This window comes from Nicotiana sylvestris, chromosome 2 (assembly GCF_000393655.2).
Source record: "Nicotiana sylvestris chromosome 2, ASM39365v2, whole genome shotgun sequence".
Classification (NCBI taxonomy): domain Eukaryota; kingdom Viridiplantae; phylum Streptophyta; class Magnoliopsida; order Solanales; family Solanaceae; genus Nicotiana; species Nicotiana sylvestris.
In genome coordinates this window covers 196,202,457-196,274,545 of record NC_091058.1, presented here as the reverse complement: position 1 = coordinate 196,274,545, position 72,089 = coordinate 196,202,457, and the positions used below count along the sequence as shown (strand labels likewise).

Below are 72,089 nucleotides of genomic sequence, written 5' to 3'. Positions count from 1 at the left end.
CTAGAACTACGATAGGCACAGCTGGTGCCTCAACTGGTGCCGCTGGAGCATCCATAGCTAGAGCCTGATCCGGAGCCGGGGCAGCTGGTGGGTCAACAGGTGCTGCCCTTGCTGCTCTGCCTCTTCCACGTCCACGACCGCGTCCACGGCCTCTAGTGGCCTCAGTGGATGGCACTGGTGGTCGTCCACCTCGTCCGGTAGCGAGAGTCCTCGCCATCTGCGCGAGAATCGAATAACAGAAGTTTAGCATTCGGATCAACAAGTTCGCACGATAGGAGTTTCAAGAATATGAAGTTTTTCCTTAAGGTTCTGCAGCCTCTCAAGGATAAATACAGACGTCTCTGTACCGATCCGCGAGACTCTACTAAACCGTCTTATGACTCGCGAGACCAAGTAACCTAGGCTCTGATACCAACTTGTCACGACCCCAACCCCGGTCGTGATGATGCCCAACACACTGCTAAGCAAGCCTGACCAACTAACAACCCTTTCTGTTTTCTTATAAAAATCATTACCAGCTAACACAGTTAAATTGCTATATTACTCCAATAAGAGTTTAAGACAACGAATTAAATATGCGAAAATCTAGATGATAATACCACTACATAGCCCATACAGATCTGGTGTCACAAGTCTCGAGCCTCTAGTACAAGTTTAACAACCTAATACATGTCCATCTAGGGAATACTAATTGATAACAAGGATAAAAGGGAGAGATCAGGGGTGCGGACACCATGCAGCTACCTCGATGCTCCCGGATATGTGCTGCTCAACTGAAATAATCCTCACTCAGCCTTAGATGCACTTGGATCTGCACGCAAGGTGCAGGGAGTAATGTGAGTACTCCGACCCAGTGAGTAATAAGCATAAATAATGACTGAGAATAAGAAATCACGGAAAACACAGAGTAATATATACTGCGGCAGTTTAAAAACAAGTAATATGAGAGTAATAAACCAATGGAAGAGAAATGTAGAAATACTACAACAAATAAGCAGTTAAGTGACAGACATATAAAGCGAAATCAACACATAGAACGGTACCCTATAGTACCCGCTGTGGCGTGCAGCCCGCTCCATTTATTTATCATCGACGGCGCTCACTGGGGGTGTGCATACTCCGGGAGGGTCCCCTTGCGGCCCAAGCACGATATCAAGCCATCTCGTAGCATCAAATCTAGATCCTCGGCCTTATATCAATATCAATATAATACTGCTGCGGCGCGCAGCCCGATCCCATAGTATCCTCACATCTGGCCCTTGGCCGTACTCAATCCAGAAATCATATAAGCCCCTTGGGCAATAGTAAAATAGTAGTTCTCATCCCAAAACATCATTTAATATATCTTTTAGTTTGAAAAATCGAGTAAAAGTGGCTGAGTTGTAAGACAGTAGAAAACGGTACGACTGAATTCAAGTAGCAAGTCAAACAGTGAGGAAATAGTAAATAAACTCCCCGGAGGGTTCAAAGAATTGGCAAGAAGCCCAAATATGACAATCAGTCCAAATAATGATGATAACAAATAAGCTTTAATCAAATACGCAGTAGAAGCATCACTCGGGACGGACCAAGTCACAATCCCCAATAGTAAACGACCCGCGCTCATCATCAAACGCGTGTCTCACCTCAATATATCACAACGATGTGCAAATCTGGGGTTTCAAACCCTCAGGACATCATTTACATTCATTACTCACCTCGAACCGGCGAAATCTCTATCTCACGACGTTTTTGCCCCTCAAATCGGCCTCCACGTGCGTCGAATCTATCCAAAATCAGAACGAATACGTCACAATATGCTAAGGGAACAAATCCCAAGCAAAAACAATCAACAAAGGGCACTATTCCTGAAATTACCAAAACCCGAGCCCCGGGCCCACATCTTGAAATTTGACCAAATTTACAAAACTAGAATCCTTATACTCTCACGAGTCTAACCATACCAAAATTATCCAATTCTGATACCATTTGGTCCCTCAAATTATCGTTTTACATTTTTGAAAGGTTTCACAATTCTTTTTCCCAAATTCCATCCCAAATCACAAATTAGATGATGAATTCAGTGATAGATTCATGTACTCTAGCCAAATCTGAGTAAAAATCACTTACCCCGATGAATTTCTTGAAAAACCTTCAAAAAAATCGCCAAAATCCGAGCTCTCTAGGTCAAAATATTAAATAAAATCCAAAACCTCGTATTTATAGCTACCCCCTCAGATTTCAGCTACCGCGGGCCGCACCAAAATGAACGTGGTCCGCGCAAGCCAGTGCGGTCTGTGCAAACACCACTGCGGCTGCAGAGGCCTTCCTCTGCAGTGAAAGGCTTTAGTATTTTGGCCATAACGTTTGCTACATATGTCTAAATTGCGATATATTTACCTTTCTGGAAACTAAACACGAAGGGCTACGACTTTCGTTTTTGAATCACCTCAATATTCCTTGTAGATCAAAAGATATGAGCTTCCAAAGTAGGACCAGCGTAACGTTTCTTCACCGCGGCCGCGCTCACTTTTGTGCGGTCCGTGCGACGCCTACTGCGGCCACTTTTGTGCGGTCTGCACTGCACTCACTGTGGGCGCACTTATTTTTGTGCGGACCGCGTGGGTGAGTTCTGGGGCCTGCAACCCTCTTGGACCTGCTGCAGCTATGATTTTCGGCCTAATACATCCCAGAACCTATCCGGGACCCCCGAAACTTCAAACTAATTGTACCAACACATCCCATGACATCGTTCAATCTTGTTCAACACTTCGGAACGCTTACAACAACATCAAATCATCAATTTAACATAGGATTCAAGCCTAAGAACTCCAAGAACACTTAAATTATGCTTTCGATCAAAAGGTCTATCAAATCTTGTCCGAATGACCTGAAATTTTGCGCGCACATCCCAAATAATACAACGAAGCTACTGCAACTCTTGGAATTCCATTCTGACCCCTATATCAAAATCTCGCCTATCAACCGGAATTTGCCAAAATATTAATTTCGCCTATTCAAGCCTAAATCTTCTCTACAACTCCAAAACCCATTCTGATCGCGCTCCTAAGTCACAAATCACCTCTCGAAGCTAACCGAACCATCGGAACTCATATCCAAGCCCTCTAACACATAAGTCAACATCTGGTTGACTTTTCCAACTTAAGCCTTCTTAAAAGAGACTAAGTGTCTCATTTCTTACCAAAATCCTCTCCGAACTCAAACTAATCAACCCGATCGCATAAAACTCGGATACGAAGCATAAAGAAGCTGAAATGGGGGAAAACGGAGCGGTAACTCATGAGACAACTGGTCGGGTCGTCATAACTTTAGAAAAGAAGGATCAGAGAGAAGGAAATGCAAAGAATAGAGAATAGGTGTGTACTTATTCTATGTGAACCTTTGAAAATAGAAACATCAAAGCTAAATTAAGAAGTCTAAACACAATAAAAACTCATTTAGATGTATGAACATATAGTTGAATAGTTCTTCTAAAGTTCAGCGTGGGGCTTGCATTGCAAATTTGCTTGGTCAGTGTGGCTTTTGCAAGCATTACAACTGACTTAGAAGTACCTGAATTAATCCAAAAATGACTGTTACCACAGAGATTTGATCACTTGTGGTGTTGCGCCTGTTGTTGCAACTCTTTTCTGGCCTCAACTGCTTTTATTTGACTGTCGCCTCATATCCTCAAGTCAATCAGTGGTTCATATAAAACTTTAAAATGACAATTGCCAATCACTGGTTCAGATTAACTTTACATTGCTATATAAAAGCTCAAACATGTTTCAACCTTTGACAGACCATGAGAGTAAATAATTTTTTACTCGGAAGTGAATGCTACATTTATGACTCGAGAAAAATGGTTGAACTAAATTTGACAAATGGTATACTTTAAATGTGAGAATAATATTGGTACTCACTTCATTCCAAAGAAGAAGCCGATTAGTAAGCATTCGAGGTCCATGAGGCAGTTTACTTCCAATTGTGATAGAGAAATATTCTGCATAAAAGATTTGCCACTAAGAAATCTTGCTTATTGATTCAACTAAATTACCAGTTTTCGTTTGTCAAATATATCATAAGTCGATGACTAAAAATATGTGAATGTAGAATGCATATTAGTTGTTCCACAACAAAAATATAAGTTGTTCTCAGAATCAACAAAGCTATCGACATGCTTTTTCAGTAACACGTCAAGATGGTGTCATAGCTATGTAAGAATTAAAAGAGTAGTTGAGTGCAGGAAGATCAGCTCCTGGGAAAGAGCTCACTAGTAAGTTTAATGTTGTGGAGACTAATTTGAGGAATGTTATTTCTCCGAATAAAGGTTCATAAGTTCCTATTTTTATATTTATGTTGCCTTCTGGTTATGGATTCTCAACCTTGAGATATTAATTTTAGGGTGCTATAAAGGTGAACAAACAATTTCTAGGCTTGTAAACTACAATGACATCAAATACAGGCTGTGGGAAATATGTGTATCATCGCCGGTCGAACTTGGTAGCACCATGTTAGTAAATGAGAAAAAGGTTTGAGCTTTTACGACTTTTCAATAGATTGTTTCAGTCTCTATACATTTTAACAAATTGAATTTTAGCACATATTTGGTATTCATCTACCAAAAAAAAGAGTAAGCAAGTAAGCATTATGAAAGCACTAACCTTCACCATAGAAAATAAAAGAAATGCATTTTCTATGGTGAAAAAACCACACTATCAAATAAAATTTCCATAACACATTCCCTATCAAACAGCCAATCAAAGAAAATCTAACTTTCAGCGATAATAAAATTGCAGCAACAGAGAAGGTACACTAACTTCATCAATTAATCATGGATGTAGCGGTAATTCAAAAGGTAAAATTTGTTCAATATATATAAATAAGTCATTAAATTTTAAAGCTAGTATATTGTCCCTTCATTATTCCCTCTTAAGTAAGATACTATTTTCAACATCCTCTAAAAGGCAAGTTGCTGATTTTCTTCTCCAAATGCCTCCAATAGGTACCACCCTATCCATTTTGAGAACACTTTTAGCTTGTACGCTCGCACACTACCTAATAAGCTTATTCTTGGAGAAATTTAAAACATGATTGAAGGAAACATAGAGCATTCGACTTGTTTGGCTGGTACCTTTTAATCACATTATAAGTTATTGGCTAATAAAAGTACACAACCTAAAGGGAATTGCTTCATATGCCATTGGTTGATGTGACGACCCGGCCATCTGTCTTAAGAATTTACACCCTGATCCCCTATTAACTACTTTCCTATAGTTTATTTCTACTATTTTGATTTGCCGGGATGTTCGGTTTTGAGTTTCGGAGAGTTTTGGGATACTTAGTCCATAAATGAGAGCTTAAGTGTTGGAAAGTTGACCGTAGTCAGAACAGTGAGAAGATGGCCTTGGAATAGAAATTCGATGGTTCCGTTAGCTCCGTAGTGTTTCATGTGACGCGTGTGAAAAATTTCAGGTCAATCGGACGAGGTTTGATAGACTTTTTGATCTAAAGCATTTTTTAGAGTTTTTGGGATTATTACGCTTCAATCCTATGAAAAATAGGTGTTTTGATGATGTTTTGAGTGTTTCGAAGGTTGGAACAAGTTTGAATGAAGTTATGGGATATGTTGGTAGGTTTGGTTGAGGTCCCGGGGGCCTCGGAATGATTTCGGATGGTTGACGGAAGGATTTTTGGAGTTTGGGAGTTGCAGCTTCAGTTGGTTTCTGTCATAAACGCACCTGCGGTTTGGGTTCCGCAGGTGCGGAGCCGCAAAAGCGGAAAAGGAGGAAAGGCAGCTGGGACCACAAAAGTGGGGTCTTCACCGCAGAAGCGGCCCACATCTGCGAAATGATAGCCGCAGATGCGGAAATCGAGCCTTAAGTGAGAAGTCGTAGATGCGACAATGGTTCTGCAAAAGCGGGACCACATATGCGGTAATAGCTAGGTAGAAATATGAAATTTCGAGGGTTTAGTTTCAAAAGTTGGAAATTCGATTTGGAGCTTGGGAGAGGGAGATTTTGAGAGGAAATTAAAGAAGAGATCAATGGGTAACAATTCTTTAACTCTTTCTAGTTATATTCAATCAATCTATTCCATTAATCATTGGGAATTTGACCTTAGATTTGGATATTTTGGTATGCATAAACTCGTGAGAGCGTGAGAATTCTGAAAATATAAATTTTACCTGATTCCGAGATGTGGGACCGAGGGGCATTTTGGTCATTTTACTTAATTTTGCGTATTAGCTTAGAATTTCTTTGTAGAATTAGTTACTTGAAATATTATTTACATTATGCAATTGAATTAAATAGATCTGGGCCATTTGGAGTCGAGTACTCATGCAAGAGCGTGGTTTCGGGTTGATTTTGAGCCGGTTCGAGGTAAGTGGCTTGTCTAACCTTGTGTGGGGGACCTTCCCCTTAGGATTAAGTATATTTGATATTTGAAATGCCTTGTACGTGAGGTGACGAGTGTGTCCTTGAGATAATTGTTGAACATCCAATTTTCTTTAAGTAATTTCAATTGTGTTCCTTTTCCTATTTCATTTTACTTGCAATTTAAACCTGATGTTAGCTTAGAAAAAGCATGTCTAATTGACTTAACTGTTTATTTGCTTAAACTGCCTTAATTGAATTATGTGAAGCATGTTAGATTAGAATTACTCGTTTACTTGATATGAAATTGAGCTTAATTGAGTATTCTTATGTTGCTACTGTGTGTTTTACTTTGGGACTATGGGACGGCATCCCTGGAGATCCCCTGTACGTACTTATGATTTGAACTGAGGTGCGGGTTACCGAGAGATCCCTGGCACGCATATTGAGGATACCAAGAGATCCTCGGGATACCAATAGATCCCTAGCACATATTGAGGACACCGAGAGATCCTCGGGATACCAAGAGATCTCTGGTATATATTGAGGGTATTAAGAGATCCTGGGATAGTGAGAGATCTTTGGTTATTTCCTTGTGATTATTTTTGCCTCTGTTTCAGTTATTGAATTTCTTATTTTTCCTATATTAAATTCTTATCGTTAGTTTCAACTGTACTGCTTATCTTATATTGTCATGTTTTATATTCTTTATTTTATCTCTATAGGGCCCTGACCTTCCTCGTCACTACCCGACCGAGGTTAGGCTTGGCACTTACTGAGTACCGTTGTGGTGTACTCATGCCTTTTCTGTGCATATTTTCATGTGCAGATCCAGGTACTGCAACTCAGTTCTATCACTCATGAGGCGAGGCGACTGCTTTAGAGACTTCGAGGTACATTTGTCGCGTCCGTATACCGAGGAGACCCTTTCTATTCTAGCTTTTAAACATTTGCCCTTCTTTATTTCTTTTCCTTGTTAGATATTCTAGAGTTGAAAACTGTTAGACATTTAAAGGCTTGTGGTTCCGTGAGTTTTCAGGTTTTGGATAGTGTATTAGATTTTGTGAAGTTGTGTTGTATATACCGAGCGGCATTTTAAATATTGTTTCATTCGTTTATTTTTGGCTTTCGATTATTTTTCCGCAACTTTTGTTTATTTTCCTCATTTTTAAGCTTACCTAGTCGTAGAGACTAAGTTTCATCACGACAGTTCACGGAGGGCGAACTAGGGTCGTGACAAGTTGGTATTAGAGCTCTAGGTTAATAGGAGTCATGGATCACAAGCCGTTTTATTAGAGTCTCGTTGATCGGTATGGAGACGTCTGTACTTATCTACGAGAGGCTATGTAACTATTAGGAAAATTTCCACTTTATTTGTTTTCCTTGTCGTGCGATATTTTGACATCACAATTTTAAACTTCTGTCTTCTATTCTCTCACAGATGGTGAGGACACGGGCTACCCGAGATGATCAGGCACACGCGCCCCCTACTACAGCCGTCAGAGGCCGGGGCCTGGGTAGAGGCCTAGGACGTGCATGTGGTGCATCCAGATCACCTACGCGAGCTGTCGCTACGGTACCACCAGCAGTTCCAGCCGGAGTCTAGTCACCTGACACACCTACTGCTACTACTACTCCAGCTCTTCATGAGACTCTGGCACAGTTCATGAGCATGTACACCACTCTTGCTCAGGCAGGGTTACTTCCCCTTGTTGCAGCTACGTCTCAGGCCGGGGGAGGAGCACAGACTCCCGCCGCCCACACTCCTAAGCAACGAGTGCATGTTGAACAGGAACCTGAGATTATTCCTGCACTGCATGTAGTGCCAGTTCGGCCCAAGGGCTGGGCAGCGGCTTTCGAGGATGAGCAGCTGAGGCTTGAGAGGTTCAAGAAGTACAAGCCTCCTATATTCAGTGGTCTAGCATCGGAGGATGCTCTAGGATTTCTAGATGAGTATTACCGCATTTTCCGTACCATGGGTATATCAGGATCGAGCGGGGTTTCCTTCACTACTTTCCATCTTCGAGGAGCCGCTTATGAGTGGTGGCGCACCTATGAGTTAGACAGTACAGATGAGGCTGCTTCACTTACTTGTATCAGTTTTCAGATCTGTTCTTGAGGTAGTATGTTCCTCAGAGCCTTAGAGACGTGTGGCACACAGAGTTTGAGCATTTGCGCTGGGGTACTATGACTATTACAGAGTATGCTGTCCGTTACACCAGTTTGGCTAGGCATGCACCAGCCTTGGTTTCTACTGTTCGCGAGAGGATTCACCAGTTTATTGAGGGACTTATTCCCAGCATCAGGTCTAGCATGGCTCGTGAGTTGGAGATGGATATTTCTTATCAGCAGATAGTGAGCATTGCTAGGAGGATTAAGGGTATGCATGCTAGGGAGAGAGATGAGAGGGAGGCCAAGAGGTCTCGAGAGTCGGGCCATTTCTCTAGTGCTCGTGCCCTAGTAGTAGGTTGTCATGGTAAGGGTTATATGAGTCACCCTGTTCGTTCAGCTCTTCCAGCAGCCAGTGGTATTCCAGCTCCTCCTAGACCTCAGGAGCCTTATTATGCACCTCTAGTATCTAGTGTGCCTCCTGCGCGGGGTGCTTTCAGAGGTCAGTCCAACAGACCTGGCCCAAGCTAGTCACAGCCACCACATCCTCCCAGAGCTTGTTTTAAGTGTGGTGACACAATCTATGTGGTGAGGGATTGCCCTAGACTTGGGAGGAGTGCACCTCCATAGACTTCTCAGCCACAGCGTGCCTCGCAGAGTTCTCAAGCCATGGTTAAAGCTCCAGTTGCTACCCCAACTGCTCAGCCAGCCAGAGGTGGAGGTCGGGGAGGTAGAGGTCACCCTAGAGGGGGAGTCCCTCGATACTATGCCCTTCCTGCCCGTACCGAGGTTGTTGCCTCCGATTCCTTCATCACAGGTATTATACTGGTTTATCATAGAGATGCATCGGTTCTATTCGATCTAGGCTCCACTTACTCTTATGTGTTTTCTTATTTTGCTCCGCATTTGGGTGTATTTCGGGATTCTTTGAGTTCCCCTGTTTATGTTTCTACTCCTGTGGAAGATTCTCTTGTTGTGGACCGCATTTATTGGTCATGTTTGGTTGCTCTTAGTGGTTTTGAGACCAGAACCGATTTATTATTGCTCAGCATGGTAGATTTTGATATTATCTTGGGCATGGACTAGTTGTCGCCCCATTATGCTATTCTTGGTTGTCATGCCAAAATTGTGATGCTGGCTATGCCAAGTGTACTATGTGTTGAGTGGAGGGGTACTTTAGATCATACTCCCAGTAGAGTTATTTCGTTCCTTAAGGCTCAGCGTATGGTTGAGAAGGGGTGTGACGCGTATTTAGCTTATGTGAGAGATGTCAGTATTGATACCCCTTCAATTGATTCAGTTCCAGTAGTACGGGATTTTCCCGATGTGTTTCCAGCTAATCTTCCGGGCATGCCGCCTGATAGGGATATTGATTTTGGCATTGATCTGTTGCCGGGCACTCAGCCCATTTCTATTCCCCCGCATCGTATGACTCCTCCTGAATTGGAGTTGAAGGATCAGTTACAGGAATTGCTTGATAAGGGTTTTATTCGGCCCAGTGTATCAACTTGGGGTGCTCCTGTTTTGTTTGTAAAGAAAAAGGATAGTTCTATGCGTATGTGTATTGATTATCGCCAGTTGAACAAGGTTACAGTGAAGAACCGTTATCCTTTGTCTCGTATTAATGATCTATTTGACCAACTTCAGAGCGTACGAGTGTTTTCTAAGATTGACTTGCGCTCAGGTTACCATCAGTTGAAGATTCGGGAGCCAGATATCTCGAAGACTGCTTTCAGGGCTCGGTATGGTCATTATGAGTTCCTTGTTATGTCATTCGGGCTGACCAATGCCCTAGCAGCTTTTATGCACTTGATATACAGTGTGTTCCGGTCGTATCTTGACTCGTTCATCATTGTCTTCATTGATGATATTCTGGTGTATTCCTGGAGTCGGGAAGATCATGATCAGCACCTGAGGACTGTGCTTCAGACTCTTAGAGAGAAGAAGTTATATGCTTCAGACTTATAGGTTCAGTCGTGTACTCTATATTTCTTCCATGTCTCTTATGTACTTATTTATGTGCCTTATATACTCGGTACATTATTCGTACTGACGTCCCTTTTTCCTGGGGACGCTGTGTTTCATGCCCGCAAGTCCAGATAGATAGGTCGAGAGCCCTTCAAGTAGGCTATCAGCTCAACGAAAGATGTTGGTGCGCTCCATTTTCTTCGGAGTTGCATGTTTGGTTAGTATGATTTAAACGTATATTGTGTGGTATGGCAGGGCTCTGTCCTGACCTTTATGACATTTATGTACTCTTAGAGGATTGTAGACATATGTCGTAGACGTGAAAGATTATGCGGCCTTGTCGATCTATGTTTCGTGTTTATAAAAAATCGTGTTGGCCTATTAGGCTCGTATGTCACGTGTATATGATGATGTAATAAGAAAGATACGTTAAGTTGATACTCGGTCGAGTAAGGTACCGGGTGCCCGTCGCGGCCCATCGGTTTGGGTCATTGTGAGCACGTGATTTTTGCCCTATATGAATTACTCCCATAAATTCAAAACAAAACAATTTCTTTCAGTGTTTGCAATTTTGGGGATTTTCGTGACATTTTATGGTAATTGTTTGCATTTGTCTGTGCATTTTTATTTTATTTAATTAATGAAAATTGCAAAAAAAATGTTGCATTTGCATTTAGGATTTAATTTTACATTTTAGGATTAATTAACAAATTTGTTATTTTATAAAATGGGAAAAATCATAAAAATAGTTTATTTGGCACTTTTAATTTTTATTATTTATTTTGGTAGTTTTTCCTTTAATTTGATTTTTAATTATTTGTAGTAACAATTATTAGGGTTAATTAATTTAATTTGGTAGGATAATTTGGTTTAGGATTTAATTTATGTTTTAATTTTAATTTTGGAAAAAGAAAAAGATTTTTAAAAAAGAAAAGGAATTGAGAATTAATGGAAAATTGGAAAAAGAATTGAAGAGATAGGATTGGGATGCCTTCAGTTAAAAGTGCCCAAGCCCAAAGCCATTTTTCCCCGTACCCGTCCAGGCCTAGACCGTCCAACCCGGTCCAAACCCCCTCAGTACCATACGATGTCGTTTCAGCAAGCTTGATATAGGCCGTTGATATCGCCTGATCCAACGGATCAGAACTGGGGGGTTTCAATATATATATGTTCGAACGCACCTACCCCCTCTCATTTCATCGTTCCAACACTCCCGTCTTCAGAGAGCCCAAACCTAACCCTAACGGAACCGCCCCTTTTCCGCCACCATCCACCAGCGGTGCCACCTCCAACCACTCCCAAAATAACACCCATGACCATCAAGAGCCCCTCATTCCAAATTCCCCCTCTGTTTGCCTCGAATCAACCCAAAACGTCTCGAATCTGGTTTTGAAAGAAAACCCTAGCGCTGCCCTTGTGCTCTCCGGTGGTGGCGCCGCCTCCGTTCAACCCCAAACTAACACCCCACAACCCCCAGGATCCCCTCATGCCAAATCCACAACTACTCTCCTTCGAATCGGCCCGGAGCTCCGCGAATCTCGAATCTGAGGTCAACCCCAAAAGTTCAAAACCACTCTATCGTCAATCTTGGTACATGCATGGGTAGAAGTCACCGTTCTTCGAGGTCTGAAGTTCGGATTCAAATGTTCGACCTTAGCTTTGTTAGGGCTTTCATCTTCGATGGATTCCGAGTCTAAATCGGTAAGCTATTTTCTTCTTTTATCTTCTCTTCCTTTTTGATTGTCTTATTCTCTTCTTCATCCCCTTTTCTTTAGCTTAATCTTCTTATATTAGTCTAGTTGAAACTCGACTAATCTCTCGAGTTTAGATTGGTCTTCCGGTCATTGTCATTCTCTTCTTCGTGAAAGTTTATTTTTTGATTTCTTTAGTCCATTGTGTTATATAGCATGGATAATTCTCCGATCTTGTTTTTTGTTTAGCCATCCGAGTTATTTTTTAAATTAAGTTACTTCAACTGAGTTAAATCCTTGCCTAGTCATCGTTAATTGTTCAGTAAGTTAGTAGATTTGCCTTGAAATCATTTCATGTTATCATGGCTTGCAGATTTTTCTTTTTCAAATAGATAAGTGTTCGTCTGGGCTTTGGTTTGTCTTTGGTCCATTTGGCAAAGAGCAGCCCGTCCAAATTGGTTTGGTTTCTTAGGGTAAATTCAGCCGTGGGTTAATTTGACCCATGTCTCATTTGGGATTTAAGGTAAATAACAGGGGTATGAGGGTTAGTTTGGGTAGTCTTAGTGAGGGAATCTACTTGTAACTGTCTGGGAAGCTTCTAGGAACCTGGGGACGGGACTATTTTGCAAAATCTGAATTTAAACCAGGGGTGTTTAAGCTAAAATAGAAACTAAAAAAGGACTGAATGGCAAAAATGTATCTCCTTGCGTCTGCCCTATTTGCTTGCCTATAAAGGCATCTCTTCCTTGTCATTCAAGGCAGAATTAGAGGGATTCAAGAGCTAAAATATAGACCCAAGAAACTGGGAAGGGCTAAAAATCTTTGAAAATTCTAAACGAAAAAAAAATCAAAAAAGGTACTATTCCATTAAGTTCTTTGTCTAATTTCTGAAGTTTTCCTGATGATACAACAAATCCTGACTAGTCGACCTTAGAAATGGATTAAAATCAGCTTGGGTTGAAGTTTTCCTAGTCCATTGTTTGGATCGAATTGGTTTCTGGTTGTTTATTTCAACTTCTGGGTTTGGAATTCGATTTTTGGAGCTGATGGTCGATTCTGTTGATCTGCTTTACTGCTGACCCTTGCTTTTGCTATTGCGTTGCTGATCTTCTTACCCGCTTTTATTTGTGATCTCAGGTACTTATTTAACTCTTCTCAATGTAAAAACCTTGTGATATGGAAATCTGGAAGACTTGAAGCCTGTTGGTCATTTGTTCTTATTGTAGGAGCTTAATTTTGTCTTTCTTTGGAAACTTTAGTTTGTATATATTCATATTTGTGTGTTGGTCAGTGACAATGCTCCTTGAGGGTGAGTCTGATTTGAAATAGACATAAGGTTCAATTTTGGTCGAATGCTCGGTAACTTGAAAACCAATGATGTATAAATAGACTTTGTCACAACATTTAGTTTCGAATCTGCCTGAAAGCTTAAACATCAGGTTCGTTCAGTTGAATCAACGATGAAATTCTACATATAATTTTAAGCAGCAACCCACTTAATTAGATGATTGAATGACTAAAATCAGTAGATATGGTAGCCTCTGTACAGGAGCACTATGATTAACTGTGTTGTTATGAGACTGAAGTTGTTAAATTCCATCGCCTATTATTAGTAATTAGAATTGGAATTCACGAGTGCTTCCATGATCGGATCATTATTGGGTGCTGTCTAACTGGTTAATGATGAGTTAAAAAGACTCCCAATCTTGCTTGTACAGGTACCAATCCCTTCCTTGGCTCATATTGAATTCACTAACAGCCTCAAACGAGGTAGGGATTCGATGATTGGTTCTTGACTCAACAGCTGCAAGGCTCAGAATTTGGGCTCACTTTGAGGCCCAGTTCGGAAAGTGTTTTCTTGTATCAAATTGGGTTGGCCCAAGCCTTTTATGTAATGAATTAAGTTTCCCTCACATAAGCCTTCCTAGTTAGTTTGAATGGAACCTTTAACTATATTTAGTGTTAGTTAATTAAGCCCAACAAATAGATTGGAGGTGAGTCATAATTAGATAACTCATAACGCATGGCCCTTCAAGCTATAGTTTGAATATCCTCTTAAAAATGGAATCGAGGCGCGCCGCGCCAAGTAAAGTCACAAATCGTGTGGCCCTCTTAATTATGTCTTTAAAATTATTTAGAATTCGAGGCGTGCCATTTAGCAAATTTCCATGGCCCTCGCAAAGTTAAAAACGCGTAGTTGCTTTAGGTGCAATATTTTAATAAAGTTACTTTCCTAAATCTGGGTGCGCATTTATGTGACCCACATCCAAATCTCAACGATGTTAAAGTATGTCAAGGACCACGGGTGAATTTATGTGACGTGGTTCGAGACGTGCTTTAATAACGTTGCAATCTTCTATAAATAATTAAATGAAGTGGTTAAAGGGTCAGAATTTGCACATAGGTTTAAAACTTGTTTAAAATCAAATAATTAAGCTGAATATAATAGTTGAGCAACCGTGCTAGAACCACAGAACTCGGGAATGCCTAACACCTTTTCCCGGGTTAACAAAATTCCTTACACGGATTTCTAGTTCACAGACTGTTAAACAGAGTCAAGCTTTTCCTCGATTCGGGATTCAACCGGTGACTTGGAACACCATAAATCTCCCAAGTGGGGACTCTGAATCTTTAAACAAATAAATCTCGTTTCGATTGTCCTTTAATTGGAAAAACTCCCTATATACTCCTCTTCCGGGGGTGGAGTAAAAAAGAGGTGTGACAGCTCTGGCGATTCTGCTGGGGAAAACCCAGAATCTCTGGTTTAGGGTTCAAGAATTCGAGCTTAGATGAATTGTTGTATTTGGCTTTATTTATTATCTGATTTTATCACATGTTTGGGCCTAATGTGCTAAATGTTGCTTTTTATCGCTTTGATATTATCTGAACTGTATATATAAACTGCTACGAAACCCCTCTCTTCTTTCTCATGAGGAGTGCACGCTGGTCGTGACTTCTTTCTGTTAGTGTCAAATCCCAAATAGAACGAGGCTCGGACAAGTTGCAAAGCCGGATGTTCCTTTGGTTACCGGTACGCAGCCCCCTCCTCGGCTCGAGTTGTCCGCTCGGGTAAGCCAGGTCTAGAACAAATAAACCCGGGGTTTTAAACCTAGTATAACAATACCTCATGTCGGATCCCTAGTAGGAACGTTTGTTTGCATCATGTGCATATTTGACTTTGGAGACTCAACACAAGGGTTGGGTCTGTCTAGGACAGGTGCACCCGAAACAAAAGACCATCCTGATGCATCTTACTTGCTACTTGTGCATTTATTTGCTTCAGATTTGCATGCTGACCATTTTTTTAAAAGGAGAGCATTTGGAAAGAAATGGCAGTACGAGGGCTAAAGAGAGTTAATCGCCTGTTTTGACAAGAAAAAAAAACCAATGTCCAAATAGTGTCGAAACTCTGCCAAATTTTTGAGAAATTAGTTTGTTTTATTTGCCAATGGAATGAAAAAAAGGAGTTTTGTTTTCAAAAAAAAAATAGTTTGTTTTATTTGCCCGAACTACGCTAGTTTGATTCTCACAGGGAGTGAGATACGTAGGCAACCCCCATCGGGTCCAACTTCCTTTTTGCAAAAATAATCCAAAAGAACAAAAAATTTACTTTTATTTGAAAATAGTTAGGGTGATGCCATTCTTGTCATAAATAGCCGAATGTCCCTAGAAGGGCGCCGGAAGGCTATTTTTGCACGAACAGCTGCTTGTGGTCATTTTTCATGGTTTTCACCGGTTAGCCAACACAGCCTTAAAAGCTTCGTCTTCGAGGTGCTGAAAGGCCGTATTTGCAAAACCGGATTTTATTTTTTGAAAAAAAGGGAAAAGAAAAAGTGTGTCAATTTTGTCTTTGAGTCAAATGAGTCTTGATTTTTGCTTAATCACCCTAATGAATATGCAGAATGAGCACGAGTCCAAGTTTGCCGATAGCAGTCATGAACAAGATCCCTTTGGAGTTGCCCATGTGGTGGGAAGATCTGGGAAAATCAGAGCAAGATAAGGTCAATATACATTTAGGAGGTCTTACCGGGTTGTTAAAAATCAGGCCCAGAGGAGATGTCATAAAGGCTTTGGTTATGTTTTGGGACCCGGCCCATAACGTGTTTCACTTTTCGAATTTTGAACTCACCCCAACCTTGGAAGAGATAGCAGGTTATATGGGAAGTACTGAAGGGCTGAGGCATAAGTATCTGATCGCTCCAAGAGCCGTTAACTCTCACAAGTTCATGGATATTCTAAAGATAATCAAAGGAATACTGTATTCCGAGTTGGAGGATGGTTTTGCTACTCTACGTTTTATATACCAGAGGTACGGGCATGTAGGAGGGTTCAATGATCCGGCAAGTAGGGTTTGTAGCAAAGGAAACCGAACAAAATGGGATGAGCATAGGCGTTTCGCCTTCATGGTAGCTTTTTTAGGCCTTGTAGTATTTCCCCGAAAAGACGGGAATATTGATTTGCGGGTGGCCGGAGTAGTTAAGGTCCTGATTACCAATGCCAAGAGCATTCTCGCCCCTATGATAGTGTCTGAGGTATACCGAGCTCTCACAGCCTGTAAAGTTGGGGCAGACTTCTTCAAGGGGTGCAATTTGCTATTACAGATGTGGATGATCGAGCACCTGTGCCATCGCCCTCAGTATATGAGTTACGGATCCACAGAGAAAAGTTGTATTGAAGAGTTTGACACAATAATTCCAGGGTTTAAGCGGCCAGAGGGTTTTGAAGATTGGGTATCCTACCTTCGCTCTATTACTGCAGGGCAAATAGAATGGACATTGGGTTGGCTTCCTGTTGAAGAAATTGTGTATATGCCCGCCACTGGTCCTTATTTCCTCCTGATGGGTCTGCGAGGTATTCAGCCTTACGCTCCTTACCGGGCGATGAGACAGTTGGGAAGATGTCAGGTGATGCATCCAGATTAAGATCTTAGTACGCATGCGGTCGAGGTTAGTTCTGACGGTCAATTTCATGAAGAGACAGTTCGTTCTAATTGGAATGAATGTCAGTACTTGACAGTAAACACTTGGGTGCGTGATTTATCTAGAGGCGAAGTCTCACCTACCTATCTTGCTTGGTATAGAAAGAAGAACACTACAAGGGCTGAACCAGAAAGACCAGCCAAAAAGCCTCACGTTCAGGAATTCGTTCAAGCGTCACAAGAACAGTTGGCTTGGGTGGCTAAGGAGAGAGAGTAGAGGGCCACAACAGGAAAATTAGAAAAGCAAATCAGGGAGCTTCAATTCAAGAGTAGCTTGCAGATTGCGGCGGATGAAGGGGAAAAGAAAAGGATAACCAAAGAAAATGAAGCCCTTCGAGCTCAAATTCAGAAGATGAAAGTAGCGGCAGAAAATCCAGCCCGAAGCGACAGGGATGAAAAACTCATAGCTAACCTAAGGCAGAAAGTGAGTGACTATAGTTTCGATTTGAACAAAGCAGAAAGTAAACTAGCCAAGGCTAAAAAACAATTGCCTAAAAACGCAGACGAACGGGTACGCCTGGTTAAGCAGTTGAGAGAAAGGTACGACGATGAGGTCGCAGGGTTAAAGAAAAAGGTCATCGCCACAGAAAACAAAATGATCAAGCAGGCAAAAGACTTCAAAGTTGAAAAGGAACATTGTTATACGGCATTGGCGCAATTAGAAATAGATTTGCAACAACTTCAGGAACAAAATTAAGCTGCTGAGCAAACTTTGGAGTCCAGGGCCCAGCAAATTGGGCATTTGTTACAAGAAAAGGGCATCATAAGAGAGAGAATTAGAAACATCGCCGACTATATCGTTATGAAGTGCCACGTCTGTGAGGATATGACTCGCACTACATTCTTTGCAGTGGTGATGACCTTTGTTAAACAAATAATAAACGACTTGTACCGACATCAAAGGGATCTTGCACATAGGCCCGTGGCGAGACCGAATGATGTCCCGCGGGCACCAGGAGCATTGATGTACTCGTGATTTCTGTTGAGTCTGTATTTCTTTTTCTGTCAGAGTCTATAAGTCATGTTGGGTTTGTATTTTCTTTCTGTTTTTGAGTCTCTATTTCTTTGGAGTATGATAGCTTACAGAGTCGGTATTTTGTCTTTGCATCAAAGTCTGTTCGTCTTTGGAAATTTGTTAGTATTGAGCCTTTGTAATCGAAGCATTTGTGTTTATAAAATTGAAAATCCCAAAAAAATGTTTTATTTTACTTTCACACTTATCTCCCAGAACTACGCTCGGTCTGATTCATGCGGGGTCATAATACGTAGACAATCTCCATAGGATTCGACCATAACCAAAAGAAAGAAAAGAAAGAAGGGGAAAAACAAGAGAGAGGAAGAGAAAGAAAGAAAATAAGAGAAATAAGAGGAAAGAAATGATGGCGAGGAGAGGATAGAGAAAGAAAAGAGAAACATAGAAAAACAAAGAAAGAAAAAGAAAGAAAGTTGCAAAATGACCAAGCTGGGATGACGCAAGCGGCCGAACAAATGCATGATAGAAACGGTTAACTGCTTAGGTGCATTCATCCCTCAAATGTGTGATTACCAACTTGTTGAAAACCTAACCACTAACAATGTTGTTGTTGATGAATTGAGTTCAGGCAGGTGGTTAGCTGTTCGGCATTCTGGAAACTCATTCATACAACACCCGATCGAAAGACAGGCTGAATATGGTCGACCAGGAACCGGAAACAAGTATCGTTGACCCATCGAAAGAGGTGGAAGAAATGGACGTTAATGCAATGAGGGAGGAAATGTATAAGCTGAAACAGCAGATGGCTGAAATGTACCAAGCTTGGGCGAAGGGGCATCCACCAGCGGTTTATCCCGCCAATCCTGCTTATATCCCACCATCAGCCCAACCTCCGGAGCCTCCCACTATGAACTCATCTCCAGCCTTTCCCCTCTACCAACAATGTCATGGCACCACTTCCCATACTTCTTAAGCTCTACCACCCAAACAAGTTTCATACCCTCCTCCACCAATTACACCTGTTTTTGTGGCACCTCCACCTGCTACATTACACCGATCCTCTAGTTAACCTCTATTCCAGACTCACGACAACCAGTATTATCCCCCTGAAACCACCTTCAAAGTTCCAGAACCGTATCCTTACACTCATCATCTTGATATCCCGGCAGAGACCGAGAAACTGCCCAGAAATCCTGAGCATGAATAGATGATCAGAAAGGTCAAAAGCTTAGAGCAATCGTTCCGAGATATGAGGGGGCTGGGAGGCCAAGTGAGTGTGGCTTATAAGGATTTATGTTTGTTCCTAGATGTTCAGTTGCCAGCAGGGTTCAAAATGCCCAAGTTTGATTTGTACGATGGGCATGGTGACCCAGTAGCACACTTAAGAGGATTTTGTAGCAAAATGAGAGGAGCATGTGGAAGAGATGAATTGTTGATGGCATATTTTAGCCAAAGTTTGAGTGGGTCGGCGCTACAATGGTACACCAGACAAGATCATAGCAGGTGGTACACATGGGACGACTTGGCCCAAGCCTTTGCCTGTCATTTTCAATATAATCTCGAAATCATCCCAGATCGTCTGTCATTGACAAAACTTGAGAAGAAGCCCGGTGAGAGCTTTAGGGAATATGGATTCCGTTGGAGAGAGCAAGCGGCGAGGGTTGACCCCCCGATGAAAGAAAGTGAGATGGTTGATTATTTCTTGCAGGCTTTGGAGCCCACTTATTTTGGTCATTTGGTGTCAGCAGTGGGCAAGTCCTTTAATGAAGTTGTGAAAATGGGAGGCATGGTTGAGGAGGGACTCTAGTCCAATAAGATCATGAGTTATTCAGCAATCAAAGCAACCACTCAGGCCATTCAAAACGGTACTGGGGTGTGCTCGGAAAGAAGAAGAAAGAGGATGTTGCGACGATCGAGTCAGCAGCTTGGGGTGGATCCAGGAACCTTCCACATTACTACAACCAGCCTCGACCCTATCCCTAAAATTACCCCCACACTCCATATAGCCCACCACAACATTACTACCCACCGCCATATTCCCATTTTTCTGTCCATCATGCACAAACCTATACCCAACCTCCCGCTCACACACAATGGCGTACGCCGGCTCCCCAAAATCCATACCAAGCTCCACAAAATAACTATCCACCCCCAAAAAACCTACAGAAATCCTCCTGGAATAGGTTTTCGACCCAATCAAGCCTTTAAGAATAAGAGGTTGCAGAAGCAAAAGACTTTTACTCCATTGGGAGAATCCTATACTAGTCTATTCCACAGGCTGAGACAGTTGGGTATGTTGAATCAGATCAAGGCCAAAATGCCGAATCCCCTTCCCAGAAATCTTGACCGCTCGGTGAGTTGTGAGTATTGTTTGGGGGCCCTCGGACACGACACAGAGAAGTGTTGGAAACTGAAAACAGTTGTGCAAGAGCTTATTAATACTCATCGGATCGAGGTTCAGGACCCAGAAGCACCAAATATCAACCAGAATCTGCTGCCATCTCACCATGATACCCATATGATTGAGTTGATACATAAGGGAGGGGAGCCTAAGAAACCCTCGCAGACGGTGATGATGATCCGTTCCGGTGAAAACAGTCCCAAGTAAAAGATAATCAGTGGGAAATCAGTGGTCCAGTTAAAAGAGGTAGACGGCAAGCCGGCTGTGGTAGCCGAGAAAGGGTCGTCAAGTACTGTTGCAGTGAAACTAGAGAAAGCTAAAGTGGTGGTACCAGGGGTTACAAGTAAACCTGTTGTGGTCGTGAAGGGTGCTCGCACAAAGCCTATTATCATAAAACCAGTAACTCAATTACTGATAGTCAACAGCAAGGCGGTCCCGTGGAATTATGAACGAGTGACAGTAACTTACCAGGGGAAAGAGGTTAGAGAAGAAGTGTGTGAGACCCATGGTTTGACTCGATTGGGGAGATGCTTTGCCCCCGAAGAGTTGAGGAAAGCTAAGACTTCATAATATAACCCAGTATTGGTGAAGAAAGTTGTGACCGAGGAAGAAGTAGAGGAATTTTTGAAAAAGATGAAAGCGCAAGACTATTCCATTGTGGAGCAGTTGAGGAAAACACCGGCTCAGATTTTGTTATTGTCATTATTGATCCATTCTGACGAGCACAGTCGGGCTTTGATGAAGATCTTGAATGAGGCCCACGTTCCTAACAAAATCTCAGTAAACCACTTGGAAAAGATAGCTAACAAGATATTTGAGGTGAACAGAGTCACTTTTTCTGATGATGAGTTGCCCGTGGAGGGTACTAAGCATAATAGAGCCCTCTATCTGACGGTGAAATGCGAAGATTTCGTGGTTACTCGGGTACTGATTGACAATGGGTCTAGTGCAAACATTTGTCCTCTCTCCACGTTGAACAAGCTGAAAGTGGAAGATGAAAGAATTCACAAGAATAGTATTTGTGTTCGGGGATTCGATGGTAGAGGGAAAGATTCAGTTGGGGACATAGTGCTTGAGCTCACCATAGGACCAGTTGATTTTACTATGGAATTCCAGGTACTCGATGTGGTTGTTTCTTATAACCTGCTGTTGGGATGACCTTGGATTCATGTTGCCAAGGCAGTCCCATCTACTCTATATCAAGTCGTCAAGTTTGAATGGGATCGACAGGAAATTGGTGTACACGATGAAGATAATTTATGTGTGCCCAATGATGCCATTGTTCCGTTCATAGAGGTTGACGACGACAAGGGATTGTGGGTTTATCAGGTTTTCAACACAGTATCGGTAGAGAAAATTCCAGAAGGAAAGTGCGTTCCAACTCCAAAGATAGTTGCGGCATCAGTCATGGTATCCGTTGAAATATTTAAAAATGGTTTTGCACCGGGCAAGGGTTTGGGTGCATCACTGCAAGGTATTGTGCAGCCAGTGTCTCTTCCAAAGAATTTGGATACTTTTGGCTTGGGGTTCAAGCCCACAGTAGCAGATGTGAGACGATCCCGAAAAATGAAATAGAAAGCATGGGCACTGCCAAAGCCAATCCCGCGTCTGTCCAGATCATTCCTCAGGCCGGGTGTTAGAAAGCAATTGTTGTCAAAGGTTCCTCGATCGTTGATTGGTGCTGATGGAAACTTGGAGAAGGGACTCGAAAGGTTGTTCACTGAGGTTAACATGGTTGAGGCCGGGGAAGGGTCAAGCAAGGCAGATGTGCAATTCGTGGGACCACGTGCAAAAGTCAACAACTAGGAAGCCACTCCTCTTCCTATCCGGAGGGAGTCTCGGTAGTGGGTTTTGATTTTCTTTTAGTTTTCTGGATTATTCCAGGGTCTGTAATTCAGATATTATGTTCCGTCCAGTTGGATGTGTTAAAACCCTATTATTTTTAAATTCAATGAAATGCAATTGTCCCTTTTCCTTCATTCCTTCTAATTTTATTTTTGTTTCTTCTTCTTTTGTACAGTTTTTTTATGCTGATATCAATGACATGACATGCATGAGGAATCTTCGGCCCAGTTTTAAAAGTCAATCTAACTCTGAAATAATAATACAATAAATTGAGTGTGATGACGAGTTGGAATTTGATGATGATGAGGCCTATGAAGAAATTAGTAAGGAACTAAGTCATTTTGAGGAAAAGCCCAAACCTAACTTGAACGATACAGAAGTAGTTAATCTAGGGGACCAAGATAATGTCCGTGAAACTAAAATAAGTGTCCATCTGGAACCTCAACTCAAGGAGGAGATAATTAAAGCACTATTCGAATACAAAGATATTTTTGCATGGTCCTATGATGACATGCCGGGTCTAAGTACTGATTTAGTGGTTCACAAATTGCCCACTGACCGACATTCCCTCCTGTCAAACAAAAGCTGAGAAAATTCAAAACGGATATGAGTGTAAAGATCAAGGAAGAGGTCACCAAGCAGTTCGATGCCAAAGTCATTCAGGTCACCCGGTATCCCACCTAGTTAGCCAATGTTGTGCATGTACCGAAGAAGATGGCAAGACCAGGGTGTGTGTTGACTATCGGGATCTCAACAAGGCAAGTCCAAAAGACAATTTCCCATTGCCAAACATCCATATCTTGATTGACAATTGCGCCAAACATGATATTGGTTCTTTTGTGGATTGTTACGCGGGTTATCATCAGATCTTAATGGACGAGGAAGATGCAGAAAAGATGGCATTCATCATGCCATGGGGAACGTACTGCTATCGGGTCATGCCATTCGGTTTGAAAAATGCTGGGGCGACCTACATGAGGGCAATGACAACAATATTCCATGATATGATACACCAAGAAATCGAGGTGTACGTGGATGATGTGATCGTGAAGTCCAGAAAGCAGTCTGACCATGTCAGGAATCTGAAGAAGTTCTTCCTAAGGCTTCGCAGGTACAATCTCAAGATTAATCCTGCAAAGTGTGCTTTTGGGGTGCCGTCTGGAAAGTTGTTGGGGTTCGTAGTCAGCCGCCGGGGTATTGAATTGGACCCATCAAAAATCAAGGCCATCCAGGAATTGCCACCTCCGAAGAACAAGACCGAGGTGATGAGTTTGTTGGGGAGATTGAATTATATCAGCAGGTTCATCACTCAGCTCACGACAACTTGTGAGCCTATCTTCAAGCTGTTAAAGAAAGACGTTGCGGTCAAGTGGACAGATGAATGTCAAGAGACGTTTGATAAGATAAAGAGGTATTTGTCAAACCCACCCGTGTTGGTCCCGCCAGAACCAGGGCGACCTTTGATTCTATATTTGACGGTATTGGACAATTCATTCGGCTGTGTATTGGGTCAACATGATATCACTGGCAGGAAAGAGTAAGCCATATACTATCTTAGCAAGAAATTCACACCGTACGAGGTCAAGTACACTCAGCTTGAAAGGACATGTTGCGCCCTAATCTGGGTGGCGCAGAAGCTGAAACATTATTTGTCATCTTACACTACCTATCTCATATCCCGCTTGGATCCATTGAAGTATATCTTTCAGAAGCCTATGCCCACAGGGAGGCTTGAAAAGTGGCAGATCCTGCTCACAGAATTTGACATTGTCTACGTGACTCGAACTGCAATGAAAGCACAGGCCTTGGCGGACCATTTGGCCGAGAACCCGATTGACGAAGATTACGAACCTTTGAAGACTTATTTCCCTGATGAAGAGGTGATGCACATTGATGAGTTGGAACAAGTCGAGAAGCCTGGATGGAAACTTTTCTTTGATGGAGCCGCAAACATGAAGGGCGTGGGGATAGGAGCAGTATTTATTTCTGAAACAGGGCAGCACTACCCTGTTATGGCTCGCTTCGTTTTTATTGTACCAACAACATGGATGAGTACGAGGCATGTATTCTGGGTTTGAGGTTAGTTGTGGATATGGGTGTCCAGGAAGTCTTGGTCTTGGGTGACTCGGACCTCCTAGTGCACCAGATTCAGGGAGAATGGGAAACACGGAATTTGAAACTCATACAGTACAGACAATGTTTGCATGATCTTTGTCAGTGGTTTCAGTCAATAGAATTTAGGCATATCCCGAGGATCCATAATGAAGTTGCCGATGCTTTGGCCACCCTAGCGTCAATGTTACATCATCCAGATAAGGCTTATGTGGACCCTTTGCAGATTTAGGTCCATGATCAGCATGTTTACTGTAATATGGTGGAAGAAGAACTGGATGGGGAGCCATGGTTCCATGATATCAAAGAATACATTAGGATGGAGGTATATCTGGTACAGGCCACTGGTGATCAGAAAAGAACAATTCGACGATTGGAAAGTGGTTTTTCTTTAGTGGAGAGGTATTGTACAAAAGAACTCCAGATCTGGGATTGCTAAGATGCATAGAAGCTAGACAGGCCACATCAATCATGACTGAGGTACACTCCGGAGTTTGTGGATCGCATATGAGTGGGTACGTTCTGGCAAAGAAGATTCTCCGAGCAGGTTACTACTGGCTCACTATGGAGAGGGATTGCATCAGTTTTGTGCGTAAATGTCATCAGTGCCAAGTGAATGGAGATTTGATTCATTCTCCACCATCTGAATTAAATACAATGTCTGCACCATGGCCTTTTGTTACTTGGGGCATGGATGTCATTGGGCCAATTGAGCTGGTAGCATCGAACGGACACAGGTTTATCCTGGTAGTCATTGATTATTTCACTAAGTGGGTTGAAGCGAAAACGTTCAAATCTGTGACCAAGAAAGCAGTGGTCGACTTTGTGCATTCAAATATCATCTGTCGGTTTGGGACTCCGAAGGTAATCATCACGGACAATGGCGCTAATCTCAATAGTCATCTGATGATAGAGACATGTTAGTAGTTTAAGATTATACATCGCAATTCCACCTCATACCGCCCTAAGGCGAATGGAGCGGTTGAGGCAGCCAACAAGAATAAAAAGAAGATACTTCGAAAAATGGTGGAAGTTTCTAGACAGTGGCATGAAAAGTTGTCGTTTGCATTGCTGGGTTATCGCACTACTGTCTGTACTTTGGTAGGGGCCACTCTTTATTTGTTGGTGTATGGCACGGAGGCGGTGATACCCGCAGAAATTGAAATCACATCCCTTCGGATTGTCGCTGAGGCAGATATTGATGACGTTGAATGGGTCAAAACCCGCTTGGAACAATTAAGTCTGATCGATGAAAAGAGATTGGCAGCAGTGTGTCACGGCCAATTGTACCAACAGAGAATGGCGAGGGCATATAACAAGAAGGTACGTCCACGGAAGTTTGAAGTGGGTCAGTTAGTGTTGAGACGTATCTTGCCTCATCAGGCTGAAGCAAAAGGAAAGTTCGCCCCAATCTGGCAGGGGCCATTTGTTGTAACTAAAGTGTTGTCCAATGGCGCGTTATATTTGACAGATGTAGAAGGAAAATGTGTAGAAATAGCTATCAATTCTGATGCAGTCAAAAGATATTATGTATGATTTCTTTCTTTGATTATACTTGTTTGTATTTGGCATATTTTGAAGATTGAAATGACGAAGGCATTTTGTTCTGCTATCTAAACACCTTATCCCTTGTCATCCCTTTTGAGCCTTATTTATTTTCTTTCATACCCCTCTTTTGGGATCAACGACACAATTTAGAAATGCAAGTGCGGAGGATAAGTAAGTGAAAAGAAAAAGAAAGAATCAGCAAGAAAGGAAAAGGAGAAGAAAAATGAAAAATGAAAAGAAAGAGAAAGAAAAGAAAAGAAAAGAAAAGAGAAAAGCAAAAAAGCAAAAAGAAGGGAAAGAAAACAAAAAGAAGAACAACAGGAAAAAAAGTGAGAAAGAAAAGAAAGAGAGAAAATAAAAATCACAACAACAAAGTAATTTCTATGACATGAACTACGTTCGATCTGATTCTTTTTAAGGATACGTAGGCAGCCTCACGGTTCGGTCTCATCAAAACAAAATCCAAAAATCCCCATGCAAGAAACTAGGGCAGAAGCTGTGTTTGTTGTGAGAAACCTGATTCCGAAAGTTGTAACTTTAACCCATTTGAATTGTTTTGAGCCTTTTATACCCTTTCCTTCTAACCCTGTCCAAAAGCCTGCATTACGGTCCAAAGAAAGACCTTCTGATCAGTCTTTGAGAAATGCCAAGTCGAGCAGGTAAATGTAATTCATGTCAGGGGCAACGCTCTGGTTCAAGCAGGAAAAATAAAAATGAGAGAGTCTTATTGGTGAAAACCTTCACATGCACCGTAAGGCGACGGGAGTTGAGAGAAAAATGAGAGAGTCTTATTGGTGAAAACCCTCATGGGCACCGTAAGGCGAAAGTGAGTCTAGAGATGAACGAATGAAAGAGGTCTGCTGGTGAAAACCTTTCAAGGCACCGTAGGATGAACAAGGTCAAGGTTTGGGTAAGGTAATCAAGTCATGGTAATTTTGGGGCAATGAAGTACGACAACTGAAGGTTGATTGGTTGGACAGATTGGGCCAATTAATCCGAAATGCATGTCATGATCATTGGTACCAGCTATTCCACTTAGATAAGTTTCTTTTTCTTTTTCTTTTCCTTTTCCCTTTGTAGCAGTTATCTGGTTTTGGATTCTTCTTATCCTTAACCCGCAAAGTCATTGCATTTCACTTTCCTTTGGGTTTATTTGTCTAAGAGGTTTTAATGTCAGTCTTGTCCCAAGTAAGTGGAAAAGAGTTTCAAAGCTCACTACAACCTCCCAAAATTGCAAATCACAATGTGGTCAGAGCATACTAAAGACAGCATGATGTAAGGAGGGGTACAAGGAATCACCGAAAGTTTCATCGGTGGAATGATTTGGTCATGTCATGGGAGATGCAAAAGTTCAGATAAAGGGGTCAGAGGTAAAACAACAGAGGGGGTATAGAACACTCGGCTCGTCAAAGGTCATGGGGTTTGAAAGTCAGTTAGAAAGTCAAAGAGGTTCAGGGCCAGTTCGGAGAAGCCAGTCAGAACAAAACAGTGCAGCAGAAAGATCTTCAGCAAGAATGCCATCAGCTAACCACCACTTTAAACTGACAAATTTTTCTTTTATTGAGACAGGGGCAGAAAATTCGTTCGCTTCGGAGAAACTCTCCGCAAGGGAAAGAGCAAGCATCAAAACAGGTTTGACCGTAAAACTTTCAGGACCCTCCTGGAAAATGGGACCTAGTTTAAATGTTCAGAAATAGCATCATCTAGCATAAATGCATCCCAAAGGAATATAAGTTGGCTTAGAAGAGTGCATGTTTGAGATAGGATTCAATTAGGAGTTTACAGGACCCTCATGAATAATGGGACTTAGCTTTAAGATTTCGATTAGATAACAACATTTAGCGTAAAGTCTCCTATAGGGTAGTATAATTTAGCCATAAAAGTTGTCACTCTTAAGATAAAATTGGACTTTTGATTCAGGACCCTCCTGGATAATGGGGAGTAGTTTAAAGATCCTCTTATATAGCAAGATTTAGTAGAAGTCACACCTGTAGAAGATATAACTTAGATTTTAAATTGTCATTTAGTTAAGAGTTGTCAGGACCCCCTGAATAATGGGACCTAGCTTTCAAATCCTTAGTAATACTTAGTAATATGATTTAGTTTTACAATCACATCTATCCCCGGCCACCAAACTAGGGCAGAATATTTTCTTTGTTTTTGTCTGTTTTGTTGAAGTCAGGAGCCCGCCTGGAGAGCAGGGAATATATTCAAGCGTAGCAATCAGGAGCCCTCCTGGAGAACAAGGGAGTACAATTTAAATTTAGCTTTCAAATTCTTTGTTTTGTCTATCTTGAAGTCAGGAGCCCGCCTGGAGAGCAGGGAATACATTTCAAGTCAGAAGTCAGGAGCCCGCCTGGAGAACAAGGGAGTACAATTTAAATTGTAGCTTTCAAATTCTTTGTTTTGTCTACGTCGAAGTCAGGAGCCCGCCTGGAGAGCAGGGAATACTTTCAAATGCAGCAGTCAGGAGCCTGCCTGGAGAATAAGGGAGTACCATTTAAGTTTAGCTTTCAAATTCTTTGCTTTGTTTATGTTGAAGTCAGGAGCCCGCCTGAATAGCACGGGAATACATTCACATTCAGCATTCAGGAGCCCGTCTGTATAGCATAGGAATCCATATCAAGTTCAGCAGTCAGGCACCCACCTGAAGAAGGGGAAAACACCTCAGTTTACAATTTAAGGTGGCAACAAACGGATGTTTCCGAGAGAATGGAGGACAACAAGGCAACAAGAAACACAAGAGCAAGCTTGAAGATACAGATAGGACTTTTGTAATTCATAGATCATAGTCTAGTCTAGCTTCTTGTTTTATTTTGACGGTATAATAAGAGGGTTCAGTAAGTAGTAGCAACAGCAGTAGCAACAGTGAAATCACAGCTTCCTAGTAGTCCCAGCTACCAAACATTCCTGAACTACACGGACCTGATTCCTTTTTAGCCAAGGATATGTAGGCAACCTCAGAAGCAGGGTGCGGTCAACTTTTTCAAAAATGCTTCCCACGGAGTATTCAAACGGGCAAAAATTGCTCGTATCCGCTCACTTTATCTTTGCACGAAAACTCTCCGTGTTTCCGCGCAAAGAGGGACAGCTGTGAGCACGTGATTTTTGCCAGATATGAATTACTCCCATAAATTCAAAACAAAACAATTTCTTTCAGTGTTTGCAATTTTGGGGATTTTCGTGACATTTTCTGGTAATTGTTTACATTTGTTTGTGCATTTTTATTTTATTTAATTAATGAAAATTGCAAAAATATGTTGCATTTGCATTTAGGATTTAATTTTACATCTTAGGATTAATTGACAAATTAGTTATTTTATAAAATGGGAAAAATCATAAAAATAGTTTATTTGGAACTTTTAATTTTTATATTTTATTTTGGTAGTTTTTCCTTTAATTTGGTTTTTAATTATTTGTAGTAATAATTATTAGGGTTAATTAATTTAATTTGGTAGGATAATTTGGTTTAGAATTTAATTTAGGCTTTAATTTTAATTTTGGAAAAAGAAAAGGAATTGAGAATTAATGGAAAATTGAAAAAAGAATTGAAGAGATAGGATTGGGCTGCCTTCAGTTAAAAGTGCCCAGGCCCAAAGCCATTTTTCCCCGTACCCGTCCAGGCCCAGACCGTCCAACCCGGTCCAAACCCCCCCCCCCCGTACCATACGACGCTATTTCAGCAAGCTTGATCTAGGTCGTTGATATCGCCTGATCCAACGGATCAGAACTGGAGGGGTTTCCATATATATATATATATATCCGAACGCACCCTAGCCCCCCTCATTTCATCATTCCAACACCCCCGTCTTCAGAAAGCCCAAACCTAACCCTAACGGAACTGCCCTTTTTCCGCCACCATCCACCGGCGGCGCCACCTCCAACCACTCCCAAAATAACACCCCATGACCATCAAGAGCCCCTCATTCCAAATTCCCCCTCCGTTTGCCTCGAATCAACCCAGAACGTCTCGAATCTGGTTTTGAAAGAAAACCCTAGCGCCGCCCTTGTGCTCTCCAGTGGCGGCGCTGCCTCCGTTCAACCCCAAACTAACACCCCACAACCCTCAGGATCCCCTCATGACAAATCCACAACTACTCTCCTTCGAATCGACCCAGAGCTCCGCGAATCTCGAATCTGAGGTCAACCCCAAAAGTTCAAAACCACTCTGTCGTCAATTTTGGTACATGCATGGGCAGAAGGCACCGTTCTTTGAGGTCTGAAGTTCGGATTCAAATGTTCGACCTTAGCTTTGTTAGGGATTTCATCTCCGATGGATTCCGAGTCTAAATCGGTAAGCTCGTTTCTTCTCTTATCTTCTTTTCCTTTTTGATTGTCTTATTCTCTTCTTCCTCCCATTTTCTTTAGCTTAATCTTCTTATATCAGTCTGGTTGAAACTCGACTAATCTCTCGAGTTTAGATTGGTCTTCCGGTCATTGTCCTTCTCTTCTTCGTGAAAGTTTATTTCCTGATTTCTTTAGTCTGTTGTGTTAATAGCATGGATAATTCTCCGATCTTGTTTTCTGTTTAGCCATCCAAGTTATTTTTTAAATTAAGTTACTTCAACTGAGTTAAATCCTTGCCTAGTCATCGTTAATTGATTAGTAAGTTAGTAGATTTGCTTTGAAATCATTTCATGTTATCATGGTTTGCAGATTTTTCTTTTTCAAATAGATAAGTGTTCGTCTGGGCTTTGGTTTGTCTTTGGTCCATTTGGCAAAGAGCAGCCCATTCAAATTGGTTTGGTTTCTTGGGGTAAATTCAGCCGTTGGCTAATTTGACCCATGTCTCATTTGGGGTTTAAGGTAAATAACAGGGGTATGAGGGTTAGTTTGGGTAGTCGTGGTGAGGGAATCTACTTGTAACTGTCTGGGAAGCTTCTAGGAAGCTGGGGAGGTGACTACTTTGCAAAATCTGAATTTAAACCAGGGGTGTTTAAGCTAAAATAGAAACTAAAAAAAGACTGAATGGCAAAAATGTATCTCCTTGCGTCTGCCCTATTTGCTTGCCTATAAAGGCATCTCTTCCTTGTCATTCAAGGCAGAATTAGAGGGATTCAAGAGCTAAAATATAGACCCAAGAAACTGGGAAGGGCTAAAAATCTTTGAAAATTCTAAACGAAAAAAAAAATCAAAAAAGGTACTATTCCATTGAGTTCTTTGTCTAATTTCTGAAGTTTTCCTGATGATACAACAAATCCTGACTAGTCGACCTTAGAAATGGATTAAAATCAGCTTGGGTTGAAGTTTTCCTAGTCCATTGTTTGGATCGAATTGGTTTCTGGTTGTTTATTTCAACTTCTGGGTTTGGAATTCGATTTTTGGAGCTGATGGTCGATTCTGTTGATCTGCTTTACTGCTGACCCTTGCTTTTGCTATTGCGTTGCTGATCTTCTTACCCGCTTTTATTTGTGATCTCAGGTACTTATTTAACTCTTCTCAATGTAAAAACCTTGTGATATGGAAATCTGGAAGACTTGAAGCCTGTTGGTCATTTGTTCTTATTGTAGGAGCTTAATTTTGTCTTTCTTTGGAAACTTTAGTTTGTATATATTCATATTTGTGTGTTGGTCAGTGACAATGCTCCTTGAGGGTGAGTCTGATTTGAAATAGACATAAGGTTCAATTTTGGTCGAATGCTCGGTAACTTGAAAACCAATGATGTATAAATAGACTTTGTCACAACATTTAGTTTCGAATCTGCCTGAAAGCTTAAACATCAGGTTCGTTCAGTTGAATCAACGATGAAATTCTACATATAATTTTAAGCAGCAACCCACTTAATTAGATGATTGAATGACTAAAATCAGTAGATATGGTAGCCTCTGTACAGGAGCACTATGATTAACTGTGTTGTTATGAGACTGAAGTTGTTAAATTCCATCGCCTATTATTAGTAATTAGAATTGGAATTCACGAGTGCTTCCATGATCGGATCATTATTGGGTGTTGTCTAACTGGTTAATGATGAGTTAAAAAGACTCCCAATCTTGCTTGTACAGGTACCAATCCCTTCCTTGGCTCATATTGAATTCACTAACAGCCTCAAACGAGGTAGGGATTCGATGATTGGTTCTTGACTCAACAGCTGCAAGGCTCAGAATTTGGGCTCACTTTGAGGCCCAGTTCGGAAAGTGTTTTCTTGTATCAAATTGGGTTGGCCCAAGTCCTTTATGTAATGAATTAAGTTTCCCTCACATAAGCCATCCTAGTTAGTTTGAATGGAACCTTTAACTACATTTAGTGTTAGTTAATTAAGCCCATCAAATAGATTGGAGGTGAGTCATAATTAGATAACTCATAACTCATTGCCCTTCAAGCTATAGTTTGAATATTCTCTTAAAAATGGAATCGAGGCGCGCCGCGCCAAGTAAAGTGACAAATCGCGTGGCCCTCTTAATTATGTCTTTAAAATTATTTAGAATTCGAGGCGTGCCATTTAGTAAATTTCAATGGCCCTCGCAAAGTTAAAAACGCGTAGTTGTTTTAGGTACGATATTTTAATAAAGTTACTTTCTTAAATCCGGGTGCGCATTTATATGACCCAAATCCAAATCTCAACGATGTTAAAGTATGTCAAGGACCACGGGTGCATTTATGTGACGTGGTTCGAGACGTGCTTTAATAATGTTGCAATCTTCTTTAAATAATTAAATAAAGCGGTTAAAGGGTCAGAATTTGCACATAGGTTTAAAACTTGTTTAAAATCAAATAATAAAACTGAATATAATAGTTGAGCAACCGTGTTAGAACCACGGAACTCGGGAATACCTAAAACCTTCTCCCGGGTTAACAAAATTCCTTACCCGAATTTCTGGTTCGCGGACTGTTAAACAGAGTCAAGCTTTTCCTCGATTCGGGATTCAACCGGTGACTTGGGACACCATAAATCTCCCAAGTGGCGACTCTAAATCTTTAAACAAATAAATCTCGTTTCGATTGTCCTTTAATTGGAAAAACTCCCTATATACTCCTCTTCCGAGGGTGTAGTAAAAAGGAGGTGTGCCAGTCATGACACAAGGACAATGTGGTGGCCGATGCCTTAAGTCGTCGGGCAGAGAGTTTGGGGAGTATGGCTTATTTACCAGCATCGGAGAGGCTTATGGCGATGGATGTTCAGGCCTTAGCCAGCCAGTTTGTGAGATTGGACCTTTCGGAGCCTAGTTGGGTTCTAGCTTGCATGGTTTCTTAGTTTTTCTTATTTGATTGTATCAGGGAGCAACAGTATGATGACCCTCATTTGCTTGTCCTCAAGGACAAGGTTCAGCATGGTGATGCCAGAGATGTGACTATTGGTAATGATGGGGTATTGAGGATGCAGGGTCAGATTTGTGTACCCAATGTTGATGGGCTTCGGGAGTTGATTCTGGAGGAGGCCCATAGCTCGTGGTATTATATTCATCTGGGTGCCACGAAGATGTATTAGGATTTGAGGCAGAACTATTATGGAGATGGATGAAGAAAGATATAGTTGGATTTGTAGCTCGGTGCCTCAACTGTCAGCAGGTGAAGTATGAGCACAAGAGATCGGGTGGGTTGCTTCAGCAGATAGAGATTCCGGAGTGGAAGTGGGAGCAGATCACCATGGACTTTGTAGTTGTGCTCCCACATACTTTGAGAAAGTTCGATGCTATTTGGGTGATTGTGCAACGGCTGACCAAGTTCGCTCACTTTATTTCTGTATGTACTACCTATTCCTCAGAGCGGTTGGCGAAGATCCATATCCGGGAGATTGTTCGTCTGCATGATATTCTGATTTTCATCATTTCAAATAGATGTACTTAGTTCACATCACGGTTCTGGAGAGCCGTTCAACATGAGTTGGGTACTCAAGTGGAGTTGAGTACAACATTTCACCCCCAGATGGACGGACAGTCTGAGCGCACTATTCAGATTCTTGAGGATATGCTTTGTGTGTGTGTGATTGAGTTTGGAGGGTCTTGGGATCAGTTCTTGCTATTGGCGGAGTTTTCTTACAACAACAGCTATCAGTCCAGCATTCAAATGGCACCGTATGAGGCTTTATACGGTAGACAACGTAGATCCCCGGTGGGTTAGTTTGAGCTGGGTAAGGCCAAATTATTGGGCACAGACTTAGTTCAGGATGCTTTGGAGAAGGTTAAGGTGATTCAGGATAGACTCCGTACAGCCCAGTCCAGACAGAAGAGTTACGCGGACCGGAAGGTTTGTGATGTTTCCTATATGGTTAGAGAGTGGGTTCTACTTCGGGTTTCGCCTATGAAGGGCGTTATGAGATTTGGGAAGAAAGGGGAGTTGAGTCCGAGGTGTATTGGCCCTTTTGAGATATTGAGGCGTGTTGGGGAGGTTGCTTATGAGCTTGTCTTACCTCCCAGATTGGCCGAAGTTCATCCAGTATTTCATGTTTCGATGCTTCAAAGGTATCACGGTGATCCGTCACACGTGTTGGATTTCAGTTCAGTCCAGTTGGACAAGGATCTATTTTATGTTGAGGAGCCAGTGGCAATATTGGACAGGTAGGGTAGAAAGCTGATGTCAAAGAACATTGCATCTGTGAAGGTTCAGTGGCGGGGTTAGCCGGTCGAGGAGGCAACCTGGGAGACCGAGCAGGATATGTGCAGTTGTTACCCTCATCTTTTCACTACTTCAGGTATGTCTTTATGCTCGTTCGAGGATGAACAAATGTTTAAGTATAGGAGGATGTGACGACTCGGCCAGTCGTCTTAAGAATTTACACCCCGATCCCCTATTAACTACTTTCCCCAAGTTTATTTCTACTATTTTGGTTTGTCGGGATGATCGGTTTTGAGTTTCGGAGAGTTTTGGGACACTTAGTCCCTAAATGAGAGCTTAAGTGTTGGAAAGTTGATCGTAGTTGGAACCGTGAGAAGACAGCCTCGAAATGGAAATCTGATAGTTCTGTTAGCTCCGTTGGGTGATTTCGGGCTTAGGGACGTGTTCGGATTGTGTTTTGGAGGTCCATAGCTAATTTATGCTTGTAATACCAAAATTTGGAGTAGCTCTGTAGTGTTTAATATGACGTGTGTGCAAAATTTCAGGTCATTCGGACAAGGTTTGATAGACTTTTTGATCGAAAGCGTATTTTTAGAGTTTTTGGGATTTTTAGGCTTGAATCCGATGAAAAATAGGTATTTTGATGTTGTTTTGAGCGTTCCGAAAGTTGGAACAAGTTTTAATGAAGTTATGGGATATGTTGGTAGGTTTGGTTGAGGTCCCGGGGGCCTCGGGATGATTTCGGATGGTTGACGGAAGGTTTTTGGAGTTTGGGAGTTGCAGCTTCAGTTGGTTTCTGTTATAAACGCACATGGTTTCTGTCATAAACCTTTCTAGTTATATTCCATCAATCTATAGTTAGTTTCATCATTTAATTTCGGATTGGAGATGAATATTAGGGAAAAGTTGGAAGAAAGTTCTTAGACTTAAAAGTCAACTTTTGATTGGGAATTTGACCTTAGATTTGGATAATTTTAGTATGCATGAACTCGTGAGAGCGTGAGGACTCTGAAAATATAAATTTTACCCGATTTTGAGATGTGGGCCCGAGGGGCATTTTGGTCATTTTACCTAATTTCGCGTATTAGCTTAGAATTTCTTTGTAGAATCAGTTACTTGAAGTATTATTTACATTATGCAATTGAACTGAATAGATTTGAGTCATTTGGAGTCAAGTACTCATGGCAAGAGCGTGGTTTCGGGTTGATTTTGAGCCGGTTCGAGGTAAGTGGCTTGTCTAACTTTGTGTGGGGGATCTTCCCCTTAGGATTTAGTATATTTGATATTTGAAATGCCTTGTACATGAGGTGACGAGTGCGTACTTGAGCTAATTATTGAACATCCGGTTTTCTTTAAGTAATTTCAATTGTGTTCATTTTCCTGTTTCATTTTACTTGCAATTTAAACCTGCTGCTAGCTTAGAAAAAGCATGTCTAATTGACTTAGCTGTTTATTTGCTTAAACTGCCTTAATTTAATTATGTGAAGCATGTTAGATTAGAATTGTCTGTTTACTTGATACGAAATTGAGCTTAATTGAGTATTCTTGTGTTGTTGCTGTGTGTTTTACTTTGGGACTACAGGACGGCATCCCGGGAGATCCCATGTACGTATTTATGATTTGAACTAAGGTGCGGGTTACTGAGAGATCCCTGGCACGTATATTGAGGATACCAAGAGATCCCTAGCGCATATTGAGGACACCGAGAGATCCTCGGGATACCAAGAGATCTCTGGTATATATTGAAGGTACAAAGAGATCCCCGGGATACTGAGGGATCCCCGGTTATTTTCTTGTGATTGTTTTTGCCTCTGTTTCAATTATTGAATTCCTTGTTTTTCCTGTATTAAATTCTTATCGTTAGTTTCAACTGTACTGCTTATTTTATATTGTCATGTCTTATATTCTTTATTTTGTCTCAGTAGGGCCCTGACCTTCCTCGTCACTACTAGACCGAGGTTAGGTTTGGCACTTACTAAGTACTGCTGTTGTGTACTCATGCCCTTTCTGCGCATGTTTTTCATGTGCAGATCCAGGTACCGCGATTCAGTCTTATCACCCGTGAGGTGAGGCGACTGCTCTAGAGACTTTGAGGTACATCTGCCGCGTCCTCTGACCGATGAGTCCCTTTCTATTCTAGCTTTTAAACATTTGCCCTTCTGTATTTCTTTTCCTTGTTAAATATTCTGGAGTTAGACACTATTAGACATTCAAAGGTTTTTTGGTTCCGTGAGTTTTCGGGTTTTGGGATAGTGTATTAGATTATGAGAAGTTGTGTTATATATGCCGAGCGGCATTTTAAATATTGTTTCATTCGGTTAATTTTGGCTTTTGGATGCCGAGGGTCTATTTGGAAACAACCTCTCTATCTCAGGGTAGGGGTAAGGTCTGCGTGCACACTATCCTCCCCAAACCCCACTAAGTGGGATTATACTGGGTTGTTGTTGTTGATTATTTCTTCCGCAAGTTTCATTTATTTTCCGCATTTGTTAGGCTTACCTAGTCGTAGAGACTAGGTGCCGTCACGACAGTTCACAGAGGGCGAACTGGGTTGTGACAGTTGACTTCCTTGAATGATGTTTGGTTAGATTCTAGCAAGTTGGAGGGTGATTTCTCAAGGAAAAGTGATTTTGGACCTTTGTGCTAGTCAAGATGAGGTAAGTGTCTTGACTAGCTCTGGTTTGAGTTAATTTTTTCTTATAAATGATATTGTTTGGTACATGCAAGGGTGATGTATATGTAGGGTGTGACAGGTTTTAAACCATAAATTTTAAAGTTTTATAGTCATACAAATATTATAGTTTATATAAAACTATATATCTTAAAAGTATTCTGTTCCTTATTAAAGTTTGTGTGAAAACCAAACTAAGATAATAAAAGTATTCCTTTTCTTTTTGGTCGAGGGAAAAAGAAATTCCATAGTAGTGCCTGACAAGAGAAGACTCCGAGACTTCTTTCGTGCTCTTTCCCTATTCTTCTTTATTAGTAGTTTGGTAAAAGCTCTTCCGTTCTGTGCCGGAAAAAAATGGAAGTTAAACGACGATTTTCACGCCTTACTCGACGAACAACGCCGCGAAATCGCCGCCGCGGAAGCCGCTGAGAACGATCTCCTCTTCGCCTTTCAACTCCAAATGGAAGAAGCCATGTACATCTCTCTCCCAAAAGAAAATGCCCCTTCAACTTCAAAGCTCACTTTTTACGACGATGACGTCATCCCGAAGAACACCGTCGCCAATCTTTTCGCCGAAGAATTGTCAAACTACGAGCAGCAAGTTCGTGATTGTAAACAAGCTGTAGCGGAGATGAAGAAAATCGAAGACGACCTCAACCGTCGAATCCACGATCAAGCCTTCGCGCGTGAGATACTGAGCGTGCCGGAGGGCGAGTGGAAAAAGACGGGGGATCATTTGCATAGGCCGTACGGTGAGGGCTCCTCGTCAACAGGCGGGGCCCAAAATGGGACTGGGGAGTGTTTTAGGGTTTATGTTAAGGGTTTAATGGGAGAAGATGTTGAAGAAGAGAGTGTTGTTGTGGTTGTGGGAACCAAACAACAACAACTCGCTGGGATTGGAGTTGCTGTGTGTGATCCCAGTGGTATTTTGGTGTTTGAAGTGAGTAAGGGTTTGGGTGAAAGCACTACTGAAGTGTTGAATGATGAAATTGTGGAGCTGAAAGCGCTGATTGAAGGGCTTGATGTAGCTGTAATGCTGGGTTTGAAAAGGGTTAATGTTTTTTTGGATAGTCAAATGACATTGCAATATGTGAGTCCCCTTAACTGGAATAAATTTTTATACACACGCATTAACACACACCACTGACGACCCACATTGATTTCTTCTTCCTTGAAATTCTTGTTGTAAGGAGAATAATTATATGTTCTTGGGTCTGTCAAGTTTTATCTTGGAGGACAGAGTACATTCTAGTATATACGTCCACTCTCCTCTCTATCACGCACTTACTGGAGAACACCTCGTGCACAGGGTTGAGGCAAAATACTACTTTGTTACTTTAGATCTGTATAATTTATTAATATTATGTAAATCCCGTCTTAGGCCTATCAATAAGATTGGTGTATGTTTTGCAGATTAGAGGCAAGTTGCATCCAGTGGAGGATAACATTGCTGTACTTGTTGAACAGGCAACATCTTGTTTAAGAAAATTTACGGATTGTACACCATTTCTTGTGACGCCAAACACTGTCAACTTTGCAGTTAAACTTGCTACTGATGCAGTAGTCTCTCAGGTTAAGCGACCTTTAGAAAATACTCGAAAGAGAAAGAGCATCAGCGAGACTTGTGCTATTTGTCTGCAGGACACTGACATGGACCATATGTTTCTAATTAATGGTTGCCTACATTATTATTGCTTTTCTTGTATGAATAAACATGTCGAAGTTAAGCTCCTTCAAGGATTGCTGCCTGAATGCCCTCATGATAAATGCAAGTCTGTGTTGAAATTAGATAACTGCAAAAAGTTCTTGACGCCTAAGCTATATGATTTGATGAGTGAACGTGTGAAGGAAACTACTATTCCTGTCACGGAAAAGATTTACTGCCCAAATCCTAAGTGTTCTACATTGATGTCAAAAGCTGAGGTCCAAACTTCTGCCCAAGCTGGGGCCAGAACGTGCACCAAATGTCGCCTCATTTTCTGTATCAATTGCAAAGTTCCTTGGCATCAAAACATGACTTGTGTGGACTATAGAAGATTAAACCCTTACAAGTGCGTAGATGACCCAAAGCTCAAGTCTCTTGCTACACAGAGTCTTTGGCGTCAGTGTGTAAAGTGCAACCATATGGTGTCCCTTGGGGAAGGTTGCTATCATATTTATTGCAGGTCCTTTGCTTCTCCTTACTTCTTACATTCTTGCTGTACATGTTAGAGTTACACTTAATAGGAAAATGATGACTTTTTACATACCAAAAAAAAAAGGAAATGATGACTTTTGGAATGATTCACAAGAACTTATGATGTTACACGCATAACGATAGTTCATTCTCCAGTGTTTTTAATAATTATCAGAAGAAGGTAATTTGTAGCATACACTTTTTTCTTTTTTTTCCTTAGATATTTAGCTTAAGACACTGTTAACGATTGGTAGGAACCTATTCAGAAGATACATACTTTTGTGTCCTAAAGTTGGCTATTAAGCTTGTCTGACTTAATTGGTAATTACCTGGTAACGTTTTAAGAATTGCCTACTTGACTGATTGGTGCTGCTTTAAGCTGATAAACTGTAAACTGAAGAAAAGGATATAGTGCTTTGTAGCTTAAATAAGTAGCAGATTGTCATAAGCCACGCAAAATTATGTGGCTTGTATTTGCTATTAAGCTACTTAGTCGAACCAAAGAATCATTTATTGAAGATATTGATGAGATTCCTGGTGAAAATCATGAAGTTTATAATCTGGCTAGGAAAAGGAAGATTAGACCTTAGGTTTACAAAAAATAAAAGAAAAAAAAATGTATCAATCGTTTCATTTGAAGTTTTTACTCCATTACTCTGTCCTCCCGACTTGTCATAATTTTGGGTGAAGTTATCACATTTGTTTAGATAGCTGGAGTTACAAGTGATACATTCTGCTTTTCATGACAGAACTTTTAAGTTTTTGCAAGTGCTTCTCATATCTTTATTAGGTGAGAAACTTTTGTAACCATTGCCAATGGAAAAGGGAAAGAGCATCTACTTTAAGGAGGCACACTAAACAGAGATCACTTGTAACAGAAACTTAAAAATAGAGTCATTTAATGGTATGCTGGTGGGGAAAATAATCCATTGGTACATTATATATAAGAGCAAAGAAGCAGGTGGACATTGTTATGCTTCGAAGGATATATCTGGTATTTCTCATAATAATGTGATTTAAGTTGATAGTAAGTTAGCCTATCGTGCTGTACAATGGTTTTATTTTGACAAAGAAATCGGGCTCTTTTACCAAAATCCCTCTTGTATCCTCTGATATAAAAGACGGACCGCCTCAATTATTTGGTGTACTTTTTTGTTAGTGACCAGCCTGCTCAGAGGCCAGTTCTGTAAATTCATTTTTGGCTTTGATGGTTGTCGACTCAACCCATTTTGTAGAAGAGGGGTTATGAATTGATTTGGTACAAGTACTTTTATTGTTGCTGGATGTGCTTGAAGGCAAAGTTCAGCCTTTCAGTTTCTTAGGGAAGACCAGGGAATTAAATTTATTGTGGTCAAGGTATAGGAATGATATTGAGGAAAGAACATGATGCTGTTAAGGGAGACATGTGTAGTTACATGAACAACTAAAGAGGAAAAGAGAGCGGAAAACTTAACAGTCACTCAATTGGTATGACTAGCATCTCTCATCCGTTTAATCTTTGTTTTATTGCATTTTAGAAAGGCCTTAAATACTTGTTGATTAAAAAGTATGTGGAAAGCATCATGCACCCCAGGGTGTAGCAATGGAGCATGGGAGACTAGAGGTCAAATCCTATCAGAAGCAAAAGCCTCTAGGTGATTTTCTTCCCATATGTGTAGGCTTTGATGGAAAGAGTTACCCAATACCTGTGTTGGTGGGGAGTCTGAGGTAGCAGGTACCTAATGAATTAGTCGAGATGTTCCAATCTTGTCCTTCAACGGGAGCCTAGTAGCAATATTAAAGTTTTTTCTATGTGACGTATAGGTCACGGGTTCAAGTCGTAGAAACAGTCACTCATGCTTGCATTAGGGTACACTGTCTACATCACGCACCCCTTGGGCTGCGGTCGTTCGCCAAAGCCTGCTTGAACGCGGGATACTTTGTGCATTGGGCTGCCCGTTGCAAGCTGGTCCTAATACCACAAAACGATCGAATGAAGACTAATGATGTAACTTGTCATTAAGAACAAAAAGGTAACAAAGAGAACCTGAATTTCTAATCCTTATAAGACAGAGCATTTATGGCAGGATCAGTTCTCTTTGTTTTGATACTTCCAAAGCCTTTGATCTATGTGTAAATATATGTGATGCATGACTCTCTTTTCTCTCATTCTTGAGGACTTTATTCTACTTCGTTTGTAAAGAATCCTGCTGTTCGCAGGAAAACTTGTACTGCGAAAAGTACAAGTAGGAAATAACTTCTTTTGGTGATCCAGATATATGGTTCTCTTCCAGAAACCATGTAGTTATGAAGAGAGAATCCTTAAGAATTGCTAAATGAGGTCAAAATCAGGGGAAGGTTTTAGGATTGAATCCCACCTATGGAACAGAAACTGAAAGATCTCTTTCCTTAGGTTGCTTTGAATTTTTTCACTACTGTCTATTTTATTTCATGAAATGAAAAAGGATGCTGGTATCTCTATCCGAGTCCAAAGAATAAGGATCTTTTTGTTTCATTTGTGGTAGAAGGTAATCTCAACGACATTCACATCCGTTGTCTCTTTGAGCAAATTCTGTTGTTTCTTCCTTCTTCGGTAGGCAATAACTGTTTCTAAATAAAACAGGTAAAATCTGGATAGCATATACTCTTTCCTTTTCTTTCCTTTATTTGGGCAGTGGTTGAGATATCCTAATTCATGTTTTTCCAGATGTGGCTACGAGTTTTGTTACACATGCGGAGCAGAATGGAAGAATAAGAAACAAACATGTTCCTGTCGACTATGGGATGAGCGAAATATCATTTATGGAAATAGACACCAACCAAGGAGAGCCTGATCGTGATATGACTGTTCTGGTCTATTTTGCAACTGAAGTTTTGCAGAGACTAATCACCAATGAGAGGAAATGGGAGTAAATATAATCTTTGATATGTGAACTTCTTTTGTTTCAGGGGGCTCTCCACTCTTGTAGTATTTTCTTGTTAATACATGCTGCAAGGATGCCAGTAGTAGGAGATATGAGATATGTGCAAACAACCTTACCTTGACTAGAAGTTTTTGGATAAACGAATTTCTTTTGTAATGAAGTCAACTAGCTAAAAAGTACACACTATCTATGATGGTTGTTCCATTCTATTCGAAATGGTATAATTTGGCTCTCCGTTTTAGGTTGGGGTATTTTCATAGATACCCACTTTTGGGGCCACTATTGAAGTTATCACGTATTGCACAAAATTTTGCCAAGTCGTACCTGCTCGGATCTGAAGTAGTGCAATCTCTTCAATGCAACTTCAGAAATCAAATATGAAGTTCTTTTATCTTTTAAATGCAATTTCAGAAATTTGAATCTGAGTTCAATCTCTTCAATGTAAAATTCAGATTTTTCTATCTTTCAAATGCAACTTTAGAAATTTGAATCTTAAGTACAATTTATTCAATACAACTTCAGGTTTTAAATCTTAACTTCTGAAATATAAACTTGGTCTCTTAACTTCTGAAATATAAACTTGGTCTTTGAATTTCAACAATGTAGTACATGATTCAACGCCAAAATCTACTCTAAATAAGCTCAAATTTGAAACATAACTTTCAAATATTATAAAGAACAAATCTCAATCATTTTGTTAAAACAACAACAAATTTAACCCATTTTACAATTAAGAAGAAGAAACTCTAAGCACAAAGAAGAAGAAAACAACAGTAAAGAAGAAAGAAAAGTGTATGTATTTGAAGTGATTAAAAAATTGGGTATCAATTAAACTTTTTTTTATAAAGTGGGTACAAATTCAATAGATGCAAAACTGCGAGCCACATGAAAATTGTACTTTAAGGTTTGGGCTAATTACTCATAATTGTAAAGATTTGAACAAAGACTTATATTTGAGAATTGAGATTATGCGATTGCATGGACTATTCTAAAACACAATTTTTATACACTGCCAATTTCATGTAATATAAAGTTTATTTACCAATTTAATTTTATCAATTAAACATTTATTCACATTTTCCTTTTAAAAACTATTATACCCTTGATTGAAATCTAGGCTAACTTAAATTTACAATAAGTAATGGAGTATAACATATTAATTCTTTTATCATATCATTCATAGAATTAGCAAATAAATCTATTATTATTAATGTAGGAAAATAAATTTTAAAATAGCTATGTAAGAAGACGTACATGATTTCATGTTCAAAAAGAATAGAAGAGAAACAAAGCTACATGCCATCGTTTCTTATTTGCTAAAACTAGCTTTTGCTTACCGATCGCGGTTGGTTCGATCCGGGTGAGGCCAGATTATTGGGTACGGACTTGGTTCAGGATACCTTGGAGAAGGTTACGGTGATTCAGGATAAACTTTGCATAGCCCAGTCCAGACAGAAGAGTTATGCGGACCAGAAGGTTCATGATGTTGCATTCATGGTTGGAGAGCGGGTCTTGCTCCGGGTTTCGTCTATGAAGGGCATTATGCGGTTCGGAAAGAAGGAAAAACTGAGCCCAAGGTTTATTGGTCCCTTTGAGGAGGTGTGGTGAGTTGAGGAGGTTGATTATGAGCTTGCTTTGCCTCCCAGTCTAGCCAGAGTTCATCCGGTATTCCATGTTTCTATACTCCGGAAGTATCACAGTGATCCGTCTCACGTGTTGGATTTCAGCTCAGTCCAGTTGGACAAGGATCTATCATATGTTGAGGAGCCAGTAGCTATTTTGGACAGGCAAGTTTGAAAGTTGAGGTCAAAGAACATTGCTTCAGTGAAAGTTTAGTGGAGGGGTCAGCCGGTCGAGGAAGCAACTTTGGAGACCGAGCAGGATATGCGCAGCCGTTATCCTCATCTTTTCACCACTTCAGGTATGTCACTATGCTCGTGCGAGGACGAACTATTGTTTTAAGAGGGGGAGATGTAATGACCCGGCCGGTCGTTTTAAGAGTTATTTCCCCGATCCCATATTAATTGTTTTCCCCGTATCTATTTCTATCATTGTGACATGTCGGGAGGTTTCGTTTTGATTTTTGGAATGTTTTGGGACACTTAGTCCATAAACTGAGGCTTAAGTCTTATGATTTGGACCGTAGTTAGAACTGTATGAATACGACTCTAGAATGGAGTTACATCGATTCTGTTAGCTCCGTTGGGTAATTTTGGGCTTACGGGCGTGTCCGGATTGTATTTTGGAGGTATGTAGCTTAATTAGGCTTGAAACGGCAAAAGTCAATTTTTTTAGATTTGGACCAGTAGTGGACTTTTTGACATCGGGGTCGGAATCCAATTTAGAAGTTAGAGTAGGTCCGTAATGTTGAATATGACTTGTGTGCAAATTTTGAGGTCATTCGGACGTGGTTTGATAGGTTTCGGTATCAGTTGTGGAAGTTTGAAGTTTCAAGTTCATTATGTTTGGATTGGAGGGTGACTTGTATTTTTAGCATTGTTTGATGTGATTTGAGGACTCGACTAAGTTTGTATAGTGTTTTGGGACTGGTAGGTACGTTTGGTTGAGGTCCCTGGGGCCTCGGATTGATTTCGGATGGTTAACGGACTATTGGACTTAAGAAAAAGATTGTAGATTTTGCTGAAGTTTTCTAGTATCTGAGTTCTGGTTTCCTTATATGCGATCACGTAGGGTGGTCCGCGATCACGTAAGCTAGCTGGGCGAGAGGATGGACTTGTTCTCTACATTCGCTGACAGGAGAATGCGAACTCATAGTGGGGTGAGGTGGTGCTTCGCGAACGCATAGCCAAGGTCGCGTTCGCGTAAGGTTAAGTGGACTAAAGGTGGGCCACACGCTTTGCTCATCGTGAACGCGTTGGGCTGTTTGTGATTGCGTAAGTAAGAGAGTCAGAGCATCGCGTTTGCGTGCGGTTTTATGCGTACGCATAGAGTTAACTTCTGGGGCAGTAAGGTTTAGCTTCGCGATCGCGAGGCTATTTCCGTGATCGCGATTAAGGAATCATGGGGCATATTAAACATTTCAAAAACGAAGGTTGGCCATTTTTATCAAAACTTGAGTTTGGGCTCAGATTTGGACGAGATTTGAGGTATTTTCAGAGACATCGATTGGGTAATGATTCTATTTCAGAGACATCGATTGGGTAATGATTCTACACTTGATTTTGATTATATCCCACTTAACTATCATTAATTTTATCATTTAATTTCGGATTTGGGATAAAAATTGGGAAGAAATTGGGAGAAGTTTTTCAACTATGATTTTTGATTGGGATTTTGACATCAAATTTGGATAATTTTTGTACGAGTGAACTCGTGAGTGAATGAGTGTTCATAATTTTTGACTTTTACCCGATTCCGAAATGTGGGCCGGGGGAGGCTGGCAATTTTTTCAATTTCTTACTTTAGCTTTGATTTCATTAGCTAGATTAGTTCCTTGTAGTTATATTCATGTTATGTAATTGACGTTGGTTAGATTTGGGCCATTCGGGGCCGGATATTCGTGGGAAGAGAATTGTTACGAATTGATTTGAGCTTGGCTCGAGGTAAGTGGCTTGTCTAACCTTGTGTGGGGGAACTCCCCTTAGGATTTGGTACTATTTTTGATATATGAGCATCGTGTACGTGAGGTGACGAGTGCGTACACGGGCTACTTGTTGCAAAACTCTCTTTAATTAAGTTAACTCCCCTTCACTGCACATGTTTTTCGAGTGCAGATCCAGGTACCGCTTATCAGCCGCATTATTAGTGAGGCGAGACAACTGTAGAGACTTCAAGGTATATCTTCCACGTCCACAGACCTCGAAGTCCCTATCTACCCTTTCCCATGTCAAGCACTTCTTGTATTTCCTTTTGTTAGACTCTGGAGTATAGAAATAATGTTTCTTTCTGTAGTTTGTGACGTAAGATATTCCGGATTTTGGGAGATTTATGTACATTTCGAGAGTTGACGATTGTATATGCCGAGCGACATCTTAATTTCTTATTTAAAATTACGTGATAGTTGTTAGCTTTTATATTTTCGTTTCATGTTCGCCAAAATGTTAGGCTTACCTAGTCGTAGAGACTAAGCGCCGTTACGGCGGTTTACGGAGTATGACTTTGGTCATAATACATATATGGGCTAAAGAATTAACAAAGGGCAAATGTGTTCAATTTCGTATCGTAGAAGGACATAATTGGACCTTTTCCGTTTCCTTTATAAAATCCTTCTCTTTTTGTCTATTAATTTTGTTTTCTTCCTTTCCGTTTTTACTAGCACGTTAATAAGGTAAAAAATTAAAAATACTAGCATTTACTCCTAGACTTTCTCTGCATATCAAGATTATTAATTGGCAACATTATTTACTACTTACAACAGAGGACACTTAAAAAGGATGTTTTCAATGAGTTTTGCTTCATTCCAATTACAAAGAAGCGGAGATTTTCCTCTCTTTTTTTCTTTTTTCTTTTTTTGCTGAATCGTGAGACATGATCATTTTTCTCCTATTAAATTTAGAATAAAAAGAATGATTCCTCGTCGGATATAAGTTATATAGACGGGCAATGCAATTAATGTTTTATATCACTAATTTAATATTACTTATCATTTATTTTAGGTTATCAATCATTGTTATTAAACAAAGTTACCTTTACAATTACTCCCTCTGTTTAAAGAATGATATAGTTCAAATTTCGAGAGTCGAACCTCTTAAATTTGATCGTGAATTCGGACATAGAATCTTTAAGTTTTTTTAAAATAAAATTTATATATTTAAAAATTATATAAAAAGTACTATAAATCACAATAGCTAAACAATTCCAAATATTTAAAAGACATGACATCGCAATCAAAGAACAATTAGTTGGACTTACAAAATTCAAAGTGTATCATTCCTTTTGAGACTAAGAGATTGTGTAAATAGATGTGTAATGTGATTGTGTAAATGGATGAGTTGAATCAAAGCTGACCCATTAAAATAATTTCGTTCAAGAAAACTACCCATTCCTTTTTTTTTCTAATTACAGCAAACATATTCTTAAATTAGCACAATGTATATTGCAGTGTTTCTACAATGGATCGGACTTCCAACACTTTTATCGAAGCCTTTAGGAAGAAGGTAATGAATCCGTTACATTCATAATTGAATTCAAAACAGAAACAATTACATTACCTGTACTAACAAGAACATTCATGAATCATAAAAGATTAATTGTGCTGCAGAAACTCATTCTTGGGACGAAAACTTGTAGACAAAAATTTAGAATATACAAAAACATGAAGGGATATTTTTCTCCAAGCATTGAAACACTTGCCAAAATCCATAATCATTCCCAAAATCAAACAACACACGTTCTTCATCAGCCGCAGTAGATTCTGTAATTTCATTCTCAATAGGAGTATTATTCTTCAGTTGCAGATTCTTGGCAACTTTCTCCTCAAAAGGAGAATTGTTCTGATATGGAAATTCAAGTGGAGGATGGTTCTTGAATGGGGGATTGACTTTCTTGAAGAACAACACCGCTCCCGTCCTTCTATGTCTAACAACTTGTAAACTTGAAGCTGAATTTTCCATGAGAAAAAACAAAATGTGTGTACTCGATTTGTGTTTTTACTTGGCGAACAGGTATTGTATAGTTGTATATATACTGGTGTTATGTTACAAACAAGCCTAACATCTTGTTTGTTGTATAATATTTGTTATTTTAAATGTAATATTTATTTGATTGTAATTCAAAGATATTAAATTTTATCGTTAAATTTATTACAATGAAAAAGATCCATTTTATATAGCAAGAAGTTTGGACTGGTTGGATTATTACGTTATTTCTCTTATTCCCGTTATTGCCCTTATTTATTATTCATAATCCTCTTTTATCCTTTATGGGTGTGTTTGGTATGAAGGAAAATATTTACCGAAAAATATTTTTTAATTTTCCCATGTTTGGTTGGCTTAAATGTTTTGGAAAATATTTTCCTTATGAACTCATTTTCCTCCTATTAGAGGAAAATATTTTTCTTATCAAGAGAAGAGAAAACATTTTCCAAAACTCCTTCTCAACCTTCCCCGCTCTCACCAACCCACCCCACTCCCTCTCTCCAAAAGAGACTTTTTTTTTTTTTTTCAAATTTCAGTTTTTCCGTTATCACCCATCCTACTACCTCTCTACCCCCACCCTCCACCCGCAAAAAAAAATTATTTTTTTACCTTAATTTTTTTTTTGCAATTTCAAATTTCTATTTTTTCATTTTTCTGCACCACCCACCCCAACCCCCTCACCCTCCCTCCTCTACAAAAAAAGTTTTTTTTTTTTTCAAATTTCAGTTTTTTCGTTACCACCCACCCTACTACCCCTCCACCTCTCCCCTAAAAAAAAAATTTTATTTTTTTACCTTAATTTTTTTTTTACAATTTTAAATTTCTGTTTTTTCGTTTTTCTGCACCACCCACCCCAAAAAATTACTTTTTCTTTTTTTTTTGTACAACCCCGGCATAGATTTTTTTTTATAATTTAAATTTCTGTTTTTTTTATTGTCAACCCCCCTCCCCCAAAAAAAAAATATTTTTTAAATATATTTTTCAGTTTTAATTTTTTTATTTATCGGTTTAAAGGTTTAAACTTTTACAAGTTCCAAAATTATGAGTTCGGAGATTTATGTGTTTGGAAGTTTACGGGTTTAAAAATTATAAAGTTTACGGGTTCGAAATTCCGTGGTTTTGAAAGTTTAACGGTTCGAAAGTTTAAGAATTTTGTGGGTTCGGAAGGTTGTTGGTTTGAAAGTTTATGGCTTCATGTTTATTATATCTAAATTATTTATGAATACTCTTGAGAAGCCATTTTCCTTAATTTGCGTACCAAACATCGAAAAATGAATAAAATTACTACTTGTTTTCCAAGAAATATTTTCTTGAAAAATATTTTCCACGAAAAACATTTTCCGCTATACCAAACACACCCTATATGTACTATTTTTTTCGTTTTACTTCACCATATACCTTATTAGACATCTCCACCTAAGATTTGTGGTTAGTTTGCTCATACCTTTTCCTTTCTTATTTTATCATTCTCCATCGACCTTTTTTTTTGTGCTAATGCCTTTTATTTTTGATGATTTTGGTTGACTGTTTTGTTTTTGATTACTTTCATTAGGAGTTGCATGAACATGATAGCTTAATGGATTTACATGGCATAATTGATGATAAATTTTAAGAAAAAGAATTTGTCTTAAAGTATTTTTATAGTAATTATTGATAAATTTAATATCTATAATAGTGAAGAGTATTTTAGTAAATTAACACAATAAAAATCAGACAAATAATTATTAGTTATTGTACAATACGTTACGATCAAACTAAACTATAAAAATATTCTTAAACAACGACAAATAATATAATTTATTTATTTAAATATTATAGGCACAAAAGAAACAATACATTATAATACAATTCGTTATGAAACAATGACTAACATCCATCCAAACAAGCTATTAGGGATACACATTTAAGTCGAAGCTTGGAAATGGTAGGGAAAAAATAAATCTATTCCTATTTCGATTTGGACGAGTGCCTTCAATAAGTGTGGAACAACGCTATTTAATAACGGATCGTTTATAAATAATTAGTTAATGAAATTATATTCTCACATATGTCAATTTACTGCTATGGAAGCTCTATGAGAGGAGAAGGAAAGTTGGGGGAATCATAAGAAATCATCAAGGCTTATTAATGGTTGTCTTTTCAAAATCCATACGCAATTAGGGCAGCTTCACCTCTCTCAGTTGAATAAGTTTGGATAGTTCTATTCTTTTAAATCGCGGGGCTTGTTTTCATTTCTCGTCACAGAGGTTCCACAGACTGTAATTTTGAGTTGTAAAACTATAGTTACTCATATATGATGCATAAATGAAACATCATTTACTTTTAACATATATTACTTTGTAATGAAAATAAGTTGTTTTAAATGGTTCATTCTCATAAGTAGTATTTAAAAGGCAAAATATATAAGTAGCCACCTGAACTATACATCAAATCCATGTTACACACTTTATGAGGACGAATATCATATTACACACGCAACTTTTCAAAATTGTGTAAGATTAAGTGTGTAATATAATATTCGCCCTCAAAAAGCGTGTAACATGAATTTGATGTATAGTTCAGGTAGCTATTTGTGTATTTTGCCTATTTAAAAAGATTTCTGCATGCATGAAAGAAGCATGTTAGCAGGGATTCCTATATGGGTTAGGTTTGCTCGGATCCAAATGTCAGTCATGTGGATTTGGAGTTGTCAACAACAACACACCCAATAAAATCCATCCTAATAGTGCAGTCTAAGGAGGGTAGAGTATACGACCTTACCCCTACACCCAAAGGGTAGAGAGGTTGTTTCCGGGAAACCCTTGGCTCAACAGAAGAGACAATAATATCAAAAAAGAAGCAAAAGAATAGGTTCGTAACAACTAAAAAAGCTAAAAAAAAATAATAATAACACCATCGTAACAGACAGCAAATAAGTGGAAGGGCAAACACGTGGATTTGGAGCTGTGACACCAAAATTTGAACCTCCGTGAAAATTTGCACTATTTTTCCATAAGAATATGAGTTGACCCCAGAATATAAGATGTACTTGACATCTATTTCATTCAAATGACTGAACTCATTTACTATCCTACTTGCACAAATCTTTCGAGATTCTCTTTCATTCATGGAATTTTGATCTAATTTTTCATCCGAACAGGGCTACATTAGGATGTCCAAGTGATGATATTCACTGCAGTTAACATTTCACAAAAAAGGACACGGAAAATGAAACAAAAATGTACTACTTTTTCTTTTATTCCTAACCAGGGATGAACTTGGATAATCCATCCTAAAGTTGACCCAACAACTGCTAAGCCAACTAGTAACCCCAGTAATCATTTCGAATTTCATCATCAAACTTCTTCTTCAGCTCAGGATGCTTCTCGAAGTATTCTTCAGCCGTCATGGTACTAAGTTTTTTCTGTTCATCAAAACAAAACCATAGAAATGCACAATGGCATGCATATACCGAGTTAGATAGAGGCGGGGAAACAGACATGAATACATGAAGATAAGAGAAAATTAGGGGGCAACTTTGCATCACCTTCAACTCTTGCACGTCTGCAATTTCTTTTTCTAATCTTTCAGATTCCTTCAGAGATTTCTGCTCAGCTTCTTTCAGCTCCACCAACTACAATTTATTGCAATAGAAAAGAACGATCCAGAACAAGTTAATTTAACCACATCATCCTTGTGTTAAACTTAGCATCAAACTTCTGAAGAAAAGGTAGGTTCAGGGGGTGATTTGGCATTTTCATCAAATCACCATGTCAATTTGGCTTCAAGCCATGCATCATGTAATGATATTCTATCAATCCGTTGGCAACAAAAGAGAATATCTGGAATTAACTTGCTAGGGCAAATAACTTGATAAAATGATTCTATTGAAATATGTACGTCATGTATTTTTGATTAGTTTCAATTTGCTCGACACCTAGACTTACTTTTATTCCAAAAGATGGATGCCTTTCTAAGGCAATAGCTACAATTTATAAGGATTCAGATCAATACAAAGAGGAGTTTGTAGGATTTGAGCAATTGATAATTTCCCTATATTAATTTTCAACCAATTATAGTAGTATGATAATACCAATAACAAATACTCCCTCCGGTCCATTTTAGTTGTCATGCTTCTCTTTTACACGTTTCTTAAGAAACTAATACTCCCTCCATTTCAAATTATGTGAACCTATTTGACTAAGCACGGAGCTTAAGAAAAAAAAAAGACTTTTGAACTTGTGGTGTAACATAAGGCACATATATTTTGTGTGGCTATAAATCATTGCATAAAGGTAAATTGTTTCTAAATATGGAAAGGGGTAATTCTTTTTTGCATGGATTAAAAAAGAAATAGGTTCACATAAATTGAAACGGAGAGAATAATAAGGGCTATTTTTTATATTATGCCCTTATTCACTCTTCAAATTTAGGTTTTCTATGTAATATAATCAGTGTTTTTAAGTATCAAGAATAATTAATACTAAGGACAAAATATAAAAAAATAATTAATTACATGTTGATTTTCTAAAATGACAAGTATTTTGGACTAGTTATTTTTAGTAACCACGACAATTAAAATAGACCGGAGGGAGGAGTTAGTGAATGATAAGAAAAGGTAAGGATCGAGAGTATTATTTTTCTCTTACCAAGGCATCAAATTTGGGTTTATATTGAGGAGTCACCGTATCCACAAACTTGGGGATCTCAATGCCTGCAAGAAACATTGTTCAAAAACTACAGAAACTTAGTACAAGAATGAAAGGTATTCTTTAGTCCAAAGAGAACAACTTAGAAAGTCGGAAACAGTTAAAACAAGCCATCAAATATCATTGGAGTTTGGAATATGATTATAAGCTCCATTACTCCAATAGTAACAGAGCCTTGTATAGATGAATACTAGATTGCTTAGACTTCAAGATGAAATTTCATCTGAACTATGAGACCAACAGTATTATGCAAACATGGTGCAACTGTTAAACCTTTTTGGCTTTGCAGTGAATACTTAGAAGGAATTTGAGCAACAAATCTAACAGTATTAGAGGATTACGTTGAAAATGTTTTGAGCTGAGCTAGCAAATCTTAACTCAATATTTAATTTTGTAAAATCATAATAAGCTAGGTGAGTCAAGAAAGTAATGTTAATATCCATGGTGGATTCAAAGTATGCAGGAAAATAGGAGTACTCTTTCAGATATCATGAATTGTCATCTATTCTTGCTAGATCCAAAATAAGGTATTAATAATCTAGTGCAGAAATGAAAAGGATCTGGCAAGAATTTTGATTAAGAGGCAGGAGAAGAGGAAAATGCAAATTGAACTGGACTGTTCCCCACTCCAGTCTGGATTGTATCTATAAAACAGTCTTTGTGTTTTGCTGCTTATATCAATAATATACTTAACAGTTCAGAAAAAGATTTCTGGCCAACAGTTCCAAAGTAAAATATGTTGCAAAACGGCTCTTGTTCTATCCTTGATTAGAGATTTTTCTATGAAAAATAAGAATAAGAGTTTGAAGGCGGGGAGGGAGACGGAGCCCTTGACCCGCAGGATGATTTATTCAATCACATAGTTTGGGCTCCTAGAATATGGCGCCCTTGGGGCTTTCTATTTGATTGTAAAGGCCCAATTCCCAAAAAATAAGAGATGTAACAATAACGGTACAACAAGAGCATTCTAATAAAGTAAGAAAAAGATTAATCAATACAAAAATAATAAGAAAAAGATTTGAAGCAGAAAACGAGAATCTGAAGTCGCACATACTATCGTAGGCCTCTTTGTACATGTCTACCAAGCGAGAACCAATTCCTTTTCTGTAATACTCCCAGTTAATAGGTTCAGGTTCCTGCTTGGCATAGAAGCAAAGAACAACGTTGTGTTAGAGCCTCCAAGTGTATTGTCCAAACAGAGAACACATATCTATTTTGAAAAAAACTTATAAAACCAGTGGTTAATCGAACACTACACTACTCCACATATTATCCTTGGTTAGAGAACATCTCCAGTAGTTTTGAAACTCGCAAGTGCCATTTGGTCAGACCAAAAAACAGTTAAACAAACTAAACAGAGACAAAGGCTAAAAAGTCACATCACAAAGGTCCGTACAAATTACATTAATGCAATAACTTTTTTTGGTCAGGGCAGCCTACCAGCCTCGGCATTTATACAATAACTCTTCCCATATCAAAATTTTGATAGCTATCATTAACTGAAAAATTCTATAAAATGGAAACAAACTAATTGTTCTCTTTTTTAACAATAAGTAAATGGGTCAATGAGCACCCGAGACTTGGCAACAACAGGGTGCTGCTCTATACCACAAGTCCGAAAAAGTACGGCAAGAACGACAGCATATACAAATGATTTGGTCAAAAGTTTTTGACAAAATCATTGTGCTCACTTAGGGAGCAGTAGAATCTCTATTGCTATTGGTTCAGGTCATTCTGGAAGAAGCGGATATTTTACAATGAAGAGGTGAGTTTCAAGAGAATGATCTGGAGTTCTTGCATAGTCCCCCAACAAAGCAGGTTCCTCAAGGACTAAGATATGAATGCTGGACGTAGCATTTTCTATCCTCTTGACTTTAGTATGTCTCTTTGGGTTAACTGCAGCAATTTAGAAATTTTAGTATGGGTTTCCATATTATGCAGCATGTCTTCCTTTACGAGGAAACAGAAGATTCATCCACAGTTCTTTCAGTTACAGATTTGATTCCTCCGATTGCAGAAATAATGGAATAACAAGTGCTCAGAAGCAATATAACCTAGTAAAGTAGTAATGGTTCTTCTGCCTTTCTAGATAAATATAGCAGTTAAGAGTTCTGCCGAATATATGCCACTGGGAAGCCCAAAGATATCACCCCCTCAACCTTAGAGTTCTCTTCTGCAGATAGAAAGTTCATCTTGCTTATTGAGGTAAACATAATGAGTTATCTAATCAACTCGGAGATTTATTTATAGGCCCATCTGTCCTTGCTTTCAATTCATAGAAGGGAAGGAAAGGGCAGAAGAGGTGAAAGCTCTCATTTCCTTTGTCTTCTAAATCTCCAGAAGCAAAAATCTAGCATTATTCATTTATCATCTAATGAGTCAGCCATCACTTAATTGAAGCAAGTTTCTTTTTCTTGTCTTTTTAAAGTTCCTTATTCTATTATTTTGCCACTTGAATTGTTCTACGAAAAAATGTATTAGTAAGTTATGGCAACAGATTTTCACACACACGCACACACACAAACAAAAACAAAATTTCAATTTCACAAACATGAAACATGCTTCAGTCAACCAAATTACCATACCAAAACAATTAATGATTCCTTGGTAAGCTATCTAATAATAGATCCACAAATGACAAACCATAGAATGGAAAAACCAACAATCAAAACCTAGATCCACATGAAAGATAAGCAAAAAATTATTTTAAAATTCGAAAAAGATCCTTAAACTATTAAAAAAAAGTTATAAATATTGGGAAAAATGAAAATATAGAGAAAGAGGAGAGGGAACCTGGCTGAATTTGGTCTGAAGTTGAGAGTTGACATCATCGAAGGCGCGACGGAGATTAGCGAACTCTTTGCGAGCTTCATCGGTGACCAGAAGCTTCGCCATTCCTTCCCAATCAATAGTCTTGCCGGCCTTGAATGTCACATCGGCGATCTTCTTCACTGCTCCGCTCATTTTCTTCTCGCACTCTAAGTGTTTGCTAAAATGACTCTGTTGTTCTGTAGTGTCGATCACGTTTGAGGCAGCACCAAAAATGAGGCTCAGAGACTGCGACTATGATACGAGGGCAGTCTGCGTATATGCCTTAATTGATAAGGGCTTACCTCCGGGATATTCTCATTTTCCTTTATTACTTAAATGCATACGCAGCCCTTAAAGTTGTCACAAGTTTTCAGTTAGACACTCAAACTAAAGTTTGTTCCTATTGAACACTCAAAAAACATACAATATGTGTCAATTAAACACTTTATGATTAACTAGTAAAAGGATCATAGTACGTGATATTCACATGCGATGACATGAACAAAGTAACAAATGAAAATCTGCCACGTTCCCTTTCAGTCAAAACTAATTAGAAAATGTTATTTAGCAAAAAAAAAAGGAAAGTTTAAAAAAAATCTTATGGTCTTCTTCCCCAAACTCCCTCTCGTATCAGAAGCCGTGGATGATCTCCCTCTCCCGCCCTTCAATATCTTCTTTCACCAAATCTTACTCCCCCCCCCCCTTCTTTTTCCTTCACCCCCCCCCCGGTCATCTACTTCCCCACCAAACAACAACCTCATATTTCTAGGGAGGTTTTTCAAAAGTTACAAAACATTAAAATAATTAAATGTATAAAAAAATCTACCGGTAAATTTGTGTTTTAAAATTGTTTGTTGGAGAAATCTTTGACATTAGGAATGTTTCAAAAAGTAAACTAATCATGAGATTTGTAGCTCTGCATTTCTATAAGTGACTTGGATTTTTCGAAAGAAAGCTTAACAAATTTACCAAAAATAATTTTAAATATTACAGATTGTGCAAAGAATTGGTACCAGTACTGGGGTATCTACATGGTTAAGGAATTTAGACAGAGATTTGAAGCAAGAAATGTTATGATTCAAAAAAGATGTGCATATCATACTAGTTGTTTTTTATCTCTCAACAAAACTATCTCTAAAACTCATCATACTTTCAACTCATCTCTAAAATCTAAACACAGACACACATTATCAAATCGCCAAAAGAAGAAGAAGAAGAGGAGCAAAATCTCCCATTTCAATATATTTTGCAATTCAGGAATCTCTCCAGAAGATTCTATTTACTCGGTCGAACTTCGGACCTAACTCGGCAATCGATTCCAGGTCATTCAATAAATCAAATTGTTCGTCTGTAAGGAGTACATTGCGCCGATTTAGAGGTGATGAGTGATTGGTCTTAGAAAGTGGAGGAGACAATGGTGAAAATGGTGGTGGGACATAAAGAAGAAGAAGAAGAAGAAGAAGAAGAAGAAGAAGAAGAAGAAGAAGAAGAAGAAGGAAATAAAAAAGACAAAAAAAATCTGTTTTTTGGGCTCTTCACGCGCCTACATTGGGTGAAGCTCACTCTATGTGCAAACTCATCAAGAAGTGCCTAATTGGATGTACGTGCTCATTAGGAACACTCCTAAGTTCAGGTGTCTAAATGAAAAATCATGTCAACTTTAAGTGTCTCCGTATGTATTCAGCCCTATTTTTATTTGAGAAAAGGTCCAAACCATTATACTTTTCGTCCAGATCCACCCCTACTATTAACAAAGTTTGCACAATTGCCCTTTGTCCTAACGTCCCTTCACTGTGACATCTGACTCCTCTAATATTTTGTTAAGTCAGCGGCCAAGTAAGCAGGTTCCACTAATTAACCCACCTTTTTTTATTAAAAATTATAATCTTCTTCTCCCTTCTCCAAAAGATCGGAGTAAACCTAAATTGAACACTATTGAAATGTTCTCATCTTCTTTTCCCTCTATTAAAATATTCTTATCTTTCGCTCTCTCTTAACTCCAAACCACTCTTTGCAAAATTAGAATTATATATCTTTATCCCAATGTCAAGAACATGTGCCTCTATACAAACACATCTGGAGAAATATACATATTACCACCACCGATTTTACGGTGAAATCGCCCTCTGACGACTTCTGGCCAAAATGACCAATGCCAAAAGATTTGTCAAGTGTCATATTCCCCTCCTATCGAAGTATCTAACAATATTGAATGACCCAATTGGCATAATCAAGTTTTGAAGAATAGGAGTTGTGTTCTTGCACCACCACCAATTGTTCCTCCAACTGTCAGGATAAAGTTCAATCCCCGAAGCTCATTAACCAATCTCAAACCACAAATCAGTCCAAATAGAACTCAATATATGATTTTTGGCATCACTCCCAATTGTGATAATAAAGCAATTTTCAGTTGTTCTAACTTCGATTTCTGTAATTTTCTTGCTAATCGGACTAGCCAAAGTTATGTGATTTGAGTTTCACAAATGGGGTCTCGTATAACTTGAGGTTTCATGAGATTGGAGATGTTTACTGAGAGTTTGAGAAACAGGGGATTGAGAAAGAGTTTGGTTCGTTCATGAAACTTTCAAAATAAGGTAAAAAGAAAAGAGAGGCATGAAGGAGTGGAAACGGTTAGGGCTGGGCATACGTCGGGTAAAACTGATAACCCGAATCATTAATTATTTATTGGGTTATCGGTATTGGCTTATTAAGTTAACGGTTCGGTACGGTTTAGAATGTTTTTATTATTGGGTTATCGGTCTGGGCCTCAGTTTGGCAATTTTGTTATGAGGTTAACCGATAACCTAATAAGGATTAATGAAATTACTACGTTACCCTTAAGTATATACATATGCAGATATGCTAGGGCTTCATTTTTCCCATTCTTTCTCAGCCTCAGCCTCAGCCGCATTCTTTAGAGTCAGTTCAGACTCTTCACTTCACTCTTCAGCGGCATTTCTCAGCCGCATTCTTCAGCTTCAGCTTCAGCTTCATCTTCATTCTTCGCGTAAGTTTTAGTTGCTTCATCTTCATCTTCGGTTGCCTACTTGCCTTCATCTTCATCTTCAGTTGATTCAATCGTTTATGCTCTGTTTATTTTTGCCTTCATTTTTCGTGTCGTTTTTTCTAATCAGTTGATTTTTTAGGGAATTGTTTATGCACTGTTTTGATTTCCATCACAACTAGTAGGAAATTAATTTTTTCAAGTTCCTTTATCCTTAATAAGAAATTTTGAGGGAAAAGGCGTATCAGCGTATGTGGTTCTTTCCAGGTTTACAGTGTTTAATGATTAAGAAATTAGTGAAACTGTGTGTCATCAAATCAATTTTAGGATAGAGTTTTCTTTAGTTTCCATCTATTTTCCACTTCCTATAGTAGAATATAAATGTGGCAGCAATCGTCGATCCCCAATTCTGTAAACCTCAGCTATAAATTTATAGAATTCACAACTCTTATAGTTGCAACCTTTTGCCTATTGTGCCCTAGGTTTGGCCAATATATTGACTGTTGAGTTCCTTTATCTGTTTTATGCAATTATCTATTTCGCTAAAATCAACAGTTTCTGTTGATTTTTATCTGTTTCTGTCACGATCCGAATTTCTCACCCTCGGGAGTCGTGATGGCGCCTACTCACGGAAACTAGGCAAGCCGAATATTATAAAATCATTACCTTTTTCATTAAACATGTTCGACAATTTAAAATAATAAGTGATTAAACATCAAAATAAATTAAATCGAACTTAATATTTCAACTAAACACTACTACATGATTTGAAGTATAATACTACCCAAAATTTGGTATCACAAGTCACGGACTGTCTAAGAATACTACAAATAAGGTCTGAATGAAATACATAAGTCTATCTCTAAATAAGTAAAAACAGAAAGAGAAAAGATAGGAGGAGACGCCAAGGCCCGCGAACGCCTGCAGGACTACCTCGGGTCACCTGAATGGACTGAAGAAAGCACCCTCACGGCGGTCCAAATGCTCTGGTATCAGTATCTGCACACAGTGCAGAGTGTAGTATCAGCACAACTGACCACATGTGCTAGCAAGTGCCTAGTCTAACCTCGGCGAAGTAGTGACGAGGCTAGGACCAGACTACCAAATAAACCTGTGCAGTTAAATTATATACAGTGGAAATAAAAGCAGATAATTACAGCTAAAGTTGGGCGGGGGAAACATGCTGCGGGGAGTAATATATAACAACAGAATAACAGTAGAAAAATGTAAGGAACGCCATAAATCAATTACCAGCAAAAGATAAGTAAATAAGGAAAACAAGTACACATGTAATACCATTACAGGCTTGCAACCCGATCCCATTTCATATAGTACCATTGCAGGCGTGCAACCCGCTCCTATTTCACATATTACCGTTGCAGGCATACAACCCGCTCTCATTTCATATATTACCGTTGCAGGCGTGAAACCTGCTCCCATTTCACATATTACCGTTGCAGGCGTGCAACCCGCTCCCATTTCATATATTACCGTTGTAGGCGTGCAACCTGCTCCCATTTCATATATTACCATTGCAGGCGTGCAACCAGCTCCCATTTCATTTATCAACACCAATCATAAAAGAATCCCGGCAATGGAAAAATAATATTACAACAACGTTCCGGCAAGGGAATAATAATATCACAACAACATCCCGGCAAGGGAACAATAATATAATAATAACATCACGGCAAGGGAACAATAATATCACAACAACATCCTGGCAAGGGAACAATAATAAAATTCTCATATGAAGCACGAATAAACCACAACGGGGTCATAAAAATTACAATACAAGACTCATGGGTATGCTTGACACCGACGTATGGATACTCATCACCATGCCTATACGTCGTACTCCACAGTTAACACATACCAAATAAGACACAAGTCATAATCCCTCAAGCTAAGGTTAGACCAAACACTTATATCGATGCCACAAACACAATTCAAGCCTCAATTATCGCTTTACCTCTTGATTCCACTACCAATTTGCTCGTATCTAGCCACAAGTTACTTAACTATATCAATAAATGCTAAATGAATCAATTCCAATGCATGAAAATAGGTTTTTTAAAGTTTTTCCCAAAAAGTCAAAAATTGCCTCCGGGCCCACATGGTCAAAACCCGATTACCCATTCCCCCACGAACCCAAACATATAATTTGTTTAGAAATCTGTCCTCAAATCGAGGTCTAAATCCCCAAAATTTGAAAAACCTAGGTTCTACCCAAGACACCCAATTTCCCCCATGAAAACCTTTGATTTTGAGTTGAAATCATGAGAAAAGATGTTAAAGATTGATGAAACCAAGTTAGAAATGACTTATAATCGATTTGGAAGAGTACTTGTCTTTGAAAAATTGCCCAAGAGTGTTTTAGTTTTGAAAGAATTTGAAAAATGGTCCAAATGCATCAAAGTTATGATTTTGCAAGTTGCAGGTATCGCAATTGCGAACCCCTCATACTGCTACTCTAGCATTTGCGACTGATGTTCGCATTTGCGAACTCGCTTTTGCGATGGAATTGTCGCATTTGCGACACTGAAGGATTCCAGGAAACTTCGCAAATGCGATTGGCCTTTCGCATTTGCGACATCGCTTTTGCGATGACTACGTCGCATTTGCGAACCCAAGGCACACCAGGTCATTTTGCATTTGCGGTGATTTTCTCGCATTTTGCGAACTCGCATTTTACGAACTCGCATTTGCGAACCAGGTTTCGCATTTGCGAAGCCTGTAGACCTGCAACATACCAACTAAAAACCTGCAACATCCTAAGTTAAATTTCGCTCCGCGGCTATCCAAAACTCACCCGAGCCCTCAGGACTCCAAACCAAACATGCATATCAACCTAAAAACATCATACGGACTTGATCATACAACCAAATCATGAAAATAACATGTAAAACTATGAATTAAACCTCAAAACTCATCATTTTTCTCAAGAACACTTTAAAGTTCATAACTCTTGGACCGGAGGTCCAAATCACGTCAAATAAACTCCAATTTTCACCAAATTTCACAGTTATCATTAAATACTATAACAAGTTTGTACTGGGCTCCGGAACCAAAATACGGGCCCGATACCAATGGTTTCCAACATTAATTCTCTTTATTTCATAAATAATTCAGCAAAATAATTTCTTTCAAAAATTCATTTCTATGGCTTGGGACCTAGGAATTCATTTCCAAGCATACGCCCAAGTCCCATATTTGACTGCAGACCTCCCAGGATCGTTGGAACACAGATCCGGGTTTGTTTGCTCAAAATATTTACCAAAGTCAACCATAATAAGATTTAACTCTAGAACTTTATATTTCTCACATTTTCACATAAAAGACTTTCCGGATATAGGTCCGGACCACGCACGCAAATTGAAGTGAGGTAAAAAGGAGGTTTTAAGCCCTCGGAACACAGGATTTGTTTCTAAAACAAGTGATGACCTTTTGGGTTATCACATCCTCCACCTCTAAAACAATCGTTCGTCCTCGAACGGACATAAGAAGGAAGTACCTGAGTCGGGGAAAAAATGGGGACAACGGCTCCGCATATCGAACTCGGACTCCCAGGTTGATGCCTCAACAGGCTGACCTCTCCACCGAACACGAACACAAGGGAAACTCTTCGATCTCAACTTACGAACCTGTCGGTCTAGAATAGCTACCGGCTCCTCCTCATAGGACAAGTCCTTGTCCAACTGGACAGTGCTGAAATCTAACACGTGGGATGGATCACCGTGATACTTTCGAAGCATGGACATATGAAATACTGGATGCACGGCTGATAAGCTCGGCGGCAATGTAAGTCTGTAAGCCACCTCTCCCACTCGATCAAGAATTTCAAACAGGCCAATGAACCTAGGGCTAAGCTTGCCCCTCTTCCCAAATCGCATCATGCCCTTCATAGGCGACACCCAAAGCAATACTTGCTCACCGACCATGAAGGCCAAATCATGAACCTTACGATCGGCATAACTCTTTTGTCTGGACTGAGCTGTACGAAGCATATCCTAAATGATCATGATCTCTCCCAAGGCATCCTGTACTAGATCCGTATCCAACAACCGAGCCTCCCCCAGCTCAAACCATCCAATCGGCGACCGACGCTGCCTACCATATAAAGCCCTGTAAGGAGCCATCTGGATGCTCGACTGGTGGCTGTTGTTGTAGGCAAACTCCACTAAATGCAAGAACTGATCCCACGAGCCTCAAAAGTCAATGACACAAGCTCGGAGCATATCCTCCAAAATCTAAATAGTCCACTCGGACTGCCCGTCCGTCTGAGGATGAAATGCTATGCTCAACTCAACCTGTGTGCCCAACTCCCGCTGAACTGCTCTCCAGAAATGTGAGGTAAACTACGTACCTTGGTCCGAAATGATAGATACGGGCACACCATGAAGACGAACAATCTCCCGGATATAGATCTCAACTAACCTTTTAGAAGAATAGAAGACTGCCACCGGAATGAAATGTGCTGACTTGGTCAGCCTATCAACAATAACCCACACTGCATCGAACTTCCTCTGAGTTCGTGGGAGTCAAACAATGAAGTCAATAGTAATACGCTCCCACTTCCACTCAGGAATCTCAATCTTCTAGAACAAACCACCAGGTCTCTGATGCTCGTACTTAACCTGCTGACAATTCAAACACCGAGCCACATATGCAACAATGTCCTTTTTCATTCTCCTCCACCAATAATGCTGCCGCAAATCCTGATACATCTTAGCGGTTCCCGGATGAATAGAGTACCAAGATCTATGAGCCTCCTCTAAAATCAACTCCCAAAGCCTATCCATATTAGGCACACAAACTCGACCCTACAGCCTCAAAACTCTATCATCTCCTAAGGTGACCTGCTTGGCACCTCCGTATTGCTCTGTATCCCTAAGGACACACAAATGAGGAACATCATACTGCCGATCTCGGATACGCTCCAATAATGAAGAACGAGCGACTATGCAAGCTAACACATGGATGGGCTCAGAAACATCCAACCTCACAAACTGATTGGCCAAATCCTGAACATCCAAAGCAAGCAGTCTCTCACCGACCAGAATATAAGCAAGACTGCCTATACTGACTGACTTCCTACTCAAAGTATCGGCCACCACATTGGCCTTTCCCGGATGATATAAGATGGTGATATCATAATCCTTTAATAGCTCCAACCACCTTCTCTGCCTCAAATTTAGCTCCTTCTACTTGAACAAATACTGCAGACTCTTGTGATCCGTGAACACCTCACATGATACGCCATATAGATAATGCCTCCAAATCTTTAACGCGTGAACAATAGCTGCTAACTTCAAATCATGAACCGGATAGTTCTTCTCATGAATCTTCAACTGACGCGAAGCATATGCAATGACCTTGCCCTTCTGCATCAACACCGCACCAAGTCCAATATGAGATGCATCACAATAAACTATATAAGGCCCTGAACCTGTGGGCAAAACCAACACTGGTGACGTAGTCAAAGCTATCTTGAGCTTCTGAAAGCTCGCCTCACACTCGTTCGACCACCTGAATTGTGCACCCTTTTGGGTCAACCTGGTCATCGGGGCTACAATAGATGAAAACCCCTCCATAAACCGACGATAATAGCCTGCCAAACCCAAGAAACTCCGGATCTCTGTAGTTGATGCTGGTCTAGGCCAGTTCTTGACTGCTTTTATCTTCTTCGGATCTACATAATACCTTCTGCTGATACAACATAACCCACGAATGCAACTGAACTCATCCAAAACTCACACTTCGAAAACTTCGCATACAACTGACTATCTCTCAAAGTCTGGAGGACCACTCTCAGATGCTGCTCATGCTCCTCCCGGCTACGGGAATAGATCAAAATATCATCAATGAAAACTATCACGAACGAATCCAAGTAAGGCCTGAACACTCGGTTCATCAAATCGATAAAAGTTGCTGGGGCATTTATCAACCCAAATGACATCACCAAGAACTCATAATGCCCGTACCGAGTGCGGAAAGTTGTCTTAGGGACATTGGATGCCCTAATCCTCAACTGATGATATCTCAAGTCAATCTTCGAAAATACCTTGGCACCCTGAAGATGATCAAACAAATCATCAATCCTCGGTAATGGATACTTATTCTTGATTGTAACCTTGTTCAACTACCGGTAATCTATACACATTCTCATCGACCCGTCCTTCTTCTTGACAAACAACACTGGTGCAATCCAAGGCAAAACACTAGGTCTAATGAAACCTTTTTCAAGAAAGTCTTGCAACTGCTCCTTCAACTCAGGCGACGCCATACGATACGGCGGAATAGAAATGGGCTGAGTGCCCGGAGCCAAATCAATGCAGAAGTCAATATCCTTGTCAGGTGGCATACCCAGCAGGTCTGAAGGAAATACCTCAGGAAACTTACGAACAACAGGCACAAAATCAATAGAAGGAACCTCGGCACTAGAATCACAAACATATGCCAAATAGGCCAAATACCCCTTCTCGACCATACGCCGAGCCTTCATATATGAGATAACACTACGGGTAGAATGACCAGGAGTTCCTCTCCACTCTAAACGAGGTACACTCGGCAAAGCTAAGGTCACAGTCTTGGCATGACAGTCCAAGATAGCGTGGTAAGGTGATAACCAGTCCATCCCCAATATGACATCGAAATCAACCATGTCTAGAAGTATCAAATCTACACGAGTTTTCAGACCCCCAATCACAACTATACATGAATGATGGACACGATCTACCAATATAGAATCACCCACTGGTGTAGACACATATACATGAGCACTCAAGGAATCACTATACATAACCAGATACGGTGCAAAATAAGATGACATATAGGAATACGTAGATCCTGGATCAAATAGAATTGAAGCATCTCTACTACAAACCAAAACAATACTTGTGATAACTGCATCGGAAGCCTCAGCCTCAGGTCTGGCTGGAAGAGCATAACATTGGGGTTGGGCCCCACCGCTCTGAACTATATCTCTAGGACGGCCTGCTACTCGCTTGCCTCCGCTTCTAGCGGCCTAAGATCCACCTCTAATACCTCTACCTCTACCTCTAGCACCTCTACCCCCACCTCTAGCTAGCTGGGTGGGCGGTGGAACACTGGGTGCCTGAACCATGGCACGGGAACCCTAGTACTGAGAACTGCTCAGTGCTCTAGGGCAATATCTAGCAATATACCTCATGGTGCCACAAGTAAATCAAGCCCTCGGCTGCTAGGACTGATGACCTTGAAAACTCTGAAGCGGCAGTACACTAATAGGAGATGGTGCTGCACTGTAGGACTGCTGATCAAAATACTACATATTAGAACCACGGCCACCTGAAGCACCATGAGAAACCTGAAGTGCTAACTGAAAAGGCCTAAGAGGATGGCCTCTACCATACTAATCCCTACCTCCAAATGAGGCGCCACTGAATCTGCCTGAATTATGAGGACTCTTGTCAGACCCCTGACCACCTCCCTACGATAGAACCATCTCAATTCTCCTGGCCACATTGGCCACCTCCTGAAAGAAAATCTCACTCTCTGTCTCCTTAGCCATCTGAAGTTGAATAGGCTGAATGAGTCCCTCAATGAACCTCCTCACTCTCTCTATCTCAGTAGGAAGTATAGGAAGAGCATGACAGGCCAAATTAATAAACCTGGTCTCGTACTGAGTAACAGTCATAGAACCTTGCTGAAGACGCTCAAACAGCGTATGATAGATCTCCCTCTAAGTGACAGGAAGAAACTTCTCCAAAAACAGCTGAGAAAACTGATCCCAAGTCAAAGTTGGTGACCCAATTGGTCTAGCCAAACAATAATCCCTCCACCAAGTTTTGGCGGATCCAGATAAGCGAAAAGTAGCAAAGTCGACCCCATTGGTCTCCACTATCCCCATATTCCTAAGAACCTTATGACAACTGTCCAAATAATTCTGGGGATCCTCAGAAGATGCACCGCTGAAAGTGGTAGTGAAGATCTTGGTGAACCTGTCTAATCTCCATAAGGCATTGGCAGACATAGTTGCTCCATCACCGGTCTGAGCTACCACACCCAGTTGAACTGCTCCAACTGGCTGAGCTGCTGGAGTCTAAAACTGGGGAGCTATCTGCTCCGAAGTACGAGTAGTAGGAGTCTGTGCTCCTCTTCCAACCTGAGAGATGGCTGGTGCTATAGGAAGCAAGTCTGCTCGGGTGACACTCTCCATAAGGCCCACTAGACAGACCAGAGCATCCTAGAGTACAGGGGTAGCAATGAACCCCTCTGGGACCTGAGCTGGGCCCATCGGAACTGCCTGGGCCGGAACCTCATCATCAAACTCAACCTGAGGCTCCGCCACTGGTGCTGCTGCTCTGGGTTGTGATCTGCCCCTACCTCAGCCTCTAGCACGACCTTGGCATCACCCTCTACCCCTCATGAGAGCTGCTGCTAAGGGCTCAGGCTGGTGATCTGTGGATGAGGAAACGCGTGTTCTCACCATCTGTGAAAGAACAGAGTAGAAATTCAATTAGCATTGAGAAACCAAACCGCACGACATGAAAGAATAGATGCAAAGTTTTTCCTAGATCTATAGCCTCTAGGGGATAAATATAGACGTCTTCGTACCGATCCCTCAAACTCTACTAGAGCTATGATACCAACTTGTCACGACCTGGATTTCCCACCCTCGGGAGTCATGATAGCGCCTACTCGTGGAAGCTAGACAAGCTGAATATTATAAAATTATTACCCTTTTCATTAAATATGTTCAACAATTTAAAGTAATAAGTGATGAAACAGCGAAATAAATTAAATAACCGGAAATGCGGAAGACGAACTTAATATTTCAACCAAACATTGCTACATTATTTGAAGTGCAATACTACCTAGAATTTGGTGTCACAAGTCACGGACTGTCTAAGAATACTACAAATAAGGTCTGAATGAAATACATAAGTTTGTCTCTGAATAAGTAAAAACAGAAAGAGAAAAGATAGGAGGAGACGCTAAGACCCGCGGACGCCTGCAGGACTACCTCGGGTCACCTGAATGGACTGAAGACAACACCCTTACTGCGGTCTAAACGCTCCGGTATCAGTATCTGCACACAGTACAGAGTGTAGTATCAGCACAACTGACCCCATGTGTTAATAATTGCATAGCCTAACCTCGGCGAAGTAGTGACGAGGCTAGGACCAAACTACCAAATAAACCTGTACAGTTAAATCATATACATCGAAAATAAAAGTAGATAATTACAGCTAAAGTTGGGCGGGGGAAACATGCTGCGAGGACTAATAGATAACAATAGAATAACAGTAGAAAAATGTAAGGAATGCCACAAATCAATTACCAGCAAAAGATAAGGAAATAAGGAAAAGAAGTACACATGTAATACCGTTGCAGGCGTACAACCCAATCCCATTTCATATGGTATCGTTGCAGGCGTACAACCCGCTCCCATTTCACATATTACCATTGCAGGCATGCAACCCCCTCCAATTTCACATATTACCGTTGCAGGCGTGCAACCCGCTCCCATTTCACATATTACCGTTGCAGGCGTGCAACCTGCTCCCATTTCATATATTACCTTTGCAGGCGTGCAACCCGCTCCCATTTCATTTATCAACACCAATTATAAAAGAATCCCGGGAAGGGAACAATAATATTACAACAACATCTTGTCAAGGGAATAATAATATCACAACAACATCCCGGCAAGGGAACAATAATATAATAATAACATTCCGACAAGCGAACAATAATATCACAACAACATCCCGTCAAGGGAACAATATTAAAATTCTCATATGATGCACGAATAAACCACAACGGAGTCATAAAAATTACAGTACAAGACTCACGGGCATGCTTGACACCCACGTATAGATACTCGTCACCATGCATATACGTCATACTCCACAGTTAACATATAGCAAATAAGACACAACTCCTAATCCCTCAAGCTAAGGTTAGACCAAACAATTATCTCGATGCCACGAACACAATTCAAGCCTCAACTATCACTTTACCTCTTGATTCCACCACCAATTCACTCGTATCTAGCCACAAGTTACTTAACTATATCAATAAATGCTAAATGAATCAATTCCAATACATGAAAATAGGTTTTCTAAAGTTTTTCCCAAAAATTCAAAAATTGCCTCCGGGCCCACATGGTCAAAATCCGAGGTTCGAACCAAAACCTGATTACCCATTCCCCCACGAACCCAAATATATAATTTGTTTTGAAATCGGACCTCAAATCGAGGTCCAAATCCCCAAAATTTAAAAAACGTAGGTTCTACCCAAGACACCTAATTTCCCCCATGAAAACCTTTGATTTTGAGTTGAAATCATGAGAAAAGATGTTAAACATTGATGAAACCAAGTTATAAATGACTTACAATCGATTTGGAAGAGTACTTGTCTTTAAAAAATCGCCCAAGAGTGTTTTGGTTTTGAAAGGGTTCGGAAAATAGTTGAAATGCGTCTAAGTTATGATTTTGCAGGTTGCAGGTATCACAATTACGACTAGGGTTCGCAATTACGAACCCCTTAGACTGCTACTCTCGCATTTGCGACTGATGTTCGCATTTGCGATGGAATTGTCGCATTTGTGACACTGAAGGATTTCAGGCCACTTTGCAAATGCGATTGGCCTTTCGCATTTGCAACATTGCTTATGCGATGACTACGTCGCATTTGCGACCCCAAGGCAGACCAGGTCTTTTCACATTTGTGGCGATTTTCTCGCATTTGCGAAGCCTACAGACCTGCAACATACCAGCTAAAAACCTGCAATATCCTAAGTTAAATTTCACCCGAGCCCTCAGGGCTCCAAACCAAACATGCACACCAACCTAAGAACATCATACGAACTTGCTCGTGCAACTAAATCATGAAAATAACATGTAAAACTATGAAGTAAACCTCAAAACTCATCATTTTCATCAAGAACACTTTAAAGTTCATAACTCTTCGACCGGAGGTCTAAATCACGTCAAATAAATTTTATTTTCACCAAATTTCATAGTTATCATTTAATACTATAACAAGTATGTACCGGGCTCCAGAACCAAAATACGGGCCCGATGCCAATGGTTTCAAATAGTAATTCTCTTCTTTATTTCATAACTAATTCAGCAATATAATTTCTTTCAAAAATTGATTTCTAAGGCTTGGGGCCTCGCAATTCATTTCCAGGCACACGTCCAAGTCCCATATTTTATTGCAGACCTCGCGGGATTGTCGAAACACAGATCCAGGTCCGTTTGCTCAAAATATTGACCAAAGTCAACCATAATTAGATTTTAACTCTAGAAATTTCTATTTCTCATATTTTCACATAAAAGGCTTTCTGGATATAGGTCCGGACTAAGCACACAAATCTAGGTGAGGTAAAAAGGAGGTTTTAAGGCATCGAAATACAGGATTTGTTTCTAAAACAAGTGATCACAGTTTCGAATTTTTATGTGTTTCATTGTAAAATCACAGAGAAAGTAGAATCAGCTTTAAGAATGAAATCACAGAGAAAGTAGAATCAGCTTTAAGAATTCAGTTGCCTTATGTCTAGATCCTTCTAATTCTTTTTTTAAGATTTTGTTGCCTCGCTGCTTGATTTCTTTTAAATTCAAACTCATAGTGACACAAACTCATGGATGAATATATCATGATTGATAAGGTGATTGGTCAAAGTGGAGCTTCTAATTCAAATGCGATAGAACAGTCTCAATCAGTTCATGATTGATAAAGTGATTGTTTGACTTGTTAATATATATTCTCATAGATTTTACCAAATTTGGAAAATGAACCCCGCGATGATGATGTGTAGAATCTTAGATAGTTGTGAGTTAAAACTTTGGTAAGTTAATTATTCAACTTATATAACACATAGTATGTTTACAAATATTACTTGACTTAATATTTTTTCTTTTTATGTTTAATAGGTGTAACCATGCCTCGACTTTGTGGTCTCAAAGCTATCTTACATGTTTGGAGTCACTATGAAAGGATTGAAGATGATGATGATGGATGGTGGAAAGTAAGATGTAATCATTGTCATCTTGTTTATGTTACAATGCACGACAAACTGGTACAAAGTCCTTAATGAGGCATGTTGAGCATTGTTTGGAGCGCAATTTGGTAAAGCCTATAAGGATTGAGTAGTTGTCGTCTTGTTAATTTGAATTTGAACTATTAGTACTATGTTTGGACTTTGGACTTGTTAATCTTAAGGTTGCTACTACTTTGTATTGTTATTAATGTGCTTGAACTATTAGTTGTGTTTGATTATATTGATGTCATCCCTACTCTTTCAAACAATTGGACAACTGTTTGTAGTGTTGAATTATTAGTTGCAGATTTATGGCTTTTGTCTTAGCAGATTCTATTGTTTTATGTTGCAAATATATGGCTTAGCAGCAACAACTTTTGTCTTTTGCAAAATAGCTTTTGTCTTTTGTAATTTACATTGCAAAACAGATTTTAATGTTGAACTATTAGTTGCAAAATAGCTTTTGTCTTTATACCTTTCTCAATTACAACAACGAGTTTTAATAAAGTTGTTTTGTAAAACTGTTTTAGCTCGGTATAAGAAACATTGCAAAATAGTTTTATATCGATATAAAGCTATTTTAGTTGTGGCCAAAAACTATTTTAGTTGTTTTATCTTATCGGACAAAGCAATAACCGAACCGATAATGATCGATAACCGATAACTAAAATCTTATTAGTTTGGTTATCGATTTATCATATTTGTAAACTGATAACTAATATGCTAAACCGATAATATTCATAACCGAACCGAACCGACCGATGCCAACCCCTAGATATGGTCACCGGAGTTGGGCTTTTCCGAGCAGATCCAGCATTTTGGATCTAGATATAATTGGGAAAAAAATGAAAAGGAAAGAATGAGAATCAATAATAAAGAGTGGTCGCTGGTGTTATCCTTTAGCATTCGTAGTTCGCCGATGGGGTTTTTGGTGGTCATCGATGATGGTCACTGGTATAAAAAAAATAGAGAGAGAGTAAAGAAAAAAATATCCCCCATTTATTATAGCATGAGCAACTATTACAGATCTTGGGTGGATTAATTAATGGAATATGTTGACTTGGCTGCTGATATGGATAAAATATTATAGGGTTCATTTAACGACCCGACCGGTCATTTGAGTATATACATTCTATTTAGCTCTTTGAAGTCTTGAGCAGCATCATATGATGCATTATGACTTGTGTGAATCGTCGGTTTTAGTTTTTGGATTATTTAGAATTGATTTGGAAGAATGAATTTCATGATTAAAGCTTTAGAGTTTGAAGAGTTGACCAAGTTTGACTCTTTAGTATGTGACCTCAGATTGGCATTTCGATGGTCCCGTTAGACCCGGATGGTAATTTTGGGCTAGGGCGTATGCCCGAATTCGCATGTGGATATTTCTAAAAGGTTTCGGTGCGAATTGACGGAAGTTAGAAGTTTGAAGGTTTTGAAAGTTTATAAGTTTGACGGAAAGTTGACTTTGAGGATATTGGATTTGGATTATGGTTCTGGAAATTGGAATAGCTTTGTTATGTCATTTGATACTTGTGTGCAAAATTTGAGTTCATATATATTTCGGCGCGAGTTTTGGAAGTTGAAAGTTCATAGTTTGATTTGAGGTGCGATTCGTCGTTTCGACATTGTTATGCGTGATTGGAGGCCTCGAGTAAGTCCATGTTATGTTATTGGACTTGTTAATATATTTGGACGGGCTTCTGAGGGGCTCAGGTGAGTTTCAGAGCATTTTGG

General features: G+C 39.8%; 2 protein-coding genes across 2 annotated transcripts; one reads left to right on the top strand and one right to left on the bottom strand.

Moving 5' to 3' along the window:
* The first annotated feature begins 24,692 nt into the window (after window positions 1-24,692).
* On the top strand, window positions 24,693-42,465 carry LOC104210330 (E3 ubiquitin-protein ligase RSL1-like). The gene is made up of 4 exons (XM_070167163.1): window positions 24,693-24,835; window positions 37,323-38,235; window positions 38,559-39,310; window positions 42,008-42,465. Exons 1-4 carry the CDS (start codon window positions 24,693-24,695, stop codon window positions 42,132-42,134), a joined length of 1,935 nt encoding a protein of 644 aa, XP_070023264.1. The 3' UTR covers window positions 42,135-42,465.
* An 8,441-nt stretch (window positions 42,466-50,906) lies between these two features.
* On the bottom strand, window positions 50,907-55,626 carry LOC104210329 (ATP synthase subunit d, mitochondrial). Its single transcript, XM_009759208.2, has 5 exons — window positions 55,303-55,626; window positions 53,564-53,645; window positions 52,450-52,514; window positions 51,348-51,434; window positions 50,907-51,224 (listed from the first exon to the last, which is right to left on the bottom strand). The coding sequence occupies exons 1-5, from the start codon at window positions 55,471-55,473 to the stop codon at window positions 51,123-51,125; spliced, it is 507 nt and encodes a 168-aa protein (XP_009757510.1). The 5' UTR covers window positions 55,474-55,626; the 3' UTR covers window positions 50,907-51,122.
* Between the last annotated feature and the right edge of the window lie 16,463 nt (window positions 55,627-72,089).

Coding starts and splice junctions, on each gene's coding strand:
- LOC104210329 (XM_009759208.2), bottom strand. CDS start 55,473: ATGAGCGGAGCAGTGAAGAAGATCGCCGATGTGACATTCAAGGCCGGC. Junction 53,646..55,302: donor TTCAGACCAAATTCAGCCAG/GTTCCCTCTCCT, acceptor TATGCCAAGCAG/GAACCTGAACCTATTAACTG. Junction 51,225..51,347: donor CAGACGTGCAAGAGTTGAAG/GTGATGCAAAGT, acceptor TTTGATGAACAG/AAAAAACTTAGTACCATGAC.
- LOC104210330 (XM_070167163.1), top strand. CDS start 24,693: ATGGTGGAAGAAGAACTGGATGGGGAGCCATGGTTCCATGATATCAAA. Junction 24,836..37,322: donor GGTTTTTCTTTAGTGGAGAG/GTATTGTACAAA, acceptor TCCTTATTAAAG/TTTGTGTGAAAACCAAACTA. Junction 39,311..42,007: donor TGCTATCATATTTATTGCAG/GTCCTTTGCTTC, acceptor ATGTTTTTCCAG/ATGTGGCTACGAGTTTTGTT.